Here is a 72,089-nt window from a genome sequence, read left to right as displayed (position 1 = left end):
GCACTTCATCTTTTCATAGGAGTTAGTGCTGCAGTTCTGGGAGAAATTGAAGTTGAAACGTGGAGCAAAATTGACCAAAACCCAGACAGTCAGGTGTTTCCACTGGACAGGAAAACCATAGCAACTGTCTCCTCTCATGCTCAACAACTGTCCAGTTTTGACTGTTAGAGACTGGGACATAGTTCAGGGCACAATGTTGCAAATAAAGTCTAAATAAAGATGTAAATGTTAGGGTTTGGAAAAAAGTTCATTTTGAATGTGATGTCAGCAAAAACAGCGGCGTTTCCCACTATGCATCATCACCTCATCTTTCAAAACACCCTGTAACTGTTTGAGGCACCAAGGAGCTTAATTCTTAATTTAGTGGGGCTTCCTTTGTTGTGTTTTACATGGCATCATAGACCACAAAATATTTTTTTTCTTGCCAGGTCTGATTACAACAGAGCCACGTTGGAATATATGCAGAATGTGATTTGACATCGTCTTGCATAGAAAAGAAAGACTTTTCCTCCAAAGAAAACAAAGTTTGACGTTAATAAAACCTTTATATGTTTTTCCAAATGAATTGTGCCATCAATCCTTCAATGATGAATTCTGTACTAAACATTTTCCATATCATCACAGATGCTGACTTTTGGATTTGGTAACAGCCGAAACGATCCGTCTCCTCTTCAGTCCAAACAATTCGGAATCCACGATTTTCAAAAACAACATCTGGATCCTGCTGTATAATTATTTTTGTTTACATAGAGTGAATCCTGCTCTGAACACTGTGATCAGAGTTTTTATCCAGATGTTTAAATTAGGTATCGTTCTGATATTGCTTAACTGTTTGATCACAGCCCCTCCCCCTTTTTCCAGCCTCCCTGGAAAGTTTTGTCATCCAGGTCTCACCGTCATAAATAAAAATAAACAAATACGGATATAAAAAAGTACAAAGTTAAATGAATGCATTCCACTTTTACTGACTCCAGGTTGTACATCCACACAGTCTACATGTATTTTAAAATGCTTTCCCTCAAAACAAATCACTCAGTTCAATATTATCACAAGAAAACCCAGTAACAGCTGCAATATCACCATTTACAAATTACAAATACTACCACTAATTGCTAAAGAGCAGATTCCCTTAATTTTTAAGGATGATGAGAGAATACATCACTCTAATGCTACATTTGTGTTTTTCCTGTAGTGAAATATGTGTCTTATTCATGCACAGAATTAATGTGCACCAAATGCACCACATTAGCATTTTCCAGTGATATGTTTCTCTCTCTCTTAAGGTCATGCGGCCTTAACGGGAAGCTTAAGTAAGACTCATGTGCGTGTGTGTGACCCATTTCATAAATCCCATCACCTCCACGGAGAGATAGTGGATACTAAATGTCACAAACCAGTAGGTCATCAAATCCCTTTTCCTCAACAAACAGCATTAAGACAATGATAAGAAGTGAGCAATGACTGCGTTGGAGGGCCTCACTGTGCTAAAATACTCTGATGACAACAAACGCATTCCATCATGTCAACAACAAACGGTGCATTCATGAATAGGTTTGCTGAGATGTGGTGGACAGATGCTGTTATAGTCATTGGTCTCCATGCTTGACAGATTATTTGCAGAACTTCAATGTATCTTTGAAGCCCAGGGGTTGCTTACTGCCAGCCAAACAGAAATGGCACTGTCAGAGAAAGAATGGACAGGCGACTTCCAGCAAAGAAGAGCGAGATGAAAAGATGCAACATTGTTTCTTGATCAAGAGCACGCGGCTTGTGGCTTTTAAGATCAAATATTTCAGCTGAAAATTGGCTGTAGTGCAGGCTGTATGGCGGTGCACTTCATAAATATTGTACTGTATGTTTCACATGAATGCCAAAAAAAAGAAAAATGGGACACAGTCCCCTGAAGGTGTTTGAAGCAAACTGACAATTAAAAGTGTAATCGTGTGACTTCACAGAAGGCAAAAATAAGGAGTTTTTTTTTTCTTTTTATGCTTTTAGCATTTATTAAAATGCCTCCTAATTACACCACCTAGGCAGGCTGCTGTTTTGCTTTTTATTTTCTTTGAGCGCTCTATGCAGGACACTTAAGAGAAAAAAAAAGACAGCTGTTGGTGAGCGCGGTCACATTCACACCACCGCTTGTCAGTAACCCAACATTAATGAACTCACTCTTGAGCTGTTTGGTGCAAGAGGAATATTTTCTATCTGCCATGTTTTTAAGGGACATAAAGGATGACAAATGTTTGTAAAGGAGAAAAACAACTGTCTTAAATACTGACATGTGTGTCAAATTAATTTAATTTGTAAAGCGTGAAAGTAAAATCAAGCTTAGATACCAGGAGTGCATATGAATGTGAAATAGCTGTGAAACAGGCTATTTTAATTGATCTTTAATTGAAATCAATGGAAGATATTTAACAGTGCAGAATTTGATAGAAACTGTAGGGAAAAATACAATAGTAGCCACTTATTCTGGGATAAAATTGGAGTAAAGAAACTTGCCAAAACTAGCAAACGCATTTAACCTTTTACTTATAAATATGCATCATAGAAAGTCAGTGTAAAAAGCAACAAAAAAGTCAATTTTCTACTAAATCATACTGAATCAGTGTGGATCTTAATCTATTAAAATCTTTACTGATGAATGCTGTGTAATTTGTTGAGAACAACAGAATGTAACAAAATCAACCCTTTGATGTCTGGACTAAAAAAAATCACATTAAAACTAGGGATGGGTACCGGTGTCCGGTGCCATGATGGCACCGGTTCTGACATAAACGGCAGTAACCAGACTGAAAAGCAGCGCACATTTCGGTGCTTTATTTCGGTGCTTTTTTTTTCCTGAGCTGTGATACACTTTAGATTCTAGCCAATCATTTTACGTTTCCGAGGATAGTAGGCGGGGCCAGGTACGTACGTTCTTTTAGAGCAGAGCTGCAGCTTAAAAATGCCCAAGGCAAAGCGGTCAAAAGTCTGGCTGTACTTCACAGCAAAAGATGCAAACTCAGCAGCCTGCAAGAAGTGCTTTAAGCTGATACTGTGATACTGTCAAAGGAGGTAACACCTCAAATCCGATGAAATACCTGGCGACGCATAGCGGTTTTTTTTTTTTAAAGCCGAGAAATGCACCGTATTTGATAGCTTGCTGCGAGACCTCACACTGAGCACATCTACTGCGGGTGGGTTGCCTGTTATCGGACCCGGATTTAGCAACATACAAAGAGCAGAAAGCAAAAACACAAAGAGTAGAGTCCTGGCCCCTAGCCCTGCCAGTGTAGCAGAAATGATGACGGATGATGATGCAGCAGCAGCCGTTCTTCTCTGCGTGAGTAGCTTAATGTTGTTCGTGTGTAATTTACGTTGAGTAGGCTAACCACGTCATTAAATTAATGCATGTAAGGTGAACTAGCAACCATCATCATAGCTACATGCGGCTGTCTTCTTGTTTGATGGCAGATACTCCCTTCACCCTGGCCAATAAGGCTAAAATTACCAAAGAAAAAGTGGAAAACAGTTAAACATGAGAGGTTTTTGGACAAAGTTTGTGTTTTTTCCATTGTTTAAGCACTGCTTCCAGCCAAGAGTGATACCATATATGCCCCATAGCTGCAGAAAAGGCTAACATTGTTATCTTTTTACAAAAAACAGCTGAACATGAGAGGTTTTTGGACCAATTTTGTGTTCTCCATTCTTTAAGCACCAGTTTGAGCACCGTTTAAGCACCAGCACCGTTTCAAAAGTACCGGTTTGGCACCGGTATCAGATAAAACCTAAACGATACCCATCCCTAATTAAAACAAACCAAAGACGTGTTCAAGCCAAGAGTTCCATATCAAACGCTACAGGCCTCAGTTAACATATTAAATGTTAAAGTTCATGACAATACAACTGGAAAAAGACTGAATAAGTGTGGCTTGGTTGGAAGGGTTTTCAGGAAAAAGCCTCTTCTCTCTAAAAAGACCACGACAGCATAACTTGGGTTTGCAAAGTTGCATCAGTGCATCAATAAACCAAAAGATTTCTGGAACAAGTTCCTTTGAACATACAAGACCACAGTGGAGATATCTGACCATGATGCACAGCACCGTGTTTGGTGAAAACCAGACACAGCATATCAGCACAAACACCTTGTACCAACTGTAAAGCACGGTTGTAGAGAGAGGTAATTATTTCAGCTTGTTTTGCAGCCACAGAACCTGGGCAGGACCTTGTAGTCATAGAGGTGACCGTGAACTTCCCTGTAAACCAAAGTATTCTAGAGCAGCGGTCCCCAACCTTTTTTGCACCATTGACCGGTTTAATGTCAGACTTTATTTTCACGGACCAGCCTTTAAGGTGTCACAGATGAATACAACAAAATAAAATACTACGATCAAGACAAAACTTGTGGTATTTTGTAAATATAATAAAAAACGCAAATTCACTGTCTAATTGTGTAACTTTATTAGCAGCGTCCTCCTGAAATGTGCCAACAACATTGAGAGTAACCTCCTCTTCTCTGCCCCTTAATTCTCTCTGGTCGCTATGGTAACGTGTAAATAGTTCTTTCAAAATAAGAAACACAACTCGGGAAAAGACCCAGGGAAACCGAGATAACGATAAAAACCCTGAAAACCATAAATTTCACATCAGAGCCTCAACTCTCGCAGCCCGGCACCATATGACTCACGGGCCGGTACCAGTATGTGGCCCGGGGTCTAATGGGAAGCTATTTGTCCAGTTTGGTTTAAATTGGCTCAGTCAACAGGACAGTGATCCCATGTCTAAACCTCAACCCACATGATATATTATGGCAGAGCCATAAACAAATGCCAACAAACCTCAATGAAATTAAACAACTCTGCAACAAAGTGTGAGCCAAAATTCCATCACAATAATGTTTTTTTTAAGCTATTTCTGCTAAAGGTCATTCTACAAGCTACTGAATCATGGAGGGTACTCTTAAATTTGGTTAAATAAATAATCACAAAGTGTTATGTGTCATGTATTCTTGTTCATCTGGGTTCCACTCACCTGATTTTGAGACCTAGTAAGCACTAGTTAATTTCTTTTAAATATGTCTTGATATGTTAACTCTAAGACTTCCATTTCAAAAAAACAAATCTCTCGCTGTTTATTTAACTGGGTCATCGGTCATGTTAGCTCAGCATAAGGAAAAAGGCTGCCTATTCAGAACTAAGCAAATATTTTGCCAAAATGTCTAATTTAAACTTTGGACTGGTTTAACATGCATGCAGTTGTGCATTTTGACTCCTTTTCTTGATGCTTCATTACTTTTCATTAATGATAAAACATCTGTGATGTTTGTTTGCACACTACTATTCTTTCATGCACCGGCGAATTTCAATATAATGACTATTTCATAATGATGAGCTGAAAATTACACAATATACTCGCCTTGCTCTCGTTCTTTCAAGTGAGAGAAAAAAAAGAAAGACAGTAACACTGCAACCCCATAAGAGCCTCATAAAAATAATGAAACTCACCGGTCTCCCTGTTTCTAGCAACACTACATTTGAACTTTATGTTGACAAAGCAACAAAGCCATCACTATCTACAGCTAGAGCTTGCATTATGCTGATGAATGGAGAGCCCTGCCAGATTACTTGATTTGATAAGCAGTACAACCCATCGGTAACATAATACATCACAAATTGTTTTGTCAACAATTTATGATACCATTTATCAAATGACCATCGCAGTGGGCTGAGTTATGGTGTCATAGCTGGCATAATGTCAATACTCAAGCTGAGTTGAGGGCAGTCTGGCCGCAGTGATTTAGACATGCTACACTCTGACCTCTTCTGAGATTTCCTCTTCATTACCAGATAAATTGATGATGAAAGCAGTGAAAAATATAAAATTTTATGTTTTAATCTTTATAATTAGACATAGGATGGAGATAAAGTAGATGAAATGAAGTCCGAAGTTGGTCGTGTAGAGGGCTTCTGCTGTTTTATGAAGAGAAACACAGCCTAGCTTAAATTAAAAATTGACTCTACAATATCAAGAAAACCTGGGCTAAAAAGTGATTAACGTGAACATTAACCAATTTTTATGAGTCATATGATAGAATTTTACATCAGTCCATCATCAAGTTTCTGGCTACTGAGCCAAACAAATGTTACAGTGGCAGAGCTTTCACTCCAGCTTTTCTTTCCACCCCCAAAATTTGAGAAATCCAACAAATGTATCAGAATTTTTGCAATAAAAGCATTGTAACAAAGGTCTGATGTTGTTCCTCTCCTGAGAATCAATTTGGGCTGTAGCCTGAATGACAATTAAAATGTAAGGCTTTAAAATGCCTGCTGAGCTCAGTCCATGCCTTTGGTATTGACCAGAATATATGGCCTGTGTCCAAGCCACCACTGCTCGCTGGCCAGTCTTAAAGGTTACTGCATCCACTACATGTACCCACATTAACAGGACACTCACCTCTCTGGGTTTATGGTCTGTGTAATAATTTTAAGCAAAGAGAGAAGAGCATTCAGTGGAGACAGTAACAGCGAGAGAGTCGAGGGAGGACAAGTGTACTATGATTGATCGCGCTGAGCAGTATAGCTGTGTATTTCTTACACACCCCCCCCCCCCCCCCCCCCTCCCAGATTAGTGCCTGCTCCTGATCTCTCACATCTGTCTTGACTTTCTCAAGAAACAAATTCCTTAGACTTAAAACTCTTGGGATTAAAACTTTATTGACTGGTTTACTTTTTGGTTTCAGTTATGCACATGAATGAGGTGGACAGAGTGAGGCACTGAGTAGCTGCTGTAGTAGGTGCTGTGTTGTAATGAAGATAAGATAAGATAAGATAAGATAAGATAAGATAAGATAACCTTTATTAGTCCCACACGTGGGAAATTTGTTTTGTCACAGCAGGAAGTGGACAGTGCAAAAGTTATGAGGCAAAAATTAGAATACAATAAGAATAAATACAGTACACAACTGTACAGAATAGAATAAAATAAAATACTATATACAGTAGAATAAAATAAAATAAATATACAATAAGATAAAAATAGAATACAAATACTATATACAACTGAGTAAAAATACAACGATGACAGAAAGGATTATTGCACTTAGTATTATTGCATATGTATGGATGTGTGTGCTTGATCAGTTTAAGTCTAATGAAGCCTACTTTGTTAGTCTTCATCTGTTTATTTATCACCCAGATTTTTAAACCTCAAAGAAATGATCTTATTATTAGTAGCAACATTCTGTCATGTGCCAGAAACATGGTTGAGAGGTATCACGTTTTATTAGTTTAACCTCACATACAGTATTTCCTGTAAACTGTCAACCCATATTTACTATTTACTAGTACTTTTGTATCTGTATTTTCTTTTTGAGACTGTGTTCAGTTTGCTTTCTATTTTTTTTTTTTGCATTTGTATTTTTCAAGTTCACTTTAAAGCCTCTACTGGTTTCTTTGCAGAAGAAGACTTTATGTCCAAAACACGTAAGAAGCTTTATTTTTACACTCAACAGTACATAAAGCAATTAAAATCAACTCCTCCTCGATGAGCTTCAACATAAAAGTGCTTCATGAGAATGCAATTAACGACAGCCACAGTCCTGCATAATGAGTACTTTTAATGTTGGTGCTATAAGTACATTTTGCTGACAATGCTTTGGAAAGCAGGATTTTTAATTTAATTAAGGATGTGAATACTTTCTCCATAAATACTTTTTGATTCTACTTTAGTTTTTCATTGTGTTTATGTTTCGTGTATTACCCATCCTGGATATTCGCGTGTATTTGTATTGTCGAAGCATGTGTTATATGAATAAAAGTAACCTGACTCTACCCGACTTGCACCTGCATCTGAGGCATAAACGTCAAAATTTTTCATGGCACCGATTCCTGCAGATTAAACCAATATTCATGCTACTTCTATCCACTCTAACATTTACAAGCACAATGAAGACGAATTGCATGCACAGCAGCGACAAATATCAATAAATAAATAATATATCCAAACCAGATGAAAGGCTGTTTATAATTGGGTTAGTAATATCCCTGGCACCGTCTGCTCGGTCATTTCCTTCAATCTCCCTGAGCAACAGGGGATCATACAGGCGACACTCAGAACAGGAAGTGTCTCGCCGCTCCGTGACAGGCTGACTTCTTGCATTCTCTCACCTTCTTCAACACCAGTTCAAATACAAGGAAGCCGGGAGAAAAGACATCTTCACTTGCACAACACCCGGTGATTTCACAAATCTTTTAATGATTTCTGACCCTTTTTGTGGACAGTGAAACTGTGAACTCATGCACCCATAACTTCTCACTTAATCTGTATTACTCTCATCACAACAGAGCAAGCCACTCTATCAGTAAATGCTAATCTCCTAATTAACAAGCTAATTAGGCAATTACAGCTTTGCAGAAGGATGCCTAAATGAAATATGACAACACAGTCACTTTCCACAGCACCTGTGGGTCTTTTCAGATGTCACAATGAGAAGCATGATGACAAAGTGTTGTCTCTGCACTCATAGGTGCTTATTCCTATGCCTCGCTAAGCACATTTGTAAAAATATTGTCATTTTATTTAACCTAATCTGCAGTACTTGTGGAAACAACATGTCAAATTACGTCTAAATTATTTCTCCTCAGATAAACTGACCTGCACTGTTTTCACACCAGCAGCAGTGGTTAGCACAACCCCTCGGTTATGTAAAGATGGTTTTGTCAACTAGTAGACCCACAGTGTCTTACTGTAAGGAGCTGTCACATACGGAAATGAATTATGTTGACATATGGCTGAAAACAACGGCGAATAGGCCTGCTATGCAATGCAATGAAGAATCATGCACTGCAACAGAGGAGAGGAGTCGGAGCCGTACCTTTGAGCCCCTCTTGACAGGTATGCAGTGTGACTTGACAGCTCAGTATTTCAATGATAAATGCAGTAGTCCTGGGACTCCCATTCACTAAACTCGAGAGTGCATTGCTCCCATACTTCAAGGTCAAATGAATGAGCAAAACCACACAGACCACTAAAGACAAATTAGATTTTTTTTCTTCTTCACATGTTGAAATTGATTGTGATGTGAACATTTCAAACTTTGGAATTTGGTAGATACACTAATGCAAACTTTTAGCATCAGTGATTTCTTTTAAATTGACCACGTCAGACGATTTTATTGTGAAACAATTATATATTCATTTATAGGTAAGATTTTCTTACCTACTCTAGTAAGGAAATCAGAAGCTGAAAGGTTATTTTAAGTAATGACTCACCTTATCATGACTTCAAACAAATTTCTTTCAGTAAAAGTTGCTCCCTTTTCACAAGATCGATCCACTCCCTGAGTTCTGACTCATGAAGATGAATCATTCGCTAAAACTATTCACTATTTTAATACAGCATTACGTGGACCCCTGACAGCTGCCAGGGAAATATTCAAAAAGGAGCACTTCCTGAAGTAATAAGATGATTCTAATAACAGATAATGCAGTGATGTAAAATATGGTCATGCCACATCATATCCATCTTTACCATCTATATGAGACAGGTGACTTTCACAGGTGTCATCAGAGCTTAAAATGTGTTAGCTATGCGTCACATCACTGTTATAGCACACTGTTTTTAAATATTTGCCATATAAAGTGAAGACCACACACTGGATCACACCAGCGAGATTTCTACAGTCCACAGCCACAGTCTCAAACCCATAGTCAATCTCTTACTTTATTCCAGTGTCAGTTACACACCTATAAAATTTTGCAACTGCATATTGCAGAGTTGTGACTATCATTTTGACAAAATCTGTCAACAGACACACAGACGAACACCTGGCGAAGCACTAAAAAATGCCTTTGTGGTGGTTTCTGCAACATTGTCTTGACGACCACATTTTGTCACAGTGACACACACACACACACACACACACACACACACACACACACACACACACACACACACACGTACACACAAAGACAGATAGAGCAAGGTTAAAACAACATCAGCTGTTACTAGTAGATATCAAACTTTCATATAAAAGACACTTAATCAGGGAGCTACAAACATATTCAAGCTTAAGAAGAAGGTGGTATTTTGTGAAGCTGTCATAGCCCCCGGCAGTCCCTCTATTGGTCAAACAACACACATCTTTAATTCCTGCCTTCGTTTTGAGCTCAGCATCACATCTGTAAATCTTTGAAGCTTTATACTGTACGACTGCGACACTGCTGTGTTGACGAAATCTGTACACAGACAGACATACAAACACCTGCCAAAACACTCAGAAGTGCTTTTGTGGTAGTTTCCGCTACAGTAGTTGTCTCCAGGAAAACAGTTTTTCATGATGACGCACTGACAGACTCACAAGTTGAACATAATGCCAACTTTCCATGTCAGAGTAACTTCTGTTGTTCATCAAATTCAGACTTACATTTTCCATAAAATGAATGAGCTCAAGGGTCAACACAGTTTAATGAACATCAATACACAAAACATGTATATTTGTCAAATATACATGACATGTTTAAAATGCAAAGATGTCACATTCTAGAGAAACTGCTAGTTTACATCTGTAGATGTAGGGAAGGTCAACATAAACCTTTCAAATAAACAAAACCATACACATATATGACAAAAACAAATGAAATATGCTTTTTGTTTTTTAAAAATGTTACAGTATTTTTTTTTCTCTACATTTCAGGTTTCATGAATTAAGCTAATTCCAAATCTGATAAATATCTACAAATGCAACATAGTCAAAATTACAGGCAGATGTTGACTGTATAGAACATCCTGTTTGTATTTTGATTAAATTAACTGTGCAAAAATAATTAAATAAATAGATATTTTAAATGCACATGTTCACTCGGTGTGCTAAAAGGTGCTTATAAAAAAAATCATGCTACATCCTGGTATACTTTGCGTCCACGGTACAAATCAGCAGGCTGGTTGGTCACCAACTACTAGTTTTTATTATTATTATTTTATTATGAGAAATCATGCATAACGTAAAGGAAGAGCGTACTCACAGAGGGGCTCTGCCCAAGTTTGAACCAAGGAGTCTGGCTGTGAGGCAGACGTGCTAACCGCTGAACCACCATGCTGCCTGCTGAAACTCCCACTTCTATTATTGATGGCTTCACATTCACCTTTGCACACAGTTACCAACTGGATATAGCGCTTTACTTCAGAAGTAATAAATAGCATTTTAGGCAGCTTTTCTGTTTTTTCAGAGGTCCGGTGATACACTGGATGGGCCGCTTTAAACTACTTACACGTCATTTATTCAGTGATGTCAGGGTGGAAGAAAAGTGGCTGGTGGACAACTTAACAACTCACTTGAGCAAACAAGTCCATATATTTAGCAACACGGCCGTGCTTAAATATTGTTTATGTGACTTTGTCACTTCATTGCAGAGTAATCAGAACCAAGCAAAGCCTATCTATCAAAAGTTCACCATTAACGTCTTTGCACAACACAAGCCCTCTTTTGTGGTTTCTTCGTATAAAACTCTGTCCACATCCTTTATTCCTACACGTTATCGCTGAATTCATTTTAACTGAAGGGAAAGCCCCTATTTTTTTTTCTGATCTCGATGCTTATAGTAGAGGTGCACTGTATATTTGCTGCCATTCCTCCGGCTCAACAACTTGTCTGCTGCCATAGCAACTGCGAAAGAGCACAGAGCAGCGCCGCCTGCTTGTGCAGTGGATGTCACTCGTAGCAACGACCAATCAGAAGTTCCCATCCTTTTGCAAGCGCTGTGGTGAAGATGGAGGGATGAAGTGGGTGGGCTTTCGGCATCATGCATCTGCCAGCATAGGACGCGGAGCTCGTCAGTCTTCGTCATTCTCGCCCGGGATTGGTCGAGGAGCTTTACTTTCCAATAATATAAACATGTCTACTGCTTGCCTGGCTTGAACCGAGGCTTACAAGGGACTGTGCAGTTCTACATCAAACTGTATAAAAACTCTCATTATGTGTTTGCTTGTATTGCTACAGAGCTAAATCTTTGTTATTGCAAGAGAATATGCACATAGCTGCACGTGCACGCGTGAGGAAACGAGGATACCCTGCTGCCGCTGTTGCAAGAAAGAGAGGGGACTCAGCCGTGCTTTCATCATTATAATCACCATCTTAAGTACTAGCGCTTAACATTTTGTTTTTCGGTGTTCAGGCGAGAAGTGACAAGAATATAGACCCCTCCTCTGCAGGGCGGAGCGTGCATTTTCATTTCGTATTTTGTATTTTTTTTTTTTGTGATTATTTTTTTTCCTGCCCTCTTCCCTGCTCTGACACGTCTGCACTGAGTGAGTGGCATTGGCACACTGTCAATCGCTCACTACTGCTGCCATCAAACAACATAAAACACACACAGGCAGAGGCTGGAGCTCATAAATTTCAGAAGGGCAAGATATTTTTTTGCGCATCGCCTTAATACAGCGTTGTCTCCTAATTAATTTCCTCTCGCCGTTGCTTTTTTTTCTAAGCAGAAATCTCCCAACTTTTTGTACATTTCATATTTTTTGTAGTCACATTTGGAAACCTTGCTGCAGATTGTGTATTTTTTTTAAATACTGTCAGTTGTCGCGGGGATAATTTCTGCACATTTATAGCTGACACCTGCGAGCCTAAGATTGTTTTTTTTATTTGTTTACACGTTTTCACAGCGGATATCTTTTTTTTTTTTTTTTTTAATTTTGTTGCCGGTGCTTCATGAGGAGGATTTGGACATTTTCGAAAGGAAATGCGCCGGAATCCCACGAAGAGCGCTAATAAATGAGAGACCACCAAGGACCGTTTCTGTCTCTACCGCCCGTCAAAACCCAGAGAAAAGACTGATTGCTATGAGGATCCGTGCGGGATGTGATGGACCGTCAATTTTGACAAACAAGTTTTAAAGAAGAAGAGAAAAAAATATTCATGCGATTTTCTACAAACACAGCCGAAATCAGCGTTTTGGCACTTTGGACCGCGCGTAAAGCGACGACAACTTGGACAGAAGATTTACGCTAAAAAATAGTATTAATAAAAACTGCTGCATATTTTTTAACAAAAGACGCGTGTGTGCTGCCTAACCCCGAAGAATCACACAACCGTACATCCTTCCAGTCTGCGGCATATGTTGTAGCCGATTTCGTATATGAGTTTTTCAATTTGTGTGGCTCAGTGCACAGACTCTTTGGCGGCTACTATGGACGATCAAGCCCGGATCATGCAGTCGATCGGCGGTGTCAGTCTGGCTGGCCACTCGGTACAAGGAGGCATGGCACTGCCGCCTCCACATGGACACGATGGGACAGACGGAGACGGAAGAAAACAAGACATTGGTGACATTCTGCATCAAATAATGACCATAACTGATCAAAGTCTGGACGAGGCGCAAGCAAAGTTGGTTGATTTATATGTTTTATTAACTTCGCCACACCAAAAAAAGAAAAGAAAAAACAAAACAAAACGCCGAACGCATCATTATTGAGATGTGGCCCGTTTAACTTAACTCCCCAATGCACAACAATAGGCTGGAGTGGCTTTAATGATAATCTCACTCTGAGGTGTATTTATTGCCTCGCAAAGCTTTAACACAGTGAAAGTTGCCACTGAGGGAAGCACAGCATTTTAGTTAAACTGTCCTAGTGAGCACGTGTTTTATAAATGTTCATTCATCTACAAAAGTCTACGTGGTGTTGAAACACAATTAATGCCAGTGGGCTCATGTTATGCAGGGAATTGCCACTGAGACTAATATTTACATTAGGGCTTGGTGTTATTTGGTGTTTAAAAAAAAAAAAAAAAATGCTATGACACAGTATACATTTTAGAAGAAAATGCTAACTTTCTGAAGAAGAGGCTTGGAACATTGGAAGGCATTATTAAAGTGGCAACTAAACTTAAAAGCGTGTCCAACCCTATTAACTGTTTGTGTCAGACATGTGAACTATCAGTGAACTTATTTCAGTATTTTATTTTCTCTTATACTGAAACAGGAAACACGGACTGAACTGTCACAGAATGAAACCAGCACTCTTCAGCGTTCTCTGTGAAATCAAAGAAAAGACAGGTAAGATCTTTGTCTAAAATACTGTAATATCAAACTATAAACTCCATCGTTACAGTGATACATGCAATTGGAGAATCAATAAAAACACAGGCATTTTTTTTTACCTCTCAGTGAGCTGATGACAGCCTGCATCCAGGTTATAGGTGACCTCTGACCGAATGAATCAGTCACTTTTTAAAAATATGTCACCGTACCACGCAGAAACTCCCGTTGTCACGGAACAATAGGCAGAGTCTTCTTCCACTGAAGATGCTCTTTTTTTTTCTTCTGCAAGTGTGCTTTAAAGCACTGGTTTGCTTGGATTTGAACATAAAGTGCGCTCCAGATTTCACACTCACCACCCTGCCAGTGAAGAGGCTGGGGAAGTCCCGTAGCATATGCTCTACATATCCTAGATCACACAGAATCCATGCTGGAAAACCTGACAACGTTTTGCCATCAACTTATAAGAGATTTTTTTATTAGTCAAATCATACGATGGGCTCGCAGAATTAATAATTCGACTGCAGTTGTATGAAAGCCTTCCTGCAAAGGTGGATGGTTAATCTTGAAAAATGCAAACAACACATCTCCTGGAAGCTTAGTTAGAGAAAAGGATTGTGAAATAATAATAAAAAAATCCTCTTTTTATATATTTATATGAGCATAAACTGTTATTTCTGTTTTTTAGGACTAGGATTGAAAACCTTTAGCATGCACACACACTTCATTCATATATTATTGAGAGTTGTAATTACAAGCGTTCATTTTTTTATAGCTTAAACTTTGTGTTTTTTTTTTATTTCAAGTCCAAACCTGTATCCCATGAGATTATTGGTTTTACACCTTATGGTCTATTTTCTTAAATAAGGACGCTGGCTTTTTGAAGACAATTTTTTTGCAGACAATGCTTATTGAACAGGTGCTTCAAATATCTACTCTCCTATATGTTAGCTATTTATTTTTCTAGTAATATGTATTTTTAAAATGATGAACGAATTTGACTCTACTAGAAAAAAAAGGAGTAAACCTGGTGTTTTGTCAGATTTGTGACCTTTGTGCGGTTTATGAGGAAATTAGCTTGAAGGAGGTCATAAAAGTTTATGAACTTCCTCAACACAGGTGGCGTCCACAGGGGCAGGCCGAGGGTCCACAGTCTAGCCGAGCTGCTCTGCTATGTTTGTGAGCCTGTTGATTTCAGGCAATGAAAGAGACGGAGCAATAATAAAAAAAGAGTAGATGCAGATCAAACACGATGCCAGCTTTGAGGCGGAAGTGTTGCTGCGATTGTAGAATGTGGAGCTCACTGAAAAAAACAAGTATTAGAAGTGATTTTTAGCTTCAGACCCAAACCACTTTCCCACATCAGTTTTACTTGTTTGTTTGTTTGAAGTTATAATGGCTCCTGTTTGAATGTTTAAGCTGTGTGAACTCGAGTCATTCAAGTTAGCATGGAAATTATTTAAAGCAACATCATTTGGTGTGTCCACGTGCACGTTTGATCGAGATCCTGGTAAGAAGTGAGTGTGAAAAAGAGACGAGACAGAGGAGGAGAGTGAGCACAAGCCTGCGTGCGTGCATGTGTGTATGTATGTGTGCATGGTTAACCTGTGGTTTAGAGTCACAGCCTCCCCCTCTTAGCCATTGACAGAGCTCAGCTGGTCTGGTGGCCTTGTTGACCGGTCTGCTTTTCCAGCTCACAGTAAGCCTTTCACTGGCTCCTACAGCATCATTCACAAGGCTTCCTTGGCCCTTTCATGTCTGTTGAGATGGCACATGGGGCCGCTGTCTTTTAGCCATGGAGCCCACCGCTGCCTGAAAATGGCTTTTAATAATAAATTTGAAAGTGGTCCAAGAATCATCAGTGTAATTACTGCACACATGTATCATGTTATCAGGGCTTATTGCATGGTGTGCAGGTGATTAGTAAGACTAAGGTCTGGCTTTCGTATTATTTTGTGAAGAAGATGGCGAGACTCAGTTGCATTTTGAAATGATTGCGTTTTGGAACGGAAAGGTTAAGAAAATGCATTTTCTAGTAATAGCAAGACACTTCAAAGCGTTTTTTTCCAAGGTGTTTGGAAGTTTATGGCACTCTTTTAACTGTTATTGTAGAGCTACGGGCACATTTCTGCATTGCTAATGCCCTCGAAGTATTAATTCACTTTGATATGCTAATTAGAGAGCATTATGCAAGAAATGAGATTAAGTGGCAGCATGAAGTCATTTGCCTGTCACTAAATTGAGTGTTTTAGCAGGAAGGCTTTTTCCTCCAAAATTTCTTGGTTTTGCATTTAGATAAGCTGAATGTGAGATTTGGTTGGCAAGTGTTGTTCTTTGTGCTTTCATGTGTGTGATCTTTTTTTTCCCCTTTAGGTTGATACATAAAAAAAGACAAACAAATCAAAATCTTTCATGTCTCTAACTGTTTTAGGACAAAGGATACATTCACGCTGTACCTTTTCCCCCCCTTAGGCTTCATGAGGAGACAATGAATGCATTGAGTGAAAATTGCCTGCGATTCAGATGAGTTTTGCAGTTATTCCTCTGTGCTGGGTTTGTTTTATCCTGCTGGCTACTCCCTTGTCTTGCTCTCTTGCTTGGAAGAGAGGCTCACAGCAGCAGGAGCAGCGGGAGCGGCAAGAATAACAAAGGTGAAAGATTACCTCCATATGGTATTTCTGACCAGGAAAAGAGAAGTTCTGTAGCAAGACTCCTCTTTGATGTGAGGTTTAATCAATAGAAAGAGATTACAGAAAACTATTACAGGCTAAATCATGGAGTACTACAGAGAGGCTTAGCCCTCTCCACAGCTCTCTCAGCTGCGTGGCGCTTCTTTGGCTGCGTATTGACTTGTTGTTTTCGTGACCTTTGACTCATCAGGTTCAGAAATAGGGGGTCTGGAGAGGTAGGGGAAGGAGGGAGGGAATGTGGCAGAGATTCAGGCTGATGAATGCTGCGATCCTGTGTCAGAGGCAGTGGATTAGGGAGGGTACTGCACTCACAGGTCGAGGCGGTGTCGCCGTTTGGTGTTTTTTTTTGTGCACGTTTTTGATATGGCTTCTGAAAGAGCTGAACGTGCTTTCACGTGTGCATTTGGGTCTGTCCACGCTGTGTTCGGTGCTCGACTGAGAAAGACTGTGCTCACTAAATACAGTTCAGGATGAGCCTGTAATTAACCACATGCAAGCCGGACTAAAAGTGTTACCTGAAGTAAATAGAGTTAGGACTGAGTGGGTAAGCATTTCTGAATTCTGTAGGGAACATGAATTTTAGTGCTGCCAAAGTTAATGAGGAAACTAGTTCTAATTGTATTATTATGATTATATTTTTATTACAATTTTTTTCCCCTCAAAATTAAGGAGCTAGGGAACAAAAATATATGTTATTTTAGTCAATTCTTTTCTTTTCTTTTTTTTTTGGTTCTACCTCATGGGTTTTTCTTCATCCTGAAAAGGCTCCAGTAAATGCATGACAGAGAACAGAAAGCTATTCAGCAGCAGACACAATTGACTTTGGCTGCTTTTTGTCTCAGAGAGCCCCAGTGATGCGGCTGCACTGACTAGATAGTGTTGTGCCGAATGGCTTGCGCACAGCTGGGTTCTTGACTGGCTCAGTGTCAGGGCCACTAGTGCTTCCCCTTCTAAAGCACAAGGGGGACCGAGGAAGATGTGGCTATTATCTAAGTAGCTCCCAAATACCCTCCATTTCCCCATCATCAAAGATGAAAAGAAGGAGAGCCAGACAAAGAGGAAAAAAACAGAGTATACATATTGGTTTCATTTGGAAGGGTAAATGCTTTTGTGTTGTGGCGATAGATGTCTCTGCAGCTGTAGTGGCTGGTATCTGCACATACAGAACCTCAAATCTTTATTTATTTATTTTTTTTTTTTGGGGGGGGGGGGGGTGATCTAGTGCTGTCCTTCCATCTACGCACGCACCCATCTTCTTGCACACATCTCCCTCTCTCCCCCTCGAATCGCTTCAAGCGTTTTCTGCGGGCTCCTGCGCGATCAACAGCTCATAATTGTTTTTTGCACATACGTTATGCAAATGAGCCTTTATGGCAACTGGCATAACAATTAGCATCCTCCAACAATATTTTAGTAGGTTAATTGCGAAATTTCTGAATTGTACATCTGAGTTGTTAATTAGGCATGACAGAGGTGGTGAAATAGTTATCTTCAGGCGGTGGCAGCCAGCAGAGGCTGCTTTGGATGCAAAAAGGAAGGATTGATTGAAATTAGTTTACAGCAGTAGGAGCGTGCCTGCTGGAGACTCTTTGCATGCCCCTCTTGCTTTTTGTGGCATCTGTTTGTTGCTGAATGCAAAAAGCACGAGGCAGACGCAAACGTGAAGAAGGTGGGTCACGTTTTGACACCTGTAGAAATATTGCGCTTTTTTTTTTTTTGGCTGTTTGAAGAAATACTCGTCCTGCTGTTGTTTTTAATTTTTATTTTTTTATGTCACTGCAGCTGGACTGTAAACAATTTTATAACTTATTTATTCCACTTTTTATTTTTGCATTTTTTTTAAATGTTAAAGTTAAATGTAGCAGGGAAAAACAAAATAAAATATCCATCTGTATTTATTTATTTATTCATAGGCTAAAATGTATTGACGAAAAAAAAATTGTTGCAAAATCTAAAACCCCTTTTAGTGCGTTTCTGATTATGAAAACACATTTCATTATGCGTTTTTCTTCCTTTACACTCGTAGTGATTCTATATGATTTCAAGCTATAGCTGGAGTTTATTTACAAGTAAGTAAATAAAGTCACAAAGAGACTTTATTTTAAAATTACTCTCCAAGTCTCTTGTGTCATGATGTTCATTACTGTGTCACCCGATGGCCAAGTGTATGTAATGCCATAGAGCTGGTTATTAGTGTAAAAAGCGTTACAGTGAAAGACTGGCGCAAAGCAAGTCCTCTCTCAGTAATGACTCTGCTATTTATAGGTCCCTATTTCATTAGCCCTAGTGTTTCAGGGAAGAGTCTTCCTCATGGGACAATAGACACCATGATGTTCATTTACTCTTGTACACATTACATGTGGACAACTAAGTGACCCATCATCTGTGAGTGCAAGAACATGGACAGCGCTCTTGAATTTCCTCCTAATTTAGCTTTTTTTGTGCCTGTGTTTAATCTTTTTTAATAGATGGACTTTTTTTGGAGGGGATGTGTGTGTGTGTGTGTGTGTGTGTGTGTGTGTGTGTGTGTGTGTGTGTGTGTGTGTGTGTGTGTGTGTGTGTGTGTGTGAAGGTGTTACAGGTGATGCGGTTCTCTTGCTAAAATGATGAAGGAGTTAAAGCCACCAGTCACTAAATGCACACATTTGTAATATCTCGACACCGTGGCGGTTTGCGGCTTGTTGTGTGACAAAAGCGACGTGATACACAATCGTCACCTTTCTTCTCTTTACACACGATTGTTTTCCAAAAACGGGGGAAGGAAAAAAAGGGGCTCTTTGCTGTCTCTGCTACATTTGCGAGCTTGAAAATGTAGCCCCTCTCCCCATTGTTCCAGATGCCATTGTTCCACGTTTCATACATTAGAATGATATATTGAAGGCAGAAATGGGAAAAAGACTGCAATGCAATGAAATTTTAATCAGCGTCTTCTGCTGCTTTAATAAGGCAAATAATTCTTATTGGCTGCTGTGTTAAGATTTCTAATATTTAATTCATAACAAACCTTGCATTATTCTGCTCTTGCCCTAAGACAAGCTCCACTCTGCTGCCTGCTAAAAGGCAACGATGGAGGAGTGGAGGGGGTGTTAAAGGAAGTGCACACCCAGCATTTTTCTTATCAGTTTTGGCATAAATATCACACTGTTTTGATATCGTCCGTGAATTCAAATATCTGTTTAAAATCATTTTAACTAAATGTGTCACTGGAGCTAATGATGGAGAAACTGGGCTGGCACTCCTGGTGATCAGTGGACAAAGACTTAAGTAGCTTTCTTTGTAATTTTGTCAGCAGTCAGTTAAGTGCAACCATTTGCCGGGCTAACTGTCTTTTTATTTTCTTTAGTCCTTGAAGTTCATTTTTGCGTCTGAAGTAATGGAGAGATGGCGAGGGGCCAGCAGCTAGGTGCTGGCTCATGTTACAGAGAAACGGTGGGACCTGTTTTCGTCTCTCGGTGAAATGGCTTAATTGGTGTCAGAGCCCCAGGGATAAAGGCCTCTTGCTCTGAAACACAGCCACACAGGCCCTGTCTTCCCTCAAACCAGGAGGAACGGCCGACGTCTGCTGGTGAATGAGGACTAAGCCGTGGCATAACAATACCAAATGATGTTTGGGATGACAGAAATTAATATGCACTTGCTCCCAGAAAGCTATGATTAATGACGGCGAGCAGGGAAATGCTGTCCCTCCTTTTGCTCCTCTTTGATGGGGGATTGAAAACCAAAAAGAAGGAGGGAAAAAAAGGCTGGTTTCTCCTCTCTTTAGAAAGTGGAGGAAGTACATTACACACTGCTATTCTTTTTTTTTTCTTACTTTATCCTCAAGCAAGAGGCAGGAAAATACCGAGCACTGGTAATGAATTTTGGAACCATTCAGTAACATTGTGACCTACTATATTGTCCCGTTGCAAAATCCTCACAAATACATGGATCCTTTTGCAAAGCTGCTCAACCACTGGTCATAACTCTAGTTAAGAATCTGATATCTAATGTTATCTGTAATCGCTAAAAAAAATTAGCAAATGTAATTTTAATAAGAGTTAATAAGAGATGACCTGACGATGGCTTCTTTTCGTATAGAATTTTACGCACGCCCATTGATTCCAAGCCAAAGGTGTGAACAAAATGGTGGTGTGCTGTTGCCATGATAATGATCTGTATCTGTTGTGTCCTAGGAGGAGACGCATGAATATTTAATTGTGTCTGCTCGAGAGATTCCCCAGACCCTTCTGTTCATTTCTTACTTTCTCTAATGCGTTTCCACCCTCCCAGGTACTTCCTCTCTAAGTAATGGAGAATTAAAGCGTGCATTAAAATGATCTAAATTGCAATGTAAGGGATTTCTAAGGACATTTGTCTCAGCACAATGCGGCTGAAAATTCAAATGGCAAGTTTTGACAACGGACATTCTGCTGACACCGTGTATTTGCTTCACGTTGGCTCCTCAAATAAGCATTTCCTCTGTCAAAGTGATTGATATGTATTAAGCGTGCGCTTTTTACATCACGCCGCTTTGGGAGATAATGTGGGTGCGCGCATATAAGTTTTAAACAGCGAATGAGTTCCCCCTCATATTGATCTATTTGTGTTGGCGGAGTGGCAGGTGCTATACGAAGACTGTGTCAGCTTTGATTGTTTGTGTCAGTGATCCGAGCCGACACTGAGCTCTTTTACTGTTCGTCACTGCACTTGCTTCCTGTTGATGAATGGCAGCGCACTGCACAGATCCTCAAAAAAAACCTCGTGTCTGTGCTGTCTCACCAGCCCTCTGAATCAACCTTGGATCTCAGAGATTTTTTTATCTCTTATGTGTACACTTGGATTTTTTTCCAATTCTTTTTATTTTGTAATGCTAAACTGTGGGACATACCTAAAATGTCCACAGGACTTTTAAAAAAATTTTTTTTTTAATGAAATCCAATAATGTAAAAGCTTTCAATGGGAAAGGGAACATCAGTTGATGAGGGACAGGAGGTGTGGTTCCTCTCCTTCTCTAAATATTCAAGTTTAGTTCTTAACGTGCATCTGTGTGTGTGTGTGAGTGTGTGTGTGTGTGTGTTGGCAGGCATGCTAGGTTATGGCGTGAAGGTGAGCCTCTGTAAGTATGCAGAGCACGGCGGGCCTCGCACGGGTGCTGAAGGAGAGCATGGAGTGGCAGAGTTAATTTATTTAATGACTGAGCGTCTTATATCTCCCCAGCCCTGATTAGAATCCATGCTTGATGAGGGAAGCGATAGAGGGGAGTGCGCTGCCCCTAGGCCCTAGCACGTACATTCACGGTTTTCTTTCTCCAGTGCCTATTCCCCCCCCCCCCCCAATCCACTTGGTTTTGCAATAAAAAAAGAAAGACATAAAAGGGAAAAGTGCACCACCAAGTAGGATAATAACCGCTTGTGTCCGTCACGATATTTCGTGATTATGTCCGTACATGTGATCGTTTTGTTGCACACTGGCAGGAAATGCAGCTCTGAGCCTGATTAAATGTGCGTGTTCGTGTGTGTGTGTGCGTGTGTGTGTGTGGCGTGCTCCGTGATAAAGACGAAGTGCTGTGGAGCTCCATGAACGTGGGAAAGCCAAACAGAGCGTGTCACTTTGGCAGCACGGGCTGTCAGCATTGGGGAGCTGCAGTTGTAAAAACCATGACCTTCCTCTTTGCCAGCATGTCTCTTGCAGAGCCAAAGCACTGCCCTGTAGATCTGGGCTGGCTGTGGGAGGGAATACAAACACGGAGAGAGGGACAGTTGGAAAAAAAAAAATGGCAAGAGCCATAATTGTGAGGAAGGGGCGGCTGAAGTAATGAAATACTTCTTGGAGCTATCATAACTGAGAAGGTGAGGGAGGGAAAGCAAAGAGGGGAGAAAACACTCGGCGGCTTCTAACATTTCCACGAGCCATCATCAGTAATGCCGCTGCAGCCTCACAAACCAGAAATTATTTCTTCAGGCGTCGCTGTCAAGTGTTATTCAAATAACACCAGCCTCACATTTGAATAACAGCCGACATTTTGAATTAATTAATCAGACAAGATAGTCTGGGCCTTTTCTCATTAGTCTACAGGTCAGGCTGGGGAAGATATATGCGCCGGTGATGATATACTTGTCTTTAATAGTGATTTATGGAGATTTTGGATTGTACTCGATTTGTCAAAGGGCCTGGTAGCAGAAAAATAGAAGAGTGTATATTTCATTACCTAATCTTTGATACGTTCCACGATGCTAAAAGATACAGTCCCGTTGTGTAGCTGCACAGGAAGCTCTTTTTATATTCGCTCTTCTTGAGTGAAGAGGCACACACACACACACACACAGAAACACAAAGACACACATTTAATCTCATACTGTAGGCTTCCCATTTTACTTTTCCTATGCAATTAAGCGAGAGCTGTAAATTATAACTGTACCCTACTTTAATTATCGTGGTGTAAAAATAGAGTTCCTGTCTTTGAGAGGATTTCATTAACTTACTCAATATTCCATGTCAGCTCGGAGGATCACAAGATTGCAGTGAGGTTTGTGTTTAACATCCTCTGAAACAAGTGGGTTACTTACCTAGATGCTATTTAATTAATAGGAGGAGCAAATAGCAGTGGGTTTGCATGTAAATATAGACTCCATATCTCCCTGGCTGTAGTTGACCTCAGCTGGTTTGACATTTTATTTGGGTTTCATAGTGGGTTTTGTGCGTGCGTGTGTGTGTCTGAGTGTGTGTGTGTGGTCACAGCGAGCAAAAAAAGTACAGTTTTGAAAAGGATAGTGCTCATCATGTAGTGTCACTTACTTCATGGGTTGTTAGATATGAAGTTCATCAGCAGCTATTTGTATATATATATTTTCTAACATACAGCGGGTTTAATTACCCAGAGTAGACATGTACATCTGTGATTTTATGCTGCACAACATGTGTGTGTGTGTGTGTGTGTGAGTGCTGGAGAGTGTCAGGAAGCTACGAGCTGTTGCCATTCCAGTGAGCAGCCCACACAAAATGCACCAACACCAGTGTGACAAAACATTCAAATAAATTGCTGTCAGGCTGCCGAAACACCAAGTGCAGCGATTTTTATCTGACATGTGGAAGACCCAGACATGCAGTCCTGACAAGTAACGCCGGAGCACCTGTGAGAGACGAGCGATAAAAATCAGGATACGCCTGATCCTCGGCATAACAATACCTATCATTACTTGATATTATTACTCTTCTTTAAGAGAGAGCTCAAGATGGAAAGATAGTCTCAACGCGTTGGCTTCTTTTAAAGTCTGGATAATAAATGATCTTTGGCCGCTGTTTATTTAGACGCCCACCCCCAAAGAAGAATTTATGGTTAAGTGGAATTATGAAGGCTGATGGCTTTTCAACAAGTATTAAAATGGCTTTTACATTCATGCAGAATTGTTTATTACTCTGAGAAAATGGTCGTATTTTTTTTTTTGTCTGAAGGTTCAATATAAAAAGTGCTAGTGTTTGAAAATTTAATTTACTGGTCTAGCATCAGCATTCACAGATGCAATCAAATGCACAACACACACACACACACACACACACACACACACACACACACACACACACACACACACACACACACACACACACACACACACACGTTCTTAAATATTTACATTAGGCTTGTATAATGTTTAACGCTCTTGAGTAATTCTGCTTTTTAGTTCTTTGCAGCTTAAATAGAATTTAGTGCAAAAATCAACCTGACTGATGATCCTGATTGACTTAGTTTCACCGCTGCACGCAGCATGGAGGCACAAATTAATACTAAGAGAGTCTGCGTTGCTTCACTTATTCTCATTGAGTCTCCAAAATTGACTCAGTAATTCTTAAATCCAATTGAGAAGCATTAAAAATGTGCTTTTTTCGAATCTCCGAGACAAAGGACTCACTGTGCAATGTGCCATCCATTCTCTACTGTATTGTTATTTTCTCCCTTATAGGTTACTAATGAGGAATCGGCCCTCATTATGATTTTAAGGATGAGAGAGGAAAGCTTTTAATTAATGATACGTAAATGGTTCTGAATTGATTATGTTAGAATATCAAGAGAGATGGGTAGAAGCTGTGGTGTAATATATTTTAATTAAGAATTAATTAAAAATGATGGCAATTTTATAGAGGCAGAAAATAGAAGAATTTATTCTCTGTCACAATTAAATCAGCCCCTGATTTAATAAACAGACACATGCTGTATTCACTGAAGAGTTATATTTATACGTTGCGAGGCAGAATTATCCCAAATATAAAAAAAAAAAAAAAAAGATCAGCGCAGTGTGTCAGTGGTCGACCACAAGCTGGGTTCTCTGGGGTTAATGGTGATTTATCTCATTCCTAATTCATGAGATCCTCCTGGTCTGTGTTAGGTGGATCAATAAAGCTGTGTTTCCTTTTTGAATTCAGTGTCTACAATTAGATTTGCGACGTGGAACACAATTAGAAGTAAGACATGAATGCATGTTTTTATCTCTGGTGGCAAGTGAATGTGCGCTCCCAAAAGATATCAATCTGTTTATGAGGTAAAAAGATTTGTGTGAAAAAGATGACTTGTGACTAGACGTGGACCCTTGTTAACCCTTTTAATTGTTATCTGCTTTCTTTCATTCATTCTTCGGGGCATGGGGAAGCGGAGGACGGCGCATTAGCCGTGCGCGCCGCTATTAAAGGGAGAGAGGTCTTTGTTTTCTGCTAACAGTGGCGTACATGCTCCGTGCTAAACTCCGCGATCAATGGCAGAGAGGCTGCTATCACAGCACTCGATGCAGGCGTAGCTCAGGGGGGCGGGTGGGGAGGGGGGGGGGGGGGGGGCGTGCGGCGGGGGTCCCTGGTGGTTCATTTTGATTGGAGCGCAGAGTTTTGTGTTGAAAGGCGAGGGAGAGACAGGCTGTTGGAAGCAAATCCCCCTGGATCAGTTAGAGCTTTGCAACAAAAACACCTTGATATTCCTGGGAACATTTGCTTAGGAAAAAGAATGAATTTAAATAAACGGGCAACGAGAGAATGAAATGATCTAAAGCATTTCTGAAGGTTTCTGTGCTCAGAGAAAGCTCGTGTATCTCTGGCTTAGAATTAATTTAGCAGCCACTTTTCAAATCACAGTAAAGCGCTGCAGTGTACAAAATGGAAATCAGTGTAGCTGAAGTGTTTTGGTAATGACGTTCAGCAGTCTTAAAAAAAATTAAAGTTTTTTAAACAAATGAAATATATAGTAGGTGGAGGGTGTTTAAGATGGTGTTAAGTTGATTGTTTGTGTAGCAGCGTGTGAAAGAAAGCCTATATTAGCTAACCAATCTAGAGTGGGAGTAAGAAGAAGAAATGCCCTTTATTAAACACTGAATAGATTATTAGTCCGAGTCTCCTCACGCGAGATCACCCATAGAGGCTCAGAGCCATCAACAGTCACGTGCGTGCACATCGAACGTCTGTGAGTGCGCACACAAATATAAACGCGTACGTGACGCGCAGAGGGACACATGTTGAGGAAACACGCACAGGGGCCCCAGATGTGTTCATGCATGCACACGCTGTATATATTGCACGCACGCCAGTGGCTGGCAGAGCATCTTCTTTTTTGACACCTGCAACTAGTTGCAATACATCACTGTCAGGATCACTTTCTCCACCCATCCGCATTTGCACGTTAGTTATCCGCGGAGGCCTTCGTCAAAAAGTTGAGCAGTCCTGACATCAGCTCCCTTGTGGGAACCGAAAAGGTGAAGTTGTGCTGGGAGTTGCCGCGGCGGGTGTCATCGCTGGCTGTACTCGCTGCACCCAACAGCACCGTAATGACTACTGAAGAGAGAAATGATGCTTTAACATGTAACTGTTATGCCATATTAATTGTGTGATGGGCACGTGAAGGGAGATTGTGAACGGCAAAGCCAAACACGTTGCTTTCATCCTGATACTTTTCCCAAGTTACAACAAATATTGTCATAAAATGGAGGGAAAGACATGATAAAAAGCCAGGTGGAGCTTATTTTATTTGGCGGTTCTTCTAGTAAATGTACTTGTGTAAGTGACGACGAGTTTGGCTGTTAAGGAGGAAGTAGTGAGGGCATGCTACCCCTTCTGTGAGCCCACTGCGGAGATGAGGAGAGCCTGAGAGTGGCATTGCTAGCAGTGAGCACCAACAGCGCACTGGCCACGACAGAGAAGAGGTGGGGAGTAGCGGTTGGTGGGTGGGTAAGGTGGGGGTGGGGGTCAGTATCTGAACTGGCTGATGGGAGCCAGAACATGAAACAATGCCGGGGGAACGTCTGGTGGGTTCGCTGCACAGAATTACAAGCGAGGGAGCAGGCCTGCTGAGGCAATTACAGCTTAATGGGGTCATTTGGAAGGCAATTGCCAGGGGTTAATGTAGTATGGAGAGATGAGGTGAGATTGAAGTGAAATTTTTGGCTAGAAAATGTGTTCAAATGAAAAGGGAGCAGGCAGACAAGTCGTGCACTGATGGGGTGGGAGGTTGATTGGGGGAACTGGAATGCAGGCTTTCACTGCCACACAGAGAGACATTAGGCCTGACCGTTCACTCCAATGTACACCAGTGCAGGCAAGTGCACATGTCTGCACAGGTACTTTTGCACTCTTTCTCCTTTTGGCCTCTACTTTCTGCCCAAACTGCGAACAAGAGGCCCTCTGTTAGCACTCTGCTTCTGAACACTGCCTGTATTACCCACAGGCATGCCCAGTGGAGGTTTTCTTTTGCCTTATATTACTTGTGATATCAATTCCTGCATTGGGAGCATCAACCATCAGGGTACAAAATTGATTTTTTTTTTTTTTGTGCAATACAGAGAAAGATGTGTCAGATAAAATACAAGAGGCACCTTAGAGAACAAGGATAAAAAGGATCATTATGTGCTGTTACGTTAGCCAGTTCATTACCTTAATTGCTCAACATAATCCGGTGTTGGAAGGGTGCATTGGAGCTTTGGGAAGGAGTCTTTGCCAGGGCTTCCTACCCCGGGTCTCATCTCCCTGATCCCCTGATCTGCAGTAAGCAGACTGATCATGCTAAAGCTAAACTTTGATCAAAGCCAAACTTATTTAAGGTCAGCCATGTGAAATCTCCTGGGAGCTGCAGTGTGCGCCGAAGCGGACTGCGATATAGGAAGTAGTACAGCGCTGTGGCTTGCTGCTGCTGCCGGTGACCGTGCTGGATCACTGGACAGCAATAGCATTATCATCAGCCCTTTCAAGTCTTCAGCATTTTTACACGATTATGCTCAACAGTGGAACTTAAAACCATCCACGGCTGGAGATTCCTTGAGAGTGCGTTCTCGCTCGCACTCTTATCCTTCTCTGTCTGTCTTTTTCTCCCCCTCGCTCTCTGTCATCTCTGTGAAGTCTGTGTATCCCCTTCCCTCCCCCCTCCCCTTTCCCCATCTACACAGGGTTTTGGCCAAGAGCCGGCCACTTCACTGAGGCAGATTTTCCCAGGCTCCCCGAAGGCTATTTTACCAGGATTCCCATTAGATCTTTACCCATTACCAATGTTCCAAGTCATTTACAGAAGAATCTATTTATTTTATGTCGTAATGAATTCATTTGCCAAGCCTATTCTTAATGAAACTCTTCTTTTAACATGCATGAATGAATCATTTACTGTATTTTGTATATTTGGTTTGATTTTTATCTGTCACTGTCTCTGAATATGCCCCAAATCATTCCCACAGTATGCTCTCCGTCACAGTGCAATATTGCACAATGCAGAGGTGGTGGAGCATTGTGTCAGTGCTGCAGGAAAAACAAGGATGATGCAACTGTGTTGTCATTTTAGATTGACAAATAGACCATCAGAAAGGGGAAGAGAGTGGAATGGTATCGCTGACAAACTGCTATGACCTTTGGGGTCCTTTGGCCTCCAGAGTGCAAGGCACATACAGTGTTTACCGCAGGTCAGCAGCAGCATGAACATGTTGCTCCCCCATGGAGAAAAAGCCTATTGCGCTCATCGCACCGAATCATCAACACCAATAATTGGTCAGATAATCTTTAGTCAACTGGACGCATAGTTCCAAAATATGTTTAAAAAAATTTAAAAATACAGAATCTGGGCGTTATTTTAGCTTTGAAACAACTATTAATTGGCTGTGTCGAATATGCCAAATTCAGTCTGTAGTGCTTGAAGCCATGACATCATCCAAAGAGAAGTAGAACTCCCAAAGCTGGTAGGCACTTCTCTTTCCCGTGTTCCATGTCACTAAAGCATCCCATCAAAGCTCGCCTCCTTCCTGTTGTAAGGTAGGGAAAAAAAATCGATGCTGCAATCTTTTCTTTTTGCCTCCTCCAATCCGTAATTGAAATGGAAAATCAAATGAACGGCAAGCAGATAATTGTTTTATCAATATTCCCTGCCTGCCCTACAAGGGTCAGTGCAGAATGATCATGAGTCGGGGATATGACGAGGACAAAATGTGAAATTGAACAGCTAGGAGGCAATAAATCAGCCTTGACAACTAGGAGTGACCAGCATGTAGCTGCAGCAGGCAGCTCTCCCTTCAGAATTTGTCCTAAAGCTGTCTGCACTAAATGGGGAATATTCATCTCATTATTGTTACACTTAATATTGCTATCAAATATTATTCTTAGAGTCCAGACGGGAAGTCAAGGTCACCCCTTCTATTATTGTTGTCATTGTTAGTGCGTGATATTGAGACTATAATGGAGGGCAATGCCATATGGTCTGCTAGGCTTACAAAGAGACAAAGAATAGATTTAGTGACTTGTTGTGAGTTGAGCAAATTGGTTTGTTGTTTGGTTTCCCTTTGATGACTCCTACCGCTTAACTTAACATCAGATTACATGAACTTTATATTAACTTATGTTAACTTACATTCTGTTGATTATATTTCTTTGGAGCTGGAGTTTTCAGAAGATAACGCTGTGCTGCAAAAGTCTGTTTTTGTTTTACATCCAAAATCTGCAAATAGGCTGAACTATAAAATCAAAATAAAATGAATGAATGAATGAATGTTAGAAGCTACAGTAAGGCCACACTCATCAAGTAATCAATTAATTACTAATTAGTGATCAGCGATGCATGCTAGCTTTTTTTATGTTCTCCTGTTCTTATGCATCTTTAAAAAAAAACATTGTGCCAGCTTTCCATGTCTTGCAAAAACTGCAGATAAAACTGTTGCCAGGAATCGACATCTTAAATCATGTGACATCCCTTCCCATCTGGCTCATCCAGTTGCAAGGCATTGACAAAAATATGAAATTGATTTGGTTGACGGGTGTTAAAGAGCCGACAGGAGAATGTCACAAACAATGAATGGTCACAGCTTGGAGGAAAATCAATGACAGAGGTTGAAGCCAGTCTAGAGTGCTACTTGGCAGCGTTACACTGTTCCTGGGAAAGAGCTGTCTTCTGGCCCTGGTTGTCTGATCAAAAGGAGAACTTGATCGTTTTAATGATGGAGGATACGATAAAGATGACAGCTGAAATAAGGACGCTGGAGCAAAGATTGTCTGACTTTTGTGTAGGTCGAAGCTAATGCGTTGTTTGCAATTCATTTTAGAGATTTTTATCCATATCCATAATTTGATGTGTGGCTGTAATTTAAAGCACATAGGTGTGCTTATAGCCTTTTCAGTATAACTTTGCATGGTGGAGATGTATAAATAACACTGGTTTACAGTCAACAGATGAGAGGAAACAAATCCCTTTTAGTTTTACTGTTTGGATTATCATCCTTGAAAAAAAAATGAATTGGCAGAGTGTCTTTCAAGTGGACAAAGTGATGAAAATCCCCCCTACTTTGTTGGGATTGCAGTTGTAAGCTTTGCACCATATGCTACTTTCCTCTTTAGCTGGGATTATGCCATCATTATTGCTGATAAAAGCTGTTTACTGCCTTGGCTCCAAATCGATGCTCGGGGCGCTCTGAAACTGGCATTCCCTCTCCAGAAGAGTTCATTCCCTGCCAGCTGCTCAGGATTCAACCCCCTTTTGTTTAAGATTTCACAGTTTTTGTAATGTTTATTTTCTATTTAGCCCCCCTCCCCCACTACCACCTTCCCCCCCATGGATTTTTTTTCTGCATTAGCATATGTTTACAATAATTTGACATTTACATTTGATTTGCTTACAGCAGATTGAAGGTGTCTGAGGCATGGTTTTTACAATACTCCTGGAGCTACTGTGCTGGAAAATTCAGTACATACAAATAACAAGGCCTGTTTGGAGTCGAGGCTTTTGGTAGCGAGGAAGCTGTCGTGGTACTGAAAATACCCTGATTTTACAGCAACATCCTAAAGGCTTCCTTCTCACACTGTTACCAATCAATGGCATAATCAGTCAATGCAGATGCAGCTCGACAGCTGTGTTAAGATAACAACCGGTTCTCATGACTATACGGGCCCAGATGACCTTGTGCGCTTCAAATTAATAATGTAAAATCAACACAAGACAACCATCCCCCTGGTTCCCATGCAGACGATGATGAACTACCTTTTTGCCTTACCATCAAAGGCCACTCAGACTAAGTCATGTTTCAAGGCATATACAATAATGTCACTTTTTTTTCTTCAACCCCCCAACTTAGGCTCCATGTCCCTTAAATAATGTCTCTCACTCTTCCTCTACAGCTCTCTAGTACCCAGGGAAATCATACTGATCAATATTTCCCATTTTAGAGGAACTGCAGCAAACATTCACACAGGATTTACTGTAGCCCTCTGTTAGACTTTAATCAAGCTATAATTTAGATCCAACAAACAAAAGGTTCCCTAGAAAATAAATGGAAAGTCTATTTGCAATTTTATAGGTTTTTCTCTTTTATTGGGCTTATTTAGTCTTTTGTTGTTGTGCAGATTGTGCTGTAGTAGTTTTTATCTATCTATCTATCTATCTATCTATCTATCTATCTATCTATCTATCTATCTATCTATCTATCTATCTATCTATCTATCTATCTATCTATCTATCTATCTATCTATCTATCTATCTATCTATCTACTGATTTTTTTTCCTGCACCCTGTGTGTTGTTCTTTATGCATGTGCTTGGATGCATTGATAATGTCTTCACAGGGCATAAATCAGAACATGCTATCTCAGTACTTCTTTATATTGGTCAAGGGCCATTGAGCAAAACAGCTTAATGCGCCCTTAACCATTTCAGTCATGGCAGAAAGTAGAAAGACTGCTGACTGGCTGACACCCCATGTAGTCTGTTTACTGTTTAACTTTAAAGTGCTAGAGATTTTCCTAAAATGTTCCTGTTTCTTATATGCCACCCTGATGTATGCCATTCAATGGTGACATACATAAAATGAGATAACCAGAATTATTTATTCGAAAGTCAAAATAATGAAACCTCCACGTACGACTGGAACAAACTACGAGACATTTTAGGTTTGCCTCATGATCTTTGCTTGAACTTGAGAACTGGGTGAGGAGAGTTAAGGCTTTCGTTGACTGTTGCCCATGGCAGGTGGTGGCAGAGCATGTGTGGTCCCCCATCACAGGTGTGTGCAATTAGCCTGACAGCTACTCCTGGATCACCATGAAATAAGATCCTCTACTCTTTATGTGACTATGCTCGTGTGATTTTTCTTTTTTTTAAAAACATGCTTACATGTGCATCATAGTGGTTACCAGCAAATACAGATTGCTGTACCCTGAAAAGATCTTGTATAAGCGCCCTATGGTGCAGCAGTGTCAACGATAGCACACTGTGTAGATCCAAACTGGGTGTTGCTGCGAGGTAAGAGAATTTGTGTGCCGTTTATTCAACCTCCCGTAATGGGGAACGGACTTGGAAGAGAAGAGAGGGTAATGTATTGGAAAATATCCCTTTCAGCACCTCAGCATAACTTGTCATAGGTCAGGCTTAAAACGTAGCTTGATACAGTTATTAACTCTAATCCGGGCATAAACACAAATCCTCAAGCACCAGCCCAATTAATAATTTGCATAATTAACATGCATTTTAAATAGAGGCTGGTCTTGTCGTTGCCAAGGCAGGGATGGGGGTAATTAGGGCTAACGGAGCAGCGCCTAGGGCCCTTACCCGCAGACGTGCTGCAGTCATTTCCAGCAAAGGGATTGACAACTGCAAGACAAGCTCCCTCGGCTTAGAGCAAAACCCCCTTTGACAGAATTAATAGTTGACAAACTGCTCCTAAAGCCCTGGCATTGTTTCTGTCAGTTGTTTGGTTTGATGTCACTGTTAGACATTATAAATCAATAGTGTCAGGATTTAGTAATGTTTATAGCCAGCCATGGTTTATTATTTCATGTGACTGTCATGGACAAATAGTATTTATCATAGCTGTCTATAAATTATTGCAGACAGACTGTTGGTTTACCCAAACCCATTCTGCTCTTGCAGGGGCCCCTTCCAACGTCCACTTACATATTTAGAGTAATTTATTTTACCAGCCACATTAACCCTTTGCTTTCTCGTAGTCCTCTGAGACTTGTCATCGTAGGCCGACCGCTTCTCTTTCACCGGCACATCAAAACAGCTGATCAAAGCTCATTTCGGGCTCCTTGTTTTCGGATTTCTTTTTGACACTCTTTATTTTCGAATGTGTTTTTCAAAGGGCTTGGAGCTCCGATTAACAACATTGACAGCCTACATCCTTTCATGTTTGTGCACGGCATGTCAGTGGCTCGTCTCGCTTAGGTAGAAAACGTGTGATTACGCGGAGAGATACTTTCTTCAGAACGAAATCATCGTTAAGTGTTTTGGTAAGAAAGTCCACTCCTGCTTCATCAGTGTCACTCTTGACAAATTTATAACGCGTTCGTTCAGTCAGACGCCTTTCACTGAAACAAAATGGTCTAACCTTTGCGTCAGTGTTACACTCATCAAAAACAATTAGAATCATGGCTTTTAATGAGATGATTGATTGGTCAGCTCTCGCAACACTTTGTCCACACAGAGCAAGAACACAAACGCTGCATTCAGTGATTGATGCTATCTGGTCACATTACCATTACTTACACTACTGCGTGGATTTATCTTGTTTACATTTGGTATCATAATGAATACGTAACAATGAGACGTTATTGACCAGCGGACTTTGCGCAGAGCAGTCGCCATTCAGCTGCATCGATGAATTTTGTGCCATTTTCTTCTTCAGACAGACATGAATGCAAATAGCTTTTGCAATTCCCCAAGTAATGTTTTGAATTAAAGTGTCTTTGAAAGCTTTTTCCATGGCTGCAAAAGCACTAAAAAGAGAGAAGAGCAGGTAAACTGAGCTGCAGCTGTGGTATTGATCAGCTGTGCCATCGACTATAAGGTCCACTTTCAGCAGGGAGGTCATTAGTTACTCCTGTGTGCTAATTCATCCCTGGGTTGAGGCGAATCTGTTAGAATGCTAATTCACTACTATGATCTGACAGCTGGGGTAAAGAAAGGGGCAAGCAGGCTGCGGCAGAGAGAAGCAGAGGAGGGAGCTGCAACGGCTTAGTGGTAGGGTCTTGTGTTTGGGTAAAGAGGATGACTTCAGTTCATGGGAGTGTGAACAGAAAAAGGGGTGCGCAGCTGACCCCTGCTGTCTTTGCCCCCTAGCAGTAATGATGTAAAAGAAAGATGATTGGTGTCCACATTTAACTTGCATTTGCAGTCCACTTGAGAGGTCCAGTATGCGTGACCTACCTTGATTAAGCCCGGGGCTGCCTTGGACTGTACCCTTTAGACTGAAACAAAAAGTGGAAGCTCACAGGAGAAAGCTGAGCCTGTATAATTGGGCCAAGTAGAGCTGCGGGAGGCAGCCAGTCTCCGCTTTGCCTTTTGTATATTCATGACCCCCCTGACTTGATTGATGGAAGGATAGCATTTGGTGACACTGTCATTTGCAAGTTGAAAAGGTAGTGTAGTGGCTGGAGCGGCACTGTGGCTGTGCCTTAGAAGGGCCACGGAGGAGGCTCATTTCTATGCTGATGATATCCAGCCCCCTCTCATTTTCTTTGTCTCCGTTAGAAGGACATCTGCTGACAACACAGAGTTTAAAAGGAACCGAGTTGAAAATGAAACGGGGATAAAGGAACATGCATCTGCGTGTTTGCATGTGAAAAGCATGTGGTTAAACCACGATTTTAACAAGCGTGAAAGTTTGCTATTTGATATCTGCACAACTGTCGTATAATTTCAGATTTGAGCATTTTTGGAAGCGCCTGGCTCGAGAAAGGAAATATATGTTGTAGCTTTGAGCAGACGTTATAAATGATCTCATCGGCACATATTAAAAACAGGTTGGTTTGAGTTTTACAGATTAAAATCGCATCTCACTGATAGTTCTTTCCATAGCAGCTACAACAGTGATCCACTCCTATCTCTGTTTACGGCCCTCTGAAGTAAAGCCCTCTGTTGCACTGATGTCAGGGTTATTATACTTTTAGGATGATTAATGAGGATTAACTTCATCTTCTGTTTACACTTAAAACTTATTGTATGACGATAAAAAGTCTAATTTATAGCCCCCAAAGCTATTTTTTTCTCTTCATCTTTAATACCCTGTTAGATTTTATAACATCAAAATGTGTAAGTTTTTTCACAACACCATCTAAAAATTGTACAATGTCAGTTATGGTTTTTTAACCTTTCTGGGCTTACCTCATCATCGTGTGACTGTCAAATTATTTATGTGAAAGAAAAACAACAAAAAAAGGCCGACATTCATTGGACTCTTAGTGCAAAATAAGTCACTGTATTGTGCTATTTTCTCAGAAAGAGACATGAGGACAGGCAAAGAGGGAAAAAAAAGTGTAAAGAAACTGCAGCACCTCTCCAGTGAAACTAACATGTTTTCTGCCGTGGACCTGCAAACCAGTTGTTATTTTTCAGCCTTCCCCCTCAGCAACACCACAGTCAGTTTAAAAATGAATATTCTGAAAGTGGAGTTTGCTGTAACCGTACAGTAGTGTAAAAAGCCAAACCATCACCCTCTTTCTCCTGAAGGCACCAGAAACCAAAAAGTGTGGGTACTATATACGTTATACTGCCTTTGACTGAACATTACTCTCACTAGAATGGAGAAGCTGCGGCTCTGTTAGAAATGGTTAACCATCTCTCCATGTCTATAAAACACTGTCGTGTCGTCGCAATTAAGTTGACAGCCTGGTCCGGACAGTAGAAGTGTGACACCTGACATCAAAAGGTGAATGAGACTTTCAAAGGCTGAAGATGTGAAGATGTCTTAAGCTATCTAAATATTATTCACGCTTTGCAGCACTTTGATTGTGTAAAAAAAAAGACGGGGGTTGGTGATTGAAATATCAGTTTCCTAGAGACACTCCTGCTATCCCTTCAGCACTACAACCCACACTTATCAGAGCCACAATTTATAGCCGCGGTGTGAAGTGTTCGCCTGCAACTCCCATCTTATATTTACACCAATTAGCACATAAACTCTAATTACTGAGATCAAGCGAACTGGGAGTCCATAAATGCAAAGCGACACGGAGAGCCAAGTCAGCTGACAGAGAGGGTAGGTGACAATAAATAGGGAAGTATCAATTAGGCATCAATGACGCGATGATGCATGCGTATGCTGGGAGGTGTCACGCGGGGGACGGGGGGTAGGAGTGTGAAATGTGTGGGGGCAGCAGGGTCCACAGAAAGCGCAGGTTGTGGGATCTTGTAACTCACGTGCAGTCGCACAGAGCGGTGACACGTTGATTGTACAACATATCTCCATATTAACACCGAGCTGCAAGTGCGCACTTGTCTCTTGTGTCTCAGTGAAAAGTGGTATTTATCACAGCACTGCACTCCTCATAAAGTAACAATTAACACATGCTAATTTGAGGGGCAGGCGACAAAGGTATAAAAGTTGGCTCGAAATAAAAGGAAACGAATACGCTACGGCAAAGGGTCATGGAAGAAGCATCAACACTGGGGGACAGATTTGATATTCTGAACTTGTGTTTAATTACGGGGACTTGAAGCCCAGTGGCGGATGAAGAAAGTAGAGGCTTCACATAATGACTCGAAATGGATCTTAGACTACGCTTGAACCGCAGGTTAAGCCCAGTAAATTGAACTTGATCAAAGGCTATAGCAGTAAAAAACTATGGCTCGGCACATTAATCTAACAAACGCATAAAACAGGACTGGCTCAGTTCTATAAATTAAACTCTGGCTGCGATAATGCTGATCTGGAGAAATTTTGCCGGCATTGGCTCAAGCTGCCTCTGTACATCCCAAGCCTTGTTATCCCCTTGTCTTGATCTGGATCAGTGTTATCTTTTCCCCTCTCCTTGTGCAGCTTGATTTTTTCTTCTTTTTTTTTTTCAAGATGGTCCAATGATGGATTTGCAAAGTGGCTGTTTGCAAGAGAGTGTAGAGCATTAAAGAGCTGCCAGAAGGCCCATTAACATAAATGTTTAAATCAAACACACAAACTTATGCGCCCAAAATGAAGCTGTTTCCTGCATTAATCTGCCACATCTGCCTTTGGTCCAGCAATTAGTCCCTTCTCATTCCATCCACCTCCCACTCAGTGGCCAGTGTTTATCCAAAAGGAAAAAAAAAAAGCACAGAGGAGCTGATATGTGGTGGGACCGGTGTGACGCACCACACAGTTTACTTCTCCTTTTTTTTCTTCTCTCTCTCTTTCTCTCTATCAACACATGGCTCCGCTGCTGATTTAAAGCCTTGTAAAAATGTCTCACTTTAAATACTGTTTGCATGCAGGTCCCTGGAAGACATTTCCTGCTCAGCAGATTTACATTATAGGCTATTAAGGTTTTATGATGCTTAATGTAAAAAAAAAAAAAAAAAAGTATTTTCCAAAAAAAAGCTGCTTGGGAATTGTCCGAATTTTGTCCAACTTTCCCCCTCCACCCAGAACCAGAAGGTCCCGCAACATCGCAGTCGCAAAACCATCACACCGTGTTCCTGGAACCCCCCCCAAACAACTGAGCATAAAATTTAGAGAGACAATGAAAAGTAAAGTAGCACATGAATAAATTTCCTTAGGGTTGTCAGTGAATGACCTCAATCATTGACAATTTCTGCTAGAGCTTCGCGTTCCTCACCTCTTTGCTGAGATAGCAGATTTAATGGACTGATTCTTATGCTGCTGACATCAAGCGGAAGATGACAGAAGCAGATTAGAGCAGAATTAGCCTCAACTTATCTATTTCATGTACATTTTCTTCTCTGTCGAGACGCTTTTTTCCCCTTTTTTTAAAATCAAAAGTTAGTGTTTACGGAATATTTCGCAGACAGCTCCCTCTGTTTGATGCCTTGGAAATCCTGGAAGCGCTGTTTGGAAGCAACAGAATTTAGCGGAGATGAATAAAGCATGTGAATTGATCCCTCCATCACCTGAATAGGCTGTTGATTTTTGGGAGAGTTATCGCTGTTTTTCTAAGTGTGGCGTGGAGTATTTGCTAGAGGGCTGAGTGATCGATTCAGCAGCCTTTAGCATCCTAGTGTGTTTATACATGGCTTGTATGGCAGCTTTCACAAGACATTTACCCCATGATTTGCGATGAGCTTATGTGTGAATAATTAATGGCAATTAATCCTTAATTACAGTAATTAGGCAAGTCACAGGAAATTAGGCTGCAGCTGGAGAAGCCCGTGCCTAGGAAAGGGAGGACTGGGGCTCAGAGAACGTGCCATTTAGTGACAGTGGAGCCATGGTACAATGATTGTGTGGCAGTCCTGCACCAGCGTGCACGCTTACCAGCAGAGATGAGGGCTGTAGGAACACCCAGACGCAACCGTCCGGCAAACCAGACCCCGCAAAGCAATCACAAGCTCAGAGCTCCGGCGCACCCAATAAAACCTACCTATAAAACTCCCAGCAAGGTGACCTTTGACCCCGGCAGCACTTTTATTTCTTAGTTTGCTCAAAATTGCGTGAAGGCGATGAACCACTGCAACAGGTTGTGACTGATGAGCTAACAGTAATTGGTTAATGCTTCACAGTGAGCTCCTTTTTTTCGCTTGCTTTTATAAAACTAGATTTACCACTTATTGGGGCCCCTTAGGCTGCAGACTTGAGCGCCCAGTGCGCCGTTAACGCAAAGTTTATGAATCTACTGTGGCTGGAAAGGGAGACTCTCTGAGAAATATTTATTTGTACCTCTAGTAAAACAATTAGGCCGCTTGGAATTATTAAAGTAAACTACAGCGGGCGGAGTTGTTTGGTTGCTAATTTCATTGTTTGGTAATGGCGGGAGAGATTAGGTGGATCTGTTCTGGGCAAAGACAGAGCAGGAGAATAGGGACAAGGCTCTCTGTGTCTCGCTCGGAACTCATTTGTGCTTTTCCATGCTTGCCTTGATGAATTTCCGCTTCTTTCTGCTCCTGTTGCTTTCAATTACACTCTTATTCAGAATCCTAATTGATATGCCAGTCTCAGTAGATGAACCATGGACTTTTTACAGTCAGTTTTTCTATTCTTAGACCGGCAATTCCCCACGACAAAGCGGGACTGTAGCTATCACACATGTGAATTTTTTTGATCTCTTGTTTCCCTTTGATTTTATGCGAAAACATTATAATGATGCATTTCTTTATTTAGAATAAAAAAAATAATAATATGCTTTTATCCCACTAAACTTATTTTCTTAAGGGGTCCTTGAAAGATTGTTTTTATGGTGTAATTTGTGGGCCCTCTGCCATTACGAGCTCCCACAATCGTCACATCCTTTCATGCATTGCATCCCCCCCTCTTTTTTTCATGGACAGACTTTAAGCTAACAGGGAATGTAAGTGAGTTGAGGAGGCATCCAACTGTGATATTACATTAACCCATAGTGCTTGGCAATGTCTGTCAGTGACTGAAGAATAAAGAGAACATGCTCTGCTCTACTCTTTAGCCTTCAGAAGTGCTATTAGAAATAATGAGGATATATAGTTAGATAAAAGACGCTCTCCTAACTCCTGAATTTTGAATAGCTGCTCATATTCCGTCACCAAAAGCTAAATAAGGCTCACTGGTGATGCTTGCACAGCCATTGTAATATGATTAGTGTATGCATTATATTATATATTATAAAGCATCTCATTTCTCTTATATTCAGAAGCAAGCTGGGGTTTTCAAAACCAGATATTATGCAGTGCTGTGATATGAGCTTGTGCTGTATGTGTAATAAAATCTTTTAATCAGAGCTCAGTGGGCATGTTATGTTGTTCAGCCATTCAATAAGCAACTGTACTACTCCCATTAACTTCTCCTTTAACACGAGCAGGAAGCCACAGAGTGGTTGGATAACAATACCTGAACAGGCTCCTCACTAGCACGGAGAGATGCCGCTAACAGTGACAAGGTCAGCATGTTCTACAGGCCCTGCACATACATTGCTCACTATAAGTAATATAAATGAGGCCGTGTTAGCTGTAAACTCACAGCGTGTTGCCTGCAAGCAAAAGGGTAACTGCGCAGGAGCAGCACCTCCAAATCTCCTCCTGAGCAGGTCTCACCGCACATGGGAGTCTGTGGCATGAAAGATAAAGCCACCTGCTTGAATCCGTCTCCAGTGTGAAGGTTTTGCACAACTGAGCAAATCAGTTTAGGTAAATATGCCAAACAGCGCTCAGTTGCACACGAATATATACACAGAAGGCACCGCTGGAATTGGCGCTACATACATGCATTAGCATGCATCTGCAAGCTCGACTAAATTTGTTGAGCATACAGCTTTAAGTGGGAGCAGAGCAGAGATTGCGTTGTTAAGGACATTCTTGTATCTACAGTGGTGTTTACTCACATTGGCTATTAATTATTAATGCAGAAGCAGTGAGAGGTTACAGCGATATGGCGCTCAGACTTTCCAAGCACTGTCTGTATGAACAGTCAACACAGTGAGTGCTTCAAAGAGGCGCTCTGAAATGTTTCAGACTCTCATGGAGAAAGCTTATTACAGTTGAAATGTTTTTCTAAGAGCCCCAGATATTCTTTGTGAACGCTATTGCTGGGAAAATATGGGGGTATTTTTTTGTTTATCTATATCAAGTGGCATGTAAACAAAGAGACAGTCAGCACTTGCGGCTCACTCGGTGTGAGTATTTCAGTGCACAAGTGAGAACTTGTTTGTGCCAAAAAAGAAAAAAATTGTTTTGTGAAGAAATAAAAATAAAAACTGTAAAGATACGACAAAGAGCAAAGATTCCATTTACAAGTCCGAAAATATATTCTTTTCTGACGCAGCTCATCACACAACATCCGCGCAGTCCGAGGCTAATCGATTTATCCCGTTAATTTCCGACGGCATGCGTCCAAGCAAACGCGGCCTGTGAAAGTTTTAATAACAAGCGCCGCGATAAACATCAGCTGGCCGTCTGCTCATTTTGAGTCGACTTTGTTGCTCCTCTTGATGACACCTCTGTGGATCTGCTAATAGAGGAGGACCTGTAAGGCTATCCCCTGGCCTTTGTCTGACCTCTTTGTGGAGCTGAATTCTTCAGATGTTTGCAGGATCAAGTCACTTAATCTGTGGCACAGAGTAGGGCCAGAAAAACGAGGACAGGGAGAGCATGGAAGGAGGGGGGGGTGAAAGGGAGGAGAAGGATGAGGAGGAGGGGAAAGGGTAGCAGACAAGCGCCTCACTCTGAAGGCAAAGCATTCAGCACGCGGGGTAAAGAACTGCAAATGTCTGGCTGTTCTGCTATGCACCATTGTTTCATACGTAGCTGGAAATAGACAGAAACAGTGTAGCGGCAGAGCTCTGGCAGGCGGTGCGTTTTATTACTGCTAGACCATAGACTTCGACATTAGTGAATATGGCTCATTAAATGGCATGGAATGTTACCATTTTACATAATTCCTCCTGTATCGTTGTTGCAAATGAAATCCTGTTTCTGTCTGTGACTGCACCCCAGTCACTCAACAGCCATTACAGCTTTCTCATCATGCCCTAGCACTCCTTTAAAGTAGCTATCTATAATTTCATGTCAGTGTCACACACAAAAGGCATGCTTTACAAGCCTAATGGTTTGGCGTGGCTGATGTGGAAAGGATATTGCACAAATAAGAGCAAATCTGAAGAAATATTTGAGAATTAGGCAATGATGTATTCAGATGGCTAGGGAGACCGGGGTGGGCAACAAATATAAATAATGTATGTGGCAGGGCTCCGAAACATAAGCTGGAATTTGCTGCCGTTCTTTTTGTTCTCAATCACCTTGATGAAACAATCCCGAAGAAATGGCTTTGTGAATGAGACCACTGACAAGCTGATTTTCCACCCCTGGCATGAGACCGCTTTCTCCACTTAATGTTCTCCGATAAAGTGTAGCACAGAAGTAAACTAGAAGAGCCTCCACTCCTGACACAAGTGACAGTATTTGCATCAATTATGCAGTCTACGGCTGCGGCAGGAGGGAGACGAGTAGGGGGGGGAGAGAGAGAGGGGGGAGGAGATAGAAGAGAAAAGGGTTCGTGACAAGACGCAGAGGCAGAAATGAGAATTTCTCTTTAAAATGCATTCTTTAGAAAATAACATTCAGGATCATTTACATGAAAGCGGCTGCAGCGGTGAACTCGACAAAGCAGCAACAAAGTCTGCGGAGCATTTTGACACTAAAGACTTTGGCAAACAGAGTACAGTATAATGGAGAGTTCTTTGTCTTCTCTGTATTCACTGTACGCTGAATATCTACTCTGAAGCGTACTGTAGGAGACAGTAAAAAAGGGGAGAATGACTGGACTGGAGCTGAGAGGAAGGCTTATTGCTGCCCTTATTGCTAAATTCAGTGAACCACTAGGCTGCACAGGACCAAATAAGCCTGGCAAAAACGTGGACCGCAAGTAATGATCATTTCTACACAAAATAATTCCAATGCAAAACAATTTTTTAAAGACGGTCCAAGTGGATCAAGGTCAGCAGTTAAAATAACATCCCGGAATTGCAATTTGACAATGTTATGCCAACAACAGTCTTTCAGAAATGTGTGTAACGAAACATATTTCCAAACCCATGAGTCTGCGTTTCTTGTGAACCCCTTAGTTCTAGAGGGAGGCCGCGTGTTTATTGGCAGAAGGAATAACTTTTAAACCGTGTCCCAGTTTCAACAGACTCCAGCGCAGCATTTTATTTCACTGTGTCCAACCCTATTTCACATCCTAGTTAAGTACACTTACAAATCTGCTGTGCCATGGTTTCTAACCTCTCATACACGTATGAATCCACACACACACACACACACACACATGCACACAGAGTCACATCACTAGGCCTGTCACCGCCTTTTATCCATCGTCAACCTTCAGCTGTATGGTTTATCCGGAGTGACACTATAGCAAAGTGCTTGACTGCTTTTTGCCAACAGACTGCAACACTTTAACTGTACTTAGTCATGCATCATTATGGCAGACTCAAAGCGGTGTGTCTGGGAACGCCTGCAGATGGTGGAGGCTGAACCATTTGGAAAGGAAGCCTCTGTGACAGTGATGCTTATTGCATGAGTAAGTGTGTATGGACACAAGAGTGCGTCTATGTAGCAGCACCGAATAGAAAACTGCTCAGAGGAGAAAAAAAAAGGTGCGACGCTGCTAATTCAACAGGCTTGAGAAAACGCTCTCTGTGAGATATAATATATGAAATCTGCATGTAAGTCTTTGTTAGGAGGAGCCCTTTATATGCGTATTGATCAGTCATTGTTTACTCCAATCGATGCTGACTTAGTGAAATGCAGCCTCTTCTCTGTTCTTTGCAGGGATTTAACCCTCTCTGCATTGCATTTCGTGGCTTTGTTCTCCTCTTCAAACCTCCCTTCTGCTGAAAATGTGATAGCATTTACTGTCACTTGTCACTTTATCTTTATTTCAACAGATGACAAAGCTTTTATATTCAGCATTCTGCTCCACACATGGGTATTTTCAACAGATCTCTTCTGCCATTGAAAGATAAATGTTAACTTCATTCAATAGAAACCTCATTCAAGGTTCATACAAAGCTGACTTCTTTATTCTTTAAGGAAATGAAGAAACCATTAGCAAAATATTCACTGACGGAGAAAGAGAATCTTATCTTTATTCTGCATGACCATGCAGAGCCGTATTCCTTTTGACATCATTATGTAGAACCAATTTCTCTTTCATATCATTTCTGCTGTACTTGCATTGCCACATCTATACGCTCACTATTCTTTATTACAAAGTAGGTGGCCTAGAGGAAAAAAATATGCATTTGTTCCCTATGGCATGAAATATGCATATAGGTGCCTCGTTTCATCTCCAATCTGTGTTATTCCTTTAAAAATTCACCACTGCCTGCAGTCCCTCTTTAATATTTAATTTGACAACTTTTTATTCTGTCTCTATGTGATGATGAAGTAATCGTCAGCTGTCACAAAAATGATTGAATCGTACAATGGGACTGAAGTGACTCGTAGGTTGTAGGCTTCATTATTTGTTTTTGCTTCAGCTGTAACGTGAGCTTGAGGGAAAGAAAATCCTCTTTCACACACACTAATTTATCTTCCATCTTTATTCATCTCCTGCACCCTCCCGACACCCCCAACCCTCGCACACACAGACGCACGAAGCACGACTATATATAACATCCATAGATCATTAATACGCTTTTAGTTTGACATCCAAATTGTATAGCCTGTTGGTATGTCCAAAAAGTGCAAATATTTAATTGTGTATCTGTGCTACTTCAAGTCCTAGCAAGAACCACAAAGCAGTGCTAATTACTCCCTTTTCTTAGCACTGGTCTTTAATGATCACATATTATCCATCAAGCTAGCTAAATAATTAGCAGGAACGTCTCACAAACGAACCGCCAACAGATGCTTTATCAGTCACAAGGTGAACATTGGTGCTATTTCTCCTCAGCGAGGTTACCAGCACAGAATCGTTTGGAAAACAAAACAAACAGATAATGAAGCAACTTAAATGAATGTTGTGGCAGATGAATGATCAGTCCCCACTAACTCTGTAGTACCACCTCTCCTGGCCGCTCTGGCAATCTGGCCATGTCGGGCCCCCACTGTGGACCAGCATGGCACTGGGAGTTGTGCTAGCCAGTCACCCCCATAGCCCCAGGCTGCTTCTACCTTTGGTATGTTACTCAAGGTTAAAGGGATCCCAGTTGGGTGTTTAACAGTGTTGTGCTCGGATCTGAATGGCATTTTTTTTTTTCAAACTGTCTGTACTGTAGAGTGTGAGCTTAGAGAAGTATCCGGAACTGTTCATCTTAGACGATTTCACATTTACAATGTAGATCCCGCTTCACTATTTCAGCTGCAGCGTTCCTCTAGCACACCTCTAAATCCCTTCACCAGTGTTGTACTCTTATAAAGTAGCAGGGGTAAGTGATTTGAACCATTTTAGTGTGAAGATCTGCTGTTTGCCGTACACATGCAGCTTTTGCTGACATTCATTTTGAAACCACTCGGAGCACTTGCGACTCGGTGTAACAATGCTGGGGAAAGAAAAAAAAAATGCCTGCTGAGCTCTACAGTGAATATACCTCTGACCCAGACCGAGGAAGGGGAGATTTATGAAGTCCACATGTTTAATACATTTCATTTTGTCCAAGGGATTTGTATTGCTTACCACAGTATTTTAGGGTTGAAGCATTCTGTATAGTCACAGCTTGTATTGTCTGAGGAGAATAAACCCTGTCCGGTTCTGGCTGCTGAAGATTTGTTTTATAGCACCTCCTTTTCCTTAACACACATCAGCCATGCGCTGTCTGAGGTATTGCATTTTGTTGTGCTGAGGTATACACACCCCTAATCTTTAATGCATAATCCCCTGAAAATCCGCTACATAAATGAAAAAGATAACCCTCATATCAGCGTGGTGACAGAAAATAAGATAGCTGGGTAATTTAATAAAGGATTGATGCTGGCCCTGGTGTGATATGGTGTGTGACCTCTGTATATTCATTGTGTAGCACGGAGCAGGTGAGCACTGCTTATAGAGAGCAGTTCTTCCTATTCTGAAAACCCATCCGGGGAGTGTAACATCCGTGGTGACACGCGGAATGCGCCATATGGATTAAAGCGCGGCGAGGGTAGTCACTGAAATATTTGCTTTCCCAAAGTGTTGATACAGTATGAAAAAAAAAGGAGAACCATGGCTACGCTTCCCTCTTGTAATCAGGTAGCAGTTATCTCGGTAAAGTGTTTGCCTACCTAATGGTGTTTCCATCTTGTGCGAGTCTGTGCCATTGGCTTCCCATTTAGATGCGCTTTCTCCCACAGTAAGTGCCAGCCTGCAGAGGCTTCGCATGTAGCGCTTCTGTGTTTGTTCTGCCCGTGAGAATCTGCAAACAAGACAAACAGGCCAAGTGGGCGAGACGGAAAAGTAGTTCGAGGACGTCGCAACCGCGGTCAGCCACCGCTGTTTAGTTCATTTAGCAGCTGACCACGCCGAGTCATAAATACTGCCCCCCACCCCACCAGCAAGGCGAAGGCTTGTTTTACATCTAAAATGCACTTGAGTGTAATGTTGACAGATATAGCTTGTGACGAGTGATAGTCAGAATGTATGAGCGCCCATAATGCCGCTGTCAACCTCTGGTGCCAGACTGAAAATAAGCAGTTCACCTCTGTTTTCATTCACGAGAGTGCAGCAGACAGCACTGACTTCTCCGCTGTATTTATTGACTTGTTTTACTAGCCCGAAACAGGGTGCTTTTATACGGGCCTGCTCAGTCTTAAGACTCTCCAGACATTTACATTATTCCTGACTGAGTTACACGCACATATAAAGGAGCAAGTCCACAGGCTAGGTTAGATATATGCTTTTTCCACCTCTCCTTCTCTCCTACATTCATACAGACTCATGCACCATTTTATTACCCCACCATTTTAGATATTGTTACACTGCACCTTTTATCCTATTACTGCTCTACTATGTTCTTTTTGACTTTTCTGTATATATACATATATAAAATAGACACTGTTTTTCAGATGTGATACGTTCTCCTTATTTGAATCCTGCTAAAACTGATTCAGTATTCGGTGTATGTAAAAGCCTAGATTTCACAAGGCTCTAAAAATCATCTTTCGCTGACTAATCTGCGCGACTGCAGTGGAAGATAATGAATGCCAACACCAGAGTCACAGCAGACACTGTGATCCCCCAACACCCCACCCCACCCCACCCAGCCTAAACCTCCAGCAGTATTTACATGATATTTCATTTTAGAATAAACCTCTTTTCTCTCCCACTGTGAAGATATTGAACTCTTTCACACAGATGTCATCTTAACCAAAGCTTATTAAAAAGATGGACATCAAAGTTGCGGGTGCCCATTTATCTTATAGCACTCTAATTGGCCACCACAGGCTAGAGAACAACTAACTCCAAAATAGGAGGCGTCGAGCGGTTGGGCTAAAGAAGAGGATGTCTAAAGACCTCTCAGTGGATTCATTGCCAATAAATCCTCTGGAATGAAAGCGGGGCTTTTCCACGGGGTGTGGAATTTCGTAAATACATTATGAAACGCGACACGGAGAATTAAGCCAACGCTCGGGTTTGCTTTCTTTGTTCTGGTGTGTTTTGTGGGCTACGTTGTCCTCCGCCTGACCAGTGACTTCATCGTTTGCTTGACATATTTGGAGTTTTTAACATCATTGCTGACGACATGAGGTAATGCACTCTGAAAAGGTCAGACGGCGCAGTAGCCGTGGGTGAGCCGAGATTGCATTTCACAACTCCGTATACTATGTATTGTTTTGAATTCGCCACGGTGAATGAAACTGATTCTTTAGTCCAGAGTCACTGCTACTCCATCAAACACCACACGCCGGGCCTGAGGTGAATAATGTATTATGTTTTCCACTCAAGTGGGCAATAAAAACACAAAAACAAAGTCATTAATTGCCCACATACAGTAACCAAATGCCATCAAGAGCCTGTGCTCTCATTAACCTGGCACCTAATTATCTGCCTCCAGTCTGAGTCCTGACAAGCTCTACCGTCTGAACCCTCAGCTCGGTTGTGTTGTGTTGTGTCAGCACTCGCCAACCACAGCCAAGGCACCATTAGGTACAAAGAAGACAAAAGCTTCTCGCAGCAAAGGTTCCCTCTGCATGCGCCACCACAATGTTCCTCCTGTTAATGCCTTCCCTTCCAATTAAATCTGCAACTGTTAATTATTGTAATTATGGGAGTGAGCTCCCAGCTCTACCCCCCTTCAACCCCTCCCTAGCCGGTGTGTGGAGACGCTACGGGAGCTGTTGTGTTGCTTCAGTGGCGCCTCGTCTCTGCTCCACTGAAGCCTTAGCGGGGAATTGGATGCGGAGGGGGACGTGGTACACATGACAGGGGTGACGTGAGGGAGATTGCATGGTTCATCTTCGGTAACTGGGCGAGCAAGTCACAGCCAATGGCCACACCTCCAGTCTAACTCATTAAATGTTGTGTAAAGTACATGCTGGGAATAATTAGCACCAAATAACCTCTTTTTTTTGCTATCTTGCTTTCAGGGTGTCATTAAAAAAAGTGGAGTATCCTCGGCAGGTGTGTAATACAATCAAAATAAAATGAGAAAAATGATATTTTCCTCATTTTCCACAAACGTGCAACTATTATTTTGTCCCTTTCTCATAGCAATGCAAAACTATATTCTTGCTGTGTTCTTTGAGAGTCGCTTGCGATGGATCCGAAGTGATGGGCTGAGTATAAGGAGAGCTGAAAAAGAGTGGATGGCAGGCCGGCTGCCTGTTAAATCTCTGCGTGTCTCAACATCCTCTTTGGCCTGCTTCTGTCACAAGCTGTTGTTTGGCCTGGACCTGATCTGCCCAGCCACTCCTTGCACTGCACTCTGCAGACCTAGCAGTAACCTGCAACATGGCTCATACTCAGGATGCTTCCAGAAAAAGCGCTGTCGTCCTGGGTGCATTCAGCCTCAGATACTGGAGGTGGATTTGTTTTTGTGAGCTTTATCAGTCCCCACCGAGAATCAGCACGTCAAGTGCAGTTTTATTCCGATGTCATAACCCCACTTGCCTCGTAGCAGAGTCCTTACACGCTAGCACGGCTAGCAAAACATTCTGGCTTTACAATTTGGAGCTGAATTCTCTTCTATAAAAGACACTGAAGGAAAGAGCAGCTCCTTCTGCTTCAGGCAATGCAGCCTTTTCGTGGATACACTGCAAAATCTAAATGATGGACTGTCAACTCTCTTGCAGAAATGGCACTGCAAAGAATAATCTCTCTGGCAGTGGATCATGGTTGGCTGTATGCTACCAATGCCTTTTCTTTGTTTATGTGAGCATCTAGCCTTTGCACGCACACATGCAGACATGGACGTATGCACATGCACAGATACACACAAATACAGAACACATAAACACACACAGACAAAATGCTTCCAGCCCAAATCCTTTCTTTGGAAGCATACAGTGAAATATATGGGATTAATAACCTGAATAGCATTATTTTTCACCTCTAGCCTTTAAAATAATGCATGCTTGGCTTAGTGTCTGGGCAAAGTTTTGCCTGCGTATTTGCCTGGTTATCGGTGTGTACAAGACCTGCTGTGTGACCTGGTTTCATGCAATCTCCATCTTCTAATTAGGAGGCTGTAGAAAGGCTGGAACGAGAGGAGGAGTGATTAGTTGCCGTTGGGTATTTCATAAGTGGCTTTCAGTGCCACATTTGCATTATTTGCTTGGGGTCTGAATAACAAATCAGCCTACCTTTCCAGCAAATTGAGGCTAGCAGCTAAAGACCATCAATACATGAAATATAAAATGAAACTGAAGAAAAGAAATAAGCAAAACATGCTAACACAATATAGGGGGCAATAAAATGAAATATTGAAACATGAGATGCAATAACGGTCTCAAAGTGATCTACGCTCCACGTGCTAGTCTAGATGAGGCTTACAGATATTATTTGACTAATAAGGGTGGGGGACAAATTAAAGGGAAGGCATAAAGAAATGAGTGGAAAATTACAGTGACTACAGGTACGCAGGAGTTAAGCAGCTGGCATTCGATCATGCAAAGACATCTTGTGAAGCAGTGGGTCTGATTCTTGGACAGTAAAACTCTCAGTCCCCCTCACCCATATTTCTCTTCACTGGTGAAAGAGTGGTTTCATTGTTGGGACACAGATGGTAGGGGCTTCGGTCACAAAGACTGCTCCGCTAGTGCTTCAGTAAGAACAGTGACTTAAGTGACGTCTGCATTGAGATCTGTGGGAAAGATGGTCAGAAACTGCTATTGGCCCGTGATGCTTGTGCACTAGAGCAACATTCAGGGAAAAACAAAAGAGCAACTCTTCCCTAGCTGACTTGAGAATGCCAATGCAGCATGTGATCAGTCTCGGCAACAGTAGACTGTTGACAGTTACATAGAGAGGGATATTACAGCAGTATTGCAGTCCTTAAACTGATCCCTACAAAGATAGATGCAAATTTGAAGGTTCAGAAGTTTAAAAACTATCACTGGTTTAGAGATGCAGGAAAAAAAGGGGGACATTGTCGGATGATTCATCCCTTACCAACACCAACAGAGGGTGAAGGTCTGAATGCATGTCACCTACTGAGGGCCTGGTGAGGCAGTTCTAATATGTGGGGGTGGAGGGGTTTCTCATGTGGTTTGTGTCCACTTGTCCCCTGTAGAGGGAAGTGTCACTGCGGATCTTTAGGGTGAAACATTCCTGTCTTGATGGGAGTGGTTTCTCCCAAGATGACAGTGTTTTTTGACCACTTTATTTGTTTCAAATAACAAATAAATGAAGATCAGCTGGGTGAATGGTGCTCAATCCTCCAGCAGAATCCCAAAGATTTATAAAACCAAAACCAAGGCACACTGAAGCTGCTGTGGAAGATTTTCCTGTCATTTGTTCCCATTTTGTTTATTGAGCGTATGCTATGTTTGTCCTAGGTTTTGGTACGGCTGCCTGAGTACCACACGGATGTCTCTGTGTTTGTTGCTCATTCTGTGACTAGCGGACCATGTGAACCACGTCAGCCCTATGTTGGAGCCCCATGCTGTACGTGTCCTGTAGGGTCAGTCAGTGTGCTGATCTGTAGCGGAGGTCCTGTCCGCTCATTTGGCCAGTCTCCCCCGACCGCCGCGTGTGTCCGCCACCACCAGGCCTGGTCAGCCATCACTGAACCACTTGGCTGTTTGCCCACATTTGAGTCTTAGAGGGCAGGAAACAAAGTGGGCACTCACATATCCACATATAAACACACAAATGCACATACACACACACACAGGGGTGCGCGCACACACATGATCACAGCGAGTGACAGTGGCTCTTGTTTACTCAGCCCTCCCACCCTCCCTCGCTCTCCTTTCATCCTCTCCCTCTAGTCTGTCATGTTGTGTGTCACTTCCCACAAATGTCAGTGCCACCGTGGGACAGTGATTAATTTTGGTGTGCCTGGCAAAATGTCTTCAAGATGCCTGTTTGGGTTGTCTTTTCCCACCCCCTTTGCCCACCCCCGCTCCTCGCATGTCTTGGAGTTGTGGGTCGAGAGTGGCATGCCCCCCTCCACCCCCCACCCCAATGCTGTCACAGCTTTTTTTTGGGGGGGGAGGAGTGCCTCATCATCACCAAAGGACAAAGGCTACCTGAACTGACAGAGATCTTCTTTTCTGACCAGAGCCACTTTTTGTCACTCCCCAGCGCCACCATCTCCATGCGTTGTCTGTTTAGTGTGTGCTGGTGGTGTATGATGGGAGAAGTCTTGACCCAGCACTGGGGGGCTGTAACACTTCACTGTCAGCGCGGCTGATTAGCTTATCACTCACTGCACTGGGAGGAAATACATCATCATTCCAGACAGGGATTCCCCAGTTTAGGGCCCATTCCCTGTCTTCTACTGCTCGGCATTTAATCACCACACTCTTTGTCCCTTCCAGTGTTTCAGCCTCACCTCTAAAAAAAAAACAAAACAGTCCTTAGCGCCTCACAATGGGCGCTTTCTTCCTTTCCGGTGTTTTTATAGTAAAATCAGAACAGCTGCATTATTCACACGGACGCCCTTCTTAGCGTTTGAGCTGGAGACAGACAATATATCCATTTGCACTGACACAGATATTGTTCATGTGGAGGAAAGCAGCCCGAGCCATCTTCCCAAATTATTCTTTTCAGCTCACTCAACAAAGAAAGTGAAACACAAAGTGGCAAATGTGCTTTGGCTTCCCCACAGAGTGGTATCAGGTATGATAATGACCCTGCCATTAACATTGGGAATAGTTAATGTGTATTAATGTGTTAATGGCATGTTAATTACTGTACATGTTAGAGAGAGAGAGCCCACAGGCATTCTCTCAGATTCTTTGTGCCATGTGGATGTAGGCCAATCTTAAAAAAAAAAAAAGCCTTTAAGAACGTCGATGAAAGAGGATTCTTATGTTTCATTTGACAGAACAAAAGATTTTCAATGGTAATTTGATCCAGCTCCCCGCCTCTCGAGCTGAAGGTTACCGATCCAGGCGCCACGACAAAGGAGATGATATGAAGTCAAAGGAGACGTGGTACGCGGCTGTAGTGACACTGGCCTCTTTGTGAAATGGATACTCTAAGCCCTCTGTAGTCTCTAGTGTTTTGCTTTGGCAGCGGGTTTTAATAACACGGTGGATTAGAAGCCCCGGATCCCGAGTGCCAAGCTTAAGTTAAAGCTCACCTTGGATGAGCTTCAGTAACAGGCTAGAAGCCACGGTCCCGCTCTTCCTTCCAGACGATTCTCTCCTCACACCATCAACTCCACGGCTTTAAGAGAGATGACCTTTGCAAATATTGACAGAAAATAAATTCTGTTTCGATTAGTTGGCTTTGGGAGACCTTTGCGGATCGATGCAATTAGATGAACAGACTGTCGATATGTGGCCGGAGCTGTTCACTAGAGGCAGTGGGTAGGAGAGGACTGCAGGAGGTCAGGGTTACTTGTAATGAACAGGATGTTTTGGAAACAGTGGTGGAAGTAACCGAGTCACAGCGCGTATCATCTAAACATAGGTTACTTTACTGCTTCACAGAACTTTTAATCTTGAAAAGTCCTTTAGGTATTGAGAGAAAAGTGTCGCAAAAAAATAAAAATAAAAATCTCTGGCTTCATCTGCAAGAAGCGCCGCTCTTCCAGTGTATCATCTCGTGTCTGACAGTGCACTGAGCGAGGCAGAATGAGGTGGAGAAGCCCAGAGCCACCCCTGCACTCTTCAGCAGGCCACATTAACCCAGCGGGGCTCTTCCTTTATGGCTCTCCTGCTCACACTTCAGTGATGAGAGTAAACAAGCAGCGGGGCAAAGGTCAGCTAAGCCCACAGAATAAAAGAGGGCACAAGGGGGAAAAAGAGGTGGGAGGAAAGGAGAGCAGCCCCAGGCAGTGCTCAGATCGCTGTCAGGGCTTCAAGCAGGGAATGATGTACGAGACAACGGCCCCGAACCGGAAATGATTATAAACAGTGAACAGGGGAGAGTGTATGAGAGAAAAGGCCTGCATTGCCTTTATCTGTCAAATTTGTTACATCCACGAATCAGATAATGACAGTGAAACCTGTAAAAAGTGAAAAGAAGAGCCACCCCTAACTGATAGGGAAGGATTAATCACAGCGTCTCCTTTTGTCTCAGCCACAGAAGAGAAATGAGGAACAATCATATATGCAAGTGCTTTTTTTTTTTCTACCCGGCTACCCCACCTGTATTGTTGAATGACAAATGGGGCCGATTAAGGACATGTGACATTATTATTACAATTTCTCATTTTTTTTTCCCTTTTATATCATGAAATGCGCCCTGGTAATTAAGTGAGCGAGCATCATCATCAAGCCCATGTGTAATAACTGGAAGATATGGATTTTTCTTTCTTAAATTCCTTTTCTTCTTTTCTTTTTTCCTTTTTCTTTTGCTTAGAGGCTTTACCAAGGTGACATGACTCCCGCACTTTCCCCTCGCACCGAGATTAATCCCACTTTGACTGTGGAGGTAGATTAAAGCTAAACTCGGGTGCCCAAAATTGTTTTAATACCCATATCATCAGACAAAAACAGGATAAAGATTTGAGCAGGAAAAGCAGCATTGCAAAATGTTACTGTGGAATTGCGAGTTACCATACAGATTTGTCAACCACACAGCAAATTAAAGATATTATCTCGCTTGAGCTTATATTGTGGAAGTTGTGTGATGACGCCGAGCTTAGCTCCTCCAACAAAGGTGCGTGGAAAAGAGACAGCGAGGCAGAGATATGCGTTTCGCTCTTATTCTTTCTTTAATTTTCAGTATTTATGTGGTTGAGATGAACTCACTATCCCTCCCATAACATGTGTTATGAATGACCAGCCAGAGCTGGCGTGGCACAAATACACCCTGGTGGACTCCTGCAGGGCCGTCTCCTTCTTGGAGCAGCGCAGTAATCATTTTTATCCTGCTGATTTCCTAAATAGAAATGGACACGTATGATAAAAATGTCACGGCCACTCCACATGTCAGCGGACTAACAGGATTACGTGTCACTTTCTAATGCCTCGCTCTGTTTTCCTTTGCTGTGAATGGCCACAGTATTGCACACAGGAACTTTGTGGTAATATATGGTAAGAGACAAGTAGCTCTTTATGGCCTGTGATTATTTAGTTTGAATGAAATCAGTGATTTATGCCCATTTAGCTGAAAAGCCCTGTAAATTCCCTCAGCTGCATTTCCCCTGGATATGGAGTGGAGTGAAAGTGACAACTAGGTTTGGTGTGGAAATGTACGCCGCGTCCCAGAGTTATATTTAATATACCTGACATGAAAAACGTGGCTACCTACTTACCACCACCCGCAGCACAAAGAAAAGTGCAGCCTGCTGAGTTTGCGTTGATTCAGAGAGTGGGTGTAAACACTGAATTAGGGAAAATATGAACCGTCGTGGCAGACAAACCACCAGCTATTAGAGCATGTTGAGATCCCGAGCTGGGCATCTGGTCAGTCACATTTGAATCATGTGCCGTTTTGTTTCACGCAGCACAAACTGGAATGGAAACAGTCGAATCTGTCCAGAATGATGGCTTTGGGTGGAGTTGTGCAGATGCAGCGTGATGTGGATGAGGGTTAGTGGAGCAGCGGCATATTGTCCACATGGATGGCTTGGCTCTGCAAAGCCTGATGGAGCCTTGTCCAGCATCTCAATGTCTCCAGCACAAATAGCCACATTCATCCACTCCTTTCACACCATTACACCTAAAAGACTCAAAGCCAGCCGACCTATAAATAGAGGAAAATTTGTTTTTCAGTGGCATTGCAGTTGAACAAACCACCAACGGGGATGAAAACATCAGAAAAGAGGTTACACTGTGGGCTTTTTTTAACCTACGATTGTGTTTATAAGAAAGATATTAAGAAGAAAAGGAGTGTTTTCTCTCTAGTATTTACTCTTGTGAACGGCTCGCAGGGTCAGTCGGTCAAAGCACGGTAAAAAGGGCTTCTCTGATTGCATGCCTACTGGCTGACACAATAGAGCCGCTAATCTTCTTATTTAGAATCCAAAGGCTAGCCATATCTTAATGAAGCTGTAATGAGCGCTTGAAAATCCCTGAATTGCGGGAGGGATTATTGAATTGAAACAACTCTGGTAATCATAACGTTTGAGTAGCCACTCAGTATTTACTGCCCATTGAGCCACATTTTTATCCACTTACTAGACCTGATTGCTCGAGCGTGTTTTTGGTGTAATTTTGACCTGCGAGAGCTTTTTTTTGTGTTTGTTTTCTGAAAAGCCTGACATTGTGGTTTCACTGCCAGCGCATCCAGGTGTGCACGTAGCCCGCGCTATCTGCTGTGTGATTACGACCTGCTGACAGGCTGGCGAGACAGAAGACCAGAGGAAATAAACAGCACCATCTGAAAACAAACACAGAAATCAGGCTTTGCGCTTTGCATGCAATTCACTGCACAATTTTTTCCTTATTATTATTATTATTTCACAGCTCAGTCTTATAATGGCCTAGATTCGTCTTAAATTAAATGAATTGAAGATTCAAAACTCACAAGGAAATAGACGCGAGTAAAACAGCAGTTACTTTTGTGGATTTCCCAGCATTCACTGTGTGAAAGACAGACACTTACTAGAGGTATAGTTTTCTGTTTAGCATCCTTTCACAGAGTAGAAGTGCCACTTCACCATTGAGCATTTGTCAGTTTATGGATGTTGCTGTCATGTCAGCCTTCCCGTACACACAGTGTGCAGCGCAGTGTGTAAATAAAAGAGAACAGGCGTACACATGGGCGACAGGAACACAGCATATACACAGGAGGCGCTCAGTTCCTACCTGACGGGGAAACATCACAGTATCAAACGATATAGAGTCAACGCTTCTGATTTCAGCAGTTTTGACTTATTCTCTTATTAATAATGTTAATTTCCCCATCTTAATTCATCTCTTGAATGCATTTGCTGAAACCTGTCCCTGTTTCTGTGTCTCTGCAGGTCTCAGCATCCGTGGCGCTCAGGAGGAGGACCCCCCAGACCCTCAGCTCATGCGTTTAGACAATATGCTGTTGGCAGAGGGAGTAGCGGGACCAGAGAAAGGTGGCGGATCTGCCGCCGCAGCCGCCGCCGCCGCTGCCTCGGGCGGGGCAGCCGACAACTCAATCGAACATTCCGACTACAGAGCCAAACTCACCCAGATCAGACAGATTTACCACACAGAGCTGGAGAAATACGAACAGGTAAGGAGGGAGCTTTACAACCCCAAGGTTAAGATCCTCCCAAGAAATGCCTCCCGAATGAGTTTTTATTGGAAATAGCACACACCCTCCAAAATGTTCTTTATGCATTATTCCATGTGGCAACCAGCTTTCAAATTTTCACTTTGTGTTTAAATGTTTAAAAGCCACTGAGTTGTACTTTCACAACTGCAAACTGTGGCGAATATGTACGATAGAGGAGGATGTGGGGAAAAAAGCAGCTCGGGAAAAAGCGAAATTGCCGTATTATTCACTGTGTTGTAGTTGATTATAGAGATCCAAAGGAGTGCCCCAGTCATCTGTGTTAAATGAAAGTATGATCAGCTCTTTCACCCAGCACTTTGAGCCTGCCATTAAACACGGGCATTATGGGTGAAAATAGAAGGTGAAACTGTGATGCCTCAGCAAGCCAGTGAGGTAAATTAGAGTAATTTACTTTGTGCTCTCTCCGAGAGAGGAGGTGGGTATGCGGGGGCACACAACACTTCGCCTGGAGTAAATGCATCTTTCTTAAGGGTGTTTCCAGGTTTTAATTATCTAAATGTAAATACTTAACAAATTTTACTCAGAGTAATGAGCTAAAGTGTGCACTACGTAAATGAGTTATTCTAATTAATCATGTATGAACTACCGTGTTAACGAAAAGCTGCTTAACTTCAGTGCATTAAGGCCAGGCCAAATTGCAGATCTGCATTTATTCTGAGATGACTTCACCTATTATGTCAGAGTTATATGCAAACACCGCACTCCGTGGAGGCTTTTATCAAGAACAGCGTGCATATTAACTCATTTAATACATGAAAAATGGATATAACTTTAAAACATCAGTCAAGAGCTTTTTAAAGTTCTAAAACAAACAAACAACAAAAACCCCGCCTCACGTTGGTTGTTTTTGTCACTCTTTCGCTTGGCAGGCATGTAACGAATTCACTACCCACGTGATGAACCTGCTGAGGGAACAGTCTCGTACGCGGCCCATTTCTCCCAAAGAGATTGAGCGCATGGTGGGAATCATCCACCGTAAGTTCAGTTCCATCCAGATGCAACTGAAGCAGAGCACCTGTGAGGCTGTCATGATCCTGCGCTCCAGATTCCTTGATGCCAGGTCAGTTGATCGTGTGTGCTTAGTGCGAATGCGCGCGCGCGTGTGTGTGTGTAGGTATAAAGTTTCGACTTTTTTATTGCTTCTGCGTGACCCACATAAGTAAATCCAGTGGGCGAGGTCATTTTTAGACGGTGCGCAGGTCTGAAGTTTCTTTTCACTTTTCTGGCACAGCACACAGTGTGAGCACTGCAGAGATGCATGATTTTAATTATGCCCATGTTCCATGCGTTATCCATTTCCAAGACAATCATGCCCTCACACCTGAGAGCAGTTAGGACCCAAATGAAATGGGGGCCGAGTCATGTGTAATGGATGGAGGGGAGGTCATCAGCAGGTGTTGTGGATTACTCTAATCACTAACAGTATGGTGCATTGTAGAAGCTCTGCGGAGAGAAGCACAAGTTTGGGCCAAACAAGCCAAGTGGAAGCACATTTGCTGCCCACTGCCTGTGTGAAGCACAGTAAACAAGGCAAAATAAGCAAATGCTCAACAACATGATAAGTAGTGCCCTGGGAGGGAAGGGGACCCAGATCTAGTTAGAGTTTGCTTGTTTCTACTGAGATCCCTGGGGCTGTGGCACTTCAGGAACAATGCTCAACTGTGCATGCCATGATTTCTATAATGTACCGAGATGCACTCCGACTGGGCTTTGCGCTCCATCATGAAGCCCACCCATCCGCTGCACTAAACTCTACACATTACACGCTTGGACTAGAGATTGGAGACCAACACACCAAATTAAACATTGTATGTATTTTGCAACGGTATGTGTATGTGTGTCTTTCTGTGTGCTTGTCAGTTTATTGGTTGTAGTCTTTTGTGTGTTGATGAGGCTCTTGGAGCAGGACACGATATCCTGCTCCTGAGGGCCCTTAGAGCCCATTCCTCATTATTTTCACCATTTATGTGTGAGATTGATTGTGCAATTTGTGCAATCCAAATGGATGAGTTAATGCTGGTCTCACTAATAGGCTTGCTCGGTGTTTCTCTCGTTTTGCTCCCCACTCAGGCGGAAAAGGAGAAACTTCAGCAAGCAGGCAACAGAAATTTTGAACGAATATTTCTACTCGCACCTCAGCAACCCGTATCCGAGCGAGGAGGCAAAAGAGGAGCTGGCCAAGAAGTGCAGCATCACAGTTTCCCAGGTGGGTAGTGCTCGTCTAACAGTAGCTGGTGGGTAATCAGGTTGGGAAAGGCTAAAAGCCTTGAGGGATAGTTACCGTAGGTCGCACCACCAAGGCGCAATGTCCTTTGCTAACCTTGACATTGTGACTTCCTAATGATCCTTCAGTCAAGGCTGGTCCCAGTCAGTCAGAGCAGGGCCACAGGGAAGGGAGGCCTGTATCATCTTAGCCTCAATCAAAGCACTATGCTGTCCTTCCTTAGTCGCCCCAGCGCTGGGTCCCCTGCCATTTTTCCCCCTCATTCCCATCCACCATGTGCGCTCTCTCTCTCTTGCCTGGTCAGTCGCTCAGGTCATATGGAAAGAAAAAAAAAGGCATCATCCATTACTTTAAGAAAAGCGGTCACTCCGGTGCTTCAAAAACACTGGATGATCCTGGGTATTTACTCATATGTTTGCTCTTCAAGTGACCTTGCAGGAGTCTGCTAATTCTGTTATATTTCACACTTAAAAAGTCAACTTTCCAATTTGATATCTATCATAGCCTCCTCATTGGGTAAACCTGAAGGCAATATCTCTCACACCTAACCCCCACATCCAAAGTATTATTACCCTGTCTTCTCTTTTTTTTCCTCCCCCCTTTGCTATGATTGTGACTACTATCTAGATTTTTTTATTCTCCATTGTTCTATGGTTGTCCTCTTGAGACACAATATCAGAGAAACATGAATCTATACAATAATCTGCAGTGTTTTGTCTGTGTGGGGAGGGGGTGATGAGGGGTATATTGAGTGTAGTCATGAAGAGTCAGATACTGTAAAAGCCCATTCTTTTTTGCCTTCAGGGGGTGGGAAGCACCATCACAGTATCACAGGTATGTCATAACTTCTCCTGATCCACTGTTTTCATTTTTTTGTACCTCCTTTGTTCATGTATGTAATGGCCTCACAGTTGTCCAGTGCACAGACCCTCCCTCTCTTACACTATTGGATCCATGCTAATGCTATAATATCAAATTTAAAGTTTAAATTTACATTTAAAAAAAAGCGTGGCTAAGCTATATCAGCATTTACATCCCACTTTTAACAAGAGATTGCAGCCTATTTTTAATGTTTGACATCTTTACACTACACCCATATTATCACCATACTATGTGTGTACAAATGTGTCACATGTAATTTTTACTTTCTGGCTATGGTTTATGACATGATTTATTTGTTTTCTTTTTCTTTTCTTTTATTGTTGTTTTGTTTTCTTGTAGAAGATTGAATAATTGTGTGATCTTTTTAAATCTTGAACAAAAAAAATTGCACTTAGAGTTTATTTATATCCCTCCCACCTCATGATCACTGTGTGATTTACAGCAGTTAAAGAAATGGGCATTGTTGTCTGAGTGTCTCCTAAAGCAGTCCGCTGAACCAGTTCCCATGAGAACAAATAAGTCTTTGCAGAAATTAGAGGGCTTTTAAAAATTCACCTGAACTCATCCCGGGCCCCATTAGTGGTGTACTCCTCGATAAGCGGAGGCCATGGCAGACATCATTATTGACTTATTCTTAGTGCTTTGGCTCATTTTAGGAGGGTAACAGAGTGAGAGGCTTGACATAATGCTGGGTTCACTATAAGTATGTTATCCCTCACTGTGGCCCAGCCTTTCAGATTCATATATGGCTTACTGTGGTCACGCTGCAGGCTGGACTAACACCCCCTTTTTTTTGGTGCTTTCTTGATTGCACAAGTAGTTCATTAACTAAACACCATCAGTTGTGAATGGTATGCCAATATCGCTTTGCAGCTTTGCTCAATACATCTTTGCTGATGAAACACCCTGCATCATTTTAACAGGGATCATTGAAAATGAAGTCATCTTCAAGTCAAGCGCACACTCAGATTCCAGCAGTCCAAACGCCACATTTCCTTTCTATTATTACTTTTAATGCCCTTAAAATACCCTTGAATTAACAAAATTGCAGATGTCTGTTTCATGTCCAATTACTGCTTGAGCACAGAACTGATGCACAATGATGTATTTAAGGTGGTAATATTACCTAGTGCGATACCAGGTCTTATTTCCTTTTTTATTCATTTTATTATTATTATTATTATTATTATTTAATTTGCATGTGCATTGCAGAAAGGGCTAAGGGCATGGGATATGATGGATGTAGTTTGTGTTGAGGTGTGTGGATGCTTCAGAGGCCACCTTTGATGTAATATGTGTCAATATAACACTGGTTAACTGTTAAACCTGATTCCACCACAGGGTTAATATGTTCTGTTATAATGCAAAATGTATGACACCCTTTCCAATATTTCAGCTATTTAAAAATAATAATAATTTCAAAGCAGCGAATGCTTTATTTTTTGTATTTGATCTTACAGTAGGGCATTGCAAGCTCACTTTTGGCTCATGCATTGGTCATATATTGATCAGAAAGCAGTCTGAGACACAATGAAATAGTCCAAACTCTTAACTACAGTGTGCAACAATGAAGCCAGTTGTATTATAGCTTTGCACAGGAAGTCTGCATTGTCATGACACAATCGCTGCCTTTGAGTGCGGGTGGTGTCAGGTAATTCTTACCAAACATAGGAGTCAATTGAATGCATGGTCTGCTACGATGCTGTGCTGTGCATCTATTCAATATTTTAGCTGAACCCGAGAATCACTGAAGCCAGAGTTCATCGGGCAGGAGAGAAATGTGTGTGCAGAAAAAAGGGTGGTATAACATCTACAAGATGTGACGCCACCGCGGCTGAGTCTGTCCAGACTGCTGAGGCTTGTAACACAATAAATGTGTGCACTACAGTCATAACACACTCAAAAAAAAAATCTATTAATTTTATGAAGTAATCAGTCATATTTTATTGCAGGATTTGCCTCCTTTCTGATGAAAGTAAATATGCGATGAAAGTAAACTAGTGTATAGTCTGTATCCATTAAGTCAAATTTAATGATAAAAATAGGTCTGAACGTGCAAACACCACAACTGGCCACAACTGACATTTTAATAAATGCAGATCTGTTTAATGCACTGTTTTTATGAACATTTTGTTAAATTAAACAGACTGATGAGCTTTACAAAACATTTTATATGATTTTTCAGGGGTTTGTGGGCACATTGCGAGCTGTCCAAAAGAGCAACAATATTGCATCGTCTTAGGCTCTACAATCCACTCTAAGCAGGTTAAGTAAAAAGGATGATGGCCAGGGCTTTCATTGCTTCCAATTAAGCCTTGCTTGTTAGTTTAACCTCTAGGTAAACCCATCAAACAATTGATGTCAAGGAAACCCTGCCAACAGTGGGCCTCGCCTGAATGGTCATTAATTTTAATTGCCTAGATATTAAAGATTTAGAGCACAGAGACGTGGAGGATAGAAATGATCTGATGTCCTGCAAATCCAGTCAGTTTTTACGCCACAGCATCGGTGGGCTGCTGGGGATATTAAAATTTAAGCACATGGGTGGAAATTAAATAAAGCGTCATTAGGGGCAGCTGCTCTTTGGCTGGTCCAGCCGTGGGCTGCAGGGCCTGAGAGGGGGGCTGCAGCACAGCGACAAGACACTCTAATTTATAGGACCATTAAAAACAAGCATCATCTCATTATTATTCCACTGTTATTGCAGAGCCAGCATTCACACATAAGGTTCACACCATACAACTTTTCAGTGTCTGATGTTGAATGGCATCGTTTCGGTCCAACAAAATTAACATATCCGACTGCTCTAAATCTGAACGTACCCAGTTTCTAGTGCATGTTTGATCTCGAGTCTTTCTCGAGCCTTAAGAGCTCTAGGCCTGCCCCAATAATCCCTGTACTGCTTCTCATGTCTACGGCGCTCTAAATCACTGAGCGTGCACAAATGTTTCATTGCCTTAGTGTTTTATGATCTTCCAAAGTAAAGCAACCCAGACCCAGTAATCCCAAAAAACTGTGTAATGTTTTCCAGTGGTTATGCTAAATTGGACGTACTCGTCATATGATGAATTATTACAATACGTTAAGCAACTGTATTTCTATAAAATGTCAATCACCTGGACCCACTCGTCTGGAACCAGTGAGAATTCTGTGGAGGATAAAATATGAACATTCATATGTTGCACTGAGGGAAATGTCAAAATTTGTATCCTTAACAACCAGTCCTCATATGAGAAATATGTACCGACTTCAGTGTCTGTGCAATAGGAGCCCCTTGTGTTTTAGTTTTGTCAGGAGACAGATCTGAGAGCATGTCATGCTCCCATCCATGAGAAGACACAAGTGGCTCCTGATTACGGCTTAATTAGCTTGTGTACCCGGCGGACATTAGCACAGGGGCTGGGAATTGGGTACTTGATGGACCCAAACATGACATCTTGAAACAATCGCACTGCTCAGTGCATGGTGCTGTGCCTGCTTGACATCTGACTCCTCTGCTCCTCCTCCTTCTGCTCTCCCACGCAGGTATCCAACTGGTTTGGCAACAAAAGGATCCGGTACAAGAAAAATATCGGCAAGTTTCAGGAAGAAGCCAACCTGTATGCCGCCAAGACTGCTGTAAATGCGGCACACGCTGCAGCCGCTGCAGTGCAGAACAGCCAGGCCAACTCCCCTACCACACCCAACTCCGGTAGGCATTCCTGCATATAGACAAATAAAACAAACGAAAAGATCTACCTTCTACCTCAGTCCTTAACCTGCTGCCTGCCTGCCTCACTCTCTCATGCACCATTCACACAGGCTAGAGTGACAGGCTCTGCTCCCAGCTTGGGGATCACAGTGTCTCCTGTCTATAAGACAGTTGATGCCAAGCAAACTCATGCATAAAGAGAGCGTTCCTGACTTGTGAACCGAGAACACATGTATTTTTGGCAAAATAAGAAAAAAATTTTCAAAATAATGCCGTGGGATTTGTTTTCCCTTGACTTTCTGTCAACTTCTTGTCATTTCTAATGTAATGGTATGTATTCCCACTGAATGGTAAAGGCATTTTGCAAAAAAGTGAAACATAATTGCTGGGAGCATTTTACCTGCAGTAGTAGTATCAAAATGGTATTATGTGCAGTTGATGCTGAATAAAAATAGAGATAAAAGCAAAGAGCCTGAAAGGGCATATTTAGTCAAGTTTGATGAGTAATGTAATGCTGAGTTTGGACTAGCTTGAGCTTCGTCGGGATGTGGTAAGCTTATGAAGTGGTCCCTTTTTCTTGCACCCAGGATTCCAGATGAAAGATGAAGAGTTTCAGCTGGATTCTGCAGAGAGCAAAAACACTCTTTTAAGCAACATGTTTACTGGTACTGGTCTTTTCATAAGCTTCTTATTGTCCTTGTCATTTACCATGTGATACCTCCCTGCTAATTTAGACTGGAAGTAGGTGATGTGGAACAATTGGGAGCTTAAGCGACCAACCACATATAGAACCGGTCCCCTTGTTGTCATGTGATTTTCATTTAATTTGTGCTCACTGCATTCGTAAAAAAAGATCTTCAGTTCTTCTGCACATCATCCTTCTCCTCCTCTGTTTTGGTTCCTTGCCTTTTCTTCCGTCACCCCTGTAGTTGCCTGCTTTATGGGAGTCTTTCTTCTGTGTGTTTGTCTGCTTGAGCTGGGTGTGTTTTTTACAGATAAATGTGTGTGCGCGTGTGTGCGTGCGTGTCTGTGTGTGTGCCTGTGCTTTCCCTTTATAGCCCTCTCATGTATTCAGCTACTTACATCTTCCCTTTCCAGGTTCTTCAGGTTCTTTTAACCTCCCAAACTCTGGGGACATGTTCTTGAGCATGCAGAGTCTGAATGGGGATTCTTACCAAGGGGCACAAGTCGGAGCCAATGTACAGTCACAGGTAGGAGCAACAATCAGGGACAGTTCCTGACGACTAGTGCAGAGAGCTGTCCTTGTCTTGCCTGTGTACTGAGCCATCCACAGTGCAGTCTAAGAAGCACAACAAACTGAAAAAAGCAAAAAAAAAAAAAAAAATCCAAAAAACATAAATAAGAAAAACATGCTGCCCATCCACGGGCAGTTCAAATTACCAAGTGAGGCCTCCAATAACAGCCCATTGACTGAAGTGTTTACTGACTATTTCGCTTTGGATGGAATGCTTTGGCCGCCAAAATATGATCCCACCCCACTGCAATCATGCCGCAAAGCAGTTTCCTGGTTACTATTCAAAACATTGTCTGAATGCATTTGGCTTTGACTTGAGCTCTTGGGTTGGTATTTGGGTTTTTTGGTACAATGTTATCCCCTTTTTTTCTGTACTTCTGTATCGCTATCTTCCTGTCTCATCTTGTTATTGTTTGTTGTTGATGTCTTCCATTTTGTGAGTTTAACGCAGCTACACAGCCGACACACTGCACACACTCACTACCACACCAGAAAAAATATATGCTCATTCATAATAAAGGTAAAGAAAAATCAAAGCTAATTTAAGATTTTTTTTAAAGTCTATGTGTTCCATTACTTTTACTTATGCTTTTATTTGGTATCAATCCACAACTGCTTTAGATGAAGTAGTATACCTGAGCATGCTCGTAACATCACTATCCTTTGTTTTTAATTTTATTTTGAAAATCTTTTTGCCCTGTTTTTTTCTGGTTAGTACATTTGCTGTCTCAGAAGTCCCTTTTTGTTAATTTCACTTCAGTTAATATCTTTTGCTTTACTAAGCATGTTTACAGTTAGTGTTGGAAGTCTGCGAGACACTCGGCTGACCAGCTTGTCCACCTTGTCTGTCCCTTCAGGTGGATACCCTGCGCCATGTTATCAGTCAGACGGCAGGATACAATGATGCTCTGGGGGGAAACACGATGTATAGTCCACATGGCCTAAATGTAAGTGAAGGTTTTATTGGCTTACACGTGGAGCTTGTTGAGGCAAAGGGAGTGTGAAATTCATTGATACTTTTTTTTTTTTTTCAATAAAAGTGCTGCATGGTTATCCTTTAATTTTATTCAATGAAATTACAGTGCATTACATTGCTTTACAACCTGCACAATAAAATATTAGCCAGTGTGTCACATCACTGTGTCACCTGATCTAAATAAAAGCTGCTTTTAATAAAAAAATATGCTACACAGCAGGTGAATAAAATCAGATTTACTTTAATAAACGGCTTTTAATACTTTGTTTGACTCAAACCAAGAATGAGATTTGGAGGGGGGGAAAAACACACCCTATCTGTTGCATTTCAGCTGCTTTGAAATGCTTCACAGCATTTTCCGTAGACTTATCTTCATGATAAAATATGATCACGTGATCGCCCGCAGCCTTTTTCCAGACATGAATTTCTTCTTCCCTGATGAGGTTTGATACGGCGCCTTTTTGTAAAGCAGCACATAATCTGAAGCTATCAGAGTAAAGATTAATTTCGTTGATGAGGGAGGATGGAGAGTGAAGGAGAGAAAGAGAGAGAAATAGGAGGAGACAGCTCGTTCTCTCGGCACTGTATCAACACTGCAGCATTTGCTCTCTTTGTGTTAGCATTCCTGTTGGGTGAAATGCACAGATATTCACAGTCTTAATAGTATGTAAGAGTTAAGCATGAAAATAAGGTATTAAATTAGTTTTTAAAAAATCTATTTCTTTTTTTTTTTTTTTAAATATAAACAAACGGTGGCGGCTGTTGCCAGCAATTCTGTGCTGTTGGTGTCATTTTGGCTTTGCTGTAGCCTTATTGCTATAAGCTCTTTAGACATGTCAACTCCTTGTAGGATCAAGTGTTTCTTTCTTTCTCACAAGGTTTCTCACTTCCATGTGCAGTGTAGACCTGTGCCTACTGGCTCAGCAGAGCTCAGTGTGATCCCTACTAAAATATTAATAGTCGAATAACCTTAACACATGAAAAGAGAGGATCGGAGCACAAAGAGTAATAAAGTAAAAAACATATTCTGAACAGAAAGCTGTGGAAAAGCAGCCATTTTTAGCCATAGCCCAGAAAATGCACTATTGATATATTCACATAGACCTTTAGCTGTGTTGGTGGTGACGTAGAGGGATCCAGTAAAGGCTAGGTCACGCCTGGAGCAAAGCAAAGTCAGGCTGGCTAAGACTGGCTCTCTTGGAGAGGCCCTGCCCTGTCACTTTCCCTCAGCTCTCCCCACCTCACGCAGCCCTAGCCCTCCCTCTTCTTGACTGACAGGAGAATATGTAGTGACAAGCTGTCGGTCGCTTCTGAAATCTGCTTAGACACTGATTTCAGGGATCGCTCCCATTGGTCGGGACACAGGACAAATTTGTTTTTGAGAGTCTCTTTGCTGATGCTACTGTAACACAGAGACTAGACTAACTGCGTCTGCAACATTTTAATATCAACTGACACATTAGGGCAATCAGTCTATATATCTACATATTCTGTTTTTGGAGTGTCTAGAATTTACCAGGTTCATATTGCATTGAGTGTTTGATTGTAATCTCAACCTTTTCCATTTGTGTCCAAGGCTAATGGGGGATGGCAAGATGCAACGACTCCATCTTCTGTAATATCTCCAACAGAAGGACCTGGAAGTGTGCACTCCGATACCTCGAATTGATCCGCTATTAATGCATCTTCGCCTCTAGCAGGACTTTTTAACTGGCTGACCACCTGAAGAGGATATTGAAACATAAACTTTCACAGCAGATTGGTTTTCACGTATCTTAAAATGTATCACGACCGTGTTGCACGCATTGAAACTCCATCCTCCATTATGAACACCAAGTGTTTCCCGGTAGCTGTTTTGTTCTTTCTTCATAAATCAATCAAGTGTACACACCATGCTTTTCTTCTTCTTTTTAATTTGTTGGTTCACTGTAGAGGTAAACACATGCACATTTCCAAACAAAAATAAGAGTAAGCTTTCAGGATAATTATCTCCACTCAAAAGTACGGGATGACACTTGTGTGTTTTCCGTGACATTTTATGACACCTTAAAGGCCCATTTGTTCGATTCTTGATTTAATTGCCACTCTCCATTTTGATAATTGAGTCCTTACAACATAGAGATTAAAGCAGCTGTTTCTTTGACTGTAATGTGCTCGCAGTCTTGTCCGGCAACTCAACAATGCTGTTGTTGACAGCTCAATGGCAGCTTTGTAGTTACTTTCAAGATTTATTTTTGCCTTACAGCTGTATACATTAGTACAAGGAAATGACTATTCAAACTCTGGAACATAAAGAAGCATAATTGATTGCTTGACTATAACATGACACCACTGCATATTTTATAATTTGATGTTTAGTATGTACATATGTAAACCTTTTTTTTTGTACTGCTTATGGAAGCCCCCCTCGACAGCACACACACACACGGACAGTAGATCATTACAACATGGCACACAGGAGCAGGCCCCCATTACACAGGAAAAGTTGTACATAATATAGCTTAAGAGTAATTATACACCCCACCAATCAATACCCAGCTTTATTACCTCATTCATAGAAACCAATAATTTCCAACATTTCTGTAGCTTAGAGCGCTCACCTACTACCTCTAAACCATATCACCACCACAGTTTCTTTGGCCCTTATTTAATGTTTTTATGTAGTTATTTTGATCACATCTTGTAACACTGTAAACTCTTCATTCTCTATGTAATCTAATGTATATTTTAATCTTTTAATAAAATGATGTTGCAGCTGTGCAACTTAAAATAACAAATAAAAACAAAACAAAACAACGAAATAACAATATTAATACCATGGAAAATAGACGGGGAGAGGATGGGAGGGGGTGGGGTTGGGTGGCTGAAGATGTTGTTGCTCTGTGGCTTATATGGCTGGGGGGTGTGGGCGCGCGGGAGGGGCGGGGACGTGTGGCGAATATTGTTGTTAAATTAACACCAAACAGTTAAAACTGTTGTAAATAATGAAGGGAGGGGAAAAAAAAGAACATTTTGAATGTTGCTCATCTTGTTACTAAATCATGCGGAGAAAAAAGACAAAAAAAATCACTATAAAAAGTGTAATGCATAGAGGTTTCAGTATTCAGAACTGTACATTTCCAGCTCTGTTCAACAGGGTTCAAGACTTCTTTTCTCTTTTTTCTATTGTATGTGATTCTGAAACTGAAAAGTCATGACAAATGATTTGTGGCAGTGATTCTAATGTATTAAAGATGTTTAGTGTTACTTTCTAACCAGACTACACCCTGGACTGAAAAGTCTTCCTTGTGGTAGTTGTGTAATTTCAAACATGAATAAACCTTTTGCTTTCATGACAGCAAGGGGGTGTGTTTGTTGTCTCTAGTTTTTCCCTTAACGCTTGTCTGGTAAGTAGAACCTCGGCTCTCTTCTCCATCTCTGTAAACTCTCAACGAGGGATGCAACTTAATGGTAGCTGACTGCTCCTGCTCATTAATCGAAACTTCAGAGTCATTAAAAGCCATTTCTTCTCATTTTTTAAACACATTTCCTGTTTAGTTTTTAGATAGATTAAATACAAATTAGAGATAAAATCATGTTATTTATTCATCACGTATGGATTTGCCAGCTTTACATATTGTGGGTAGACGCTGAGGACTTGACCTGGGTTGTAGCTACTGTAGAGCTGACAAAGTGCAGTTAACTGAAATGTCAGGCACTTCTTATTCAGGCTGTTTTGTCTGTCTGTTGTGGAAAGGCTGGCTTAATGGATCATTGGTTACCAATTCCACATGGAAATTGACATCCATTTATTCTCATTTTCTTAGCATAGTTCTTCATTCTTGTCTTTCTACTAAGCTCGTGTCCAGAGTTTGTCCCTTTCAGTCATGGATCCCTCTAGATTTTCAACAAAGTGCTGCAACAAACACTCCCAGCATCCCCAGCAAGCAGCAAGTTCAAAGCACATGTACAAGTTTGTTTTTTTTCTTTGATACACACAGTTAAAAAAAAAAAAAAGTAACAGCACAAGAGTGATTCAAGTGCAATGCACAGGCAATTTCTAGGAGAACATATTTGTCCACTCATCCAGGCAAAAACACTGAACACCTTTCTCTGGAAACCGTGCCTTTGTCCTAATACTACACACCCATGTCACAGATTTCTGTGCACATGCACACATTTTCTTAGAAGATGAAATTAAAATCCCAGTTTTACCCTTTTTTACATCTGATCCTTTTCTGATCCCCTCTAAGGATCCTTGAAAGCATGCAGAGGTCAGTTCAGTGTTTCTCAGCCATTCAGAGTGCAATCTATTTGCTTATTCTAGCTTTACAAATGCATTTGCTTCCTCAATTCTTCAACTATTACATTTTAAGTACTGCACTCAGCAAAATTGCTCTCAGAACCTTTTAAATAAAGAAGTTACATTTTCTAAGATTATGCCTATTAGAGGTTTTTCTAAGGTTCATTAAAGACGACATTTTCTAAGTAAAACTCACCATGAAAGGCATGCATCATTAAATATGGAAATCCTGAATTATATTAGCAATATGCACCAAGCTAGCGCCAATTAAATTAGAGAAAGATATCATTTGTATTATTAAGGTAGAGTTCGTATTAGATTAAATATAAAATGTAATTTTGTCACATTATGATTTATGCCTTGCAATGCTTGGTTCATGGACCCATGTTATACTGTGTTTCAACAGAGTGATTGTTAATATTAAAATGTAAAAAAAAAAAAAAAGTAATTGCATCACACTTTTGCTCGATTTAATTGGTAGGAAGTTCAAACTGAAATTTATGAGCTGCCAAACGTATTGTTCCTCTCTTCAATATGACTTGATATTCAAAATGTACACACAAACACCCTAAAACATAAACAGCATTATGTTGTTAACCTTATTAACGCTATAATGCTGGAATCAATGCTTTCTGATTTCAGAGAATAATTACAAGTGTACGTTGGTGCTTTGATCGCCGATCAAAGATTGCAGCAATATGATAAAAAACAGAAAGTATATGTAAATCTTCTGAATTTGTATTTGAAGATTTGAACAGCACTGTGTAAGATAATCTGAGTTAATAAACAACAGTGTATGCATTTTTAAAAAATTTGGAAATCCTATTAAAAAAATATAATCAACAGTTAAACTCCAAAAGCATTCAAATCTAAAAGCATCTGTGGTGTCAAGTGCAAATGATACCAATACCCAATGAAGAGATTTTAAGAGGAAGAAGCTTACAGCCATTATATTGTTTAATATGTTCAGCAGAGTGGCAAAAACAAAGACAAAAAAAGTCCTCTGAAAGACTGGCTTCAGTTCTTACTTATATTCTGTTGTTTTAGCTTTTTTAGTTTTAATCAGTGCTTTATGACACTATCATAGTGATGTAATCATAAGGACATTTCCATTTTTTGCATTTATCCACAATTATAAAATCTCTCTTTTGACTATTAAAGCCGTGTTTTACTAAATCATCATATTGAGAAGTGTACACTTCTATGCGAGCGTAACAATTCTCCTCAGCCTAACAGTGACTGAAGAGTGCAAATTAGAGTAGTCGTGTGTCTCTTTGAACATCTGTTTTTCATGGAAAAATGTATTTGTTATTCTGAACATAGAGCCATAATTAAGAAATCACGTTTTAGTCATTTTAATAGGATATTTAAATATGTAATTAAACTATATTTCTTTCTTTCTTTCTTTTAAAAGCACACACGGTCCAGTAACCTACATGTAAACACTGAAGACATGGTGCCGTAGCTCTTATTTAGCACAGAATGTTTGGATGAGAAGGGTCTGGCTAACTCGCTAATCGCCACCCTTGTACAATAATTTTGATAGACTTTGCTTTGCATAAAGAGAGCAGTGTAGCCTGAGAGTAGTGTGCAGGAGTTAGATTCACTGAGCAGATGTATAATGGACCATAGCCTGCCTGCACTGATCTCTTCAGCCGCAGTGACTTATATTAAGAGATGAGTCCTGAGTGGCCTTTGAGCTTAAAACAGTGGAGTTAATTAACATTTGATCTGGCTTCTCTTTACATCTTTAGAAGTTCATTTTCAATTTCATTTCAACCCATTCAGCCATTTTGGTGCTGAAAGATTACTTTAAGATGGCACGTAATCTCTCCTCTGAACTGAAGGTGGCTTATCATAGCTGCTTGGACAAAAGCATATATGTGAAGGCTATGACAGGAGACAGATGTTTGCCCTGCCTCTTAGCAGACGCGTGTGAGTAACAAAGTGCTGCCTCCGTGCTGCTCAAATACACTCACACCATGTCACAAAAACCCCCCAAACAATCATACAAACAAGAAAAAAACAAACAAAAGAGATTCATATTTATTTTTATTTTTATTTATTTATTTTTGACTCCCTCATACTTACAAGTAAGAAATAAATGTATTGCATTAAAAGCACAAAGAATGTTTTAGAGGTATAAATATTATATTATATTATATAAAAAAACAATGCTGCTTGAAAACATCCCACAGTAGTCTGTTCATATTTCAATTTTATGTTCTGTAAGAGCGGTACAGATGTTTCCATCTGTATAAAGGCTCAGTGGCTACTTTGTTACTGTAGGTGCACCTGTTCACACCTTCCTTAATGCAAATATCTAATCATCCAATCACAGGCCAGAAACTCAATGCATGGGGGGAAAAATGCTGATTTGATATGTGTATTTCAGAAACTGATGATTTACTAGGAATTTCCCACACAGCCACGTGTAGGGTTTACAAAGAAAATCGAGTTT

General features: G+C 41.4%; 1 protein-coding gene across 5 annotated transcripts; it reads left to right on the top strand.

Annotated features, from left to right (window-relative positions):
• The first annotated feature begins 13,118 nt into the window (after positions 1-13,118).
• Positions 13,119-67,015, top strand: LOC146620951 (pre-B-cell leukemia transcription factor 3). Of its 5 annotated transcripts, XM_085367998.1 has the most exons (11): positions 13,119-13,366; positions 13,957-14,036; positions 56,014-56,255; positions 57,188-57,378; positions 58,389-58,524; positions 59,347-59,376; positions 62,950-63,115; positions 63,703-63,780; positions 64,214-64,326; positions 65,228-65,317; positions 66,923-67,015. In XM_085367998.1, exons 1-11 carry the CDS (start codon positions 13,119-13,121, stop codon positions 67,013-67,015), a joined length of 1,467 nt encoding a protein of 488 aa, XP_085224124.1. The 5 variants fall into 5 exon arrangements, with proteins under 5 accessions (XP_085224124.1, XP_085224129.1, XP_085224127.1 ...); XM_085368001.1 differs by lacking the exons at positions 59,347-59,376; positions 63,703-63,780 and adding an exon at positions 66,246-66,254 and having other exon boundaries at positions 13,170-13,366; positions 13,963-14,036; XM_085368003.1 differs by lacking the exons at positions 64,214-64,326; positions 66,923-67,015 and having other exon boundaries at positions 65,228-65,274.
• The last annotated feature ends 5,074 nt before the right edge of the window (positions 67,016-72,089 follow it).

Source organism: Diplotaxodon limnothrissa, linkage group LG12, assembly GCF_057381915.1.
Source record: "Diplotaxodon limnothrissa isolate DT_005_m linkage group LG12, D_limnothrissa_male_GT1.1, whole genome shotgun sequence".
In the NCBI taxonomy this organism is placed as follows: Eukaryota; Metazoa; Chordata; class Actinopteri; order Cichliformes; family Cichlidae; genus Diplotaxodon; species Diplotaxodon limnothrissa.
The sequence above is the reverse complement of the archived record's forward strand: the minus strand, read 5'-3'. Positions and strand labels throughout refer to the sequence as shown.

Excerpts from the sequence above, each read along its gene's own strand:
- LOC146620951 (XM_085367998.1), top strand. The coding sequence starts at position 13,119 with ATGAGTTTTTCAATTTGTGTGGCTCAGTGCACAGACTCTTTGGCGGCT. Across the intron at positions 13,367-13,956 it reads CTGGACGAGGCGCAAGCAAA|AAACAGGAAACACGGACTGA; the intron begins GTTGGTTGATTT and ends TCTCTTATACTG. Across the intron at positions 63,116-63,702 it reads CCCTACCACACCCAACTCCG|GATTCCAGATGAAAGATGAA; the intron begins GTAGGCATTCCT and ends TCTTGCACCCAG.